Here is a 72089-nt window from a genome sequence, read left to right as displayed (position 1 = left end):
TTCAGCATACAGTTGTGGTTCTCTGGCTGGAATCTCCCTCTAACGTGTAAGGGACAGGGAAGTGTTTATACAATAAAACAGCTGGTGTTCTAAGAAAATGTCCCTACGCAAGGATTTTCTATGAATGTTAGAGACAAAACTTTTACCATGTTCACCGGCAACCTATCTTACTATAGCCTTGTACAAAGAACAGAGTGAGCAAGAATGTCTTGTTTGAGAACGTAGTGCTGGCCTAGGCAAAAACAGTTAGATATAGTAAAATAAAACAAGACCGCAAAATTGGCTATTGTAAGAATAATAAACGAAGCTGAATAAAATGTATCTAGGTTAAAGTGCACAACGGAAGGCCTAGTGTGCTAAAATAACATGCATGAAGCTATAACAAAATGGCTATACAACACTAGCAGTTTCTCATCTCTACCCAAGAGCAGGGATGTTTGGGCAGCCGAGCGCATGACACAACTGACTTCCCAAGGAAATCATGGTTACTCAGGTCTCATCCGTTTCTCTCAGTTACATTAGTCTCACATACAGAATGACAAACAGAGGCAGTATATGTTTCAATAAGGTTTTAATTAAGCGACTGCATCCTAGATAAAAAAGCATGTACTGCAATAACCAGGATGATATAGCATGACAGAATTATAATTGTGACGAGGAGAGTGAAGCATAGAAATAACGCTACCATAATGCCACTAGAGTTAATAGACAAATTGCTACCCCTAGGCTATGATAGAGCACAGCATATTAATCTCTAATTCTGCCCTTCAGATTCTCCTGGGAAGACATCATCCCGCATACCTGAGCAAAGGCCTGATGTCTGCATAAGCAGCTGTAGTGAAGCGTTCAGCAATCAGCATACAGTTGTGGTCCTCTGGCTGGAATCTCCCTGTAACATGTAAGGGACAGGGAAATGTTTATATAATGAAACAGCTGATGTTCTGAGAAAATGTTCCTACATAAGGATGTGTGTTTTTCTTTGAATACCAGAGACAAAACGTTTACCACGTTCACAGGCAACCTATCTTACTGCAGCCTTGAAAGAAACACAGAGTGAACAAGAATATCTTATTTGAGAACATAGTGCTGCCCTAAGCAAGAGCAGCCAGATGGAAATAAATTTTAAAAAAACACAAAAGTGGCTATTTTTAAAATAATAAAGCTGAATAAAATATATCTAGGTTAAAGTGCACAGCGTCAGGCCTAGTGTGCTAAACTAACATGCATGAAGCTATAAATAAAATGGCTACACAACACTAGAATATTTGTAGAGGTGACAACTCTTTTGGTGATTTGGAGAAATGGCAATACTATCATTTGCATACTGTAACAAGTCCTTCAGTAATATACTGGCAAAGTATTTCGCTTCTACATCTATCAAAGTTATCAAGTGATAAATCACCGGATGATGCCTATCCTCACTCTTAAAGACTGGATTAATTATGAAGCCCTTCCATGACTTTGGTATGACTTGTTGCAGGATAGTGCCGTTATAAACTGTTGTCAAGACAGCTGCCCAAAGATCTTGAATATGTCTTAAATAGTGCTCGGGGTACACCATTCGGTCCTGACGCTTCATTCTGCCTCCCCTTAATAATTGCTCTGCATGTTTGATCTTCTGTGAGGATATATACTGAGTTGGCTCCAAATTTCAGGGATGAATATTTTCCAACAGGTCCTTGATGTAGGCCAACTTAGGAGTTATCTCATGTGCAGCATTAAAGTGGTCTTTCAAAAAGCTGACTCAGCTATTTTCTGTTAGGTTGGAGCTAGCAACTGCACCTGGGGCTCAGTTTGTACTTTTGCTCATTTGCCAGAAGACCCTAGAATTTTCCTTTTTTGCTAGGCGTAAAGCTTTGCCCAGAACATCTGTTTAATGACTAATTATTCCTCCCATATTATTTTCCGCAGGAGCTTATTTAAATTGTTCAAGGAGCTGTGCAAGTAATGACTGGTAGGATTTTTCTTAGTCTATCTCTGGATACTTTTACACTCCTTCCTAGTAGTCTGAAGTAAGGTGGGGCCCTTGTTCACACGTGTAATGATTTGTGTCTAGGTAAGGTGGATCCTTCACTGGTAGAATATAGGCCTAATCGTTTATCACAGAATGTTGTCCATTTGGTGGTCGAATTGACTGGAACCTTGCTAACTCAGTCAGTTGCTAAGTGTAGGAAAGTGCCGCTTTTGGCATGGTTACCCCTCCCCCATTTTTTGCCTGATATTGATGCTGACTTGAATGAGAGTGTGCTGGGATCCTGCTAAACAGGCCCCAGCACCAATGTTCATTCACAAAAAACTATACCATTGCTCCCACAATTGGCACACCCCTGGCCCCCAGCTAAGTCCCTTGTAAAAGGTACCCATGATACCAAGGGCCCTGTGCCCATCGAAGGTCCCCAAGGCCTGCAGCATATATTATGCTTCCCTGTCGACCTCTCACCAAGCAGATGCACACTGCCATTGTAGCTTTTGTGTGATGGTGGGGAGAAAAAGACAAAGTCGACATGGCACCCCTCTCAGGGTACCATGCCCAAAAATCACTGCCTGTGGCCCAGGTAAGTCACCCCTCTAGCAGGCCTTATAGCCCTAAGACAGGGTGCCCTATTCTACAGTTGAGGGCATAGTTGCAGGAGCAATATGTTCCTACAGTGTCTTGGTCCATTCTTGAACATTGTAAGTGCAGTGTGGCTGTATAAAGCACATGGGCTGGGTGTTTGTTATAACAAACTCCACAGCTCCATGATGACTCCACTGAAGTCTGGAATGTTTGGTATCAAACTTCTCAGCACAATAAACCCACACTGGTGCCAGTGTTGAATTTATTGAAAAATGCACCCAAAGGGCATATTAAAGAACCTCCCTGTACTTTAGCCAAACTTCTAGTGCAGGACTGACTGGATGTCCCTGTCAGCCTGCCACTTCGAGACGAGTTTCTGACCATCTGGGGTGAGAGCCTTTGTTCTCTCTGTGGCCAGAAACAAAGCCTGCACTGGGTGGTAGTGCTTCATACCTCCCCCACAGGAACTGTAAAACCTGGTGGTGAGCCTCAAAGGCTCAGGCCTCTTGTTACAGTGCTCCAGGACACTCCAACTAGTGGATGTCTGCCCTCTGGACAAAGCCATACTTTTTGCAGCAAGTCTGTTGGGGAAATTAGGAAAAACAAGGAGGAGTAGTCCAGAAGGTGTCCAGAGCTGAAGTGAGCCCCTTCCTTGCAAAATCCTCCATCTTGGTTTGGAGGACAGGGACCAATGGGATTAGGTATGTGTCCCCCTTCCCAAAGAGAGTGGACACCAGAAGGGTGTAGTAGCCTTCTGGGATGGTAGCCATTGGCTACTGCTCTCTGACCCCTATAATGCCCCTTAATCCAGCCCCAGGTCTTGTGTCAAGTAGGTCCTGTTCCTGAATGTGTTGGTCCACTTCTTTATTCGTTGCAAGGAGCCCTCGGCTAGGTGAAGTAATAGACGGAGTCACCAGATATGCCAACATTTTAGCCCTAAGGTCCCCGTTGTTGAGGGGGGAACATAGTAGTATTCACACCTGTGCACAAACAGTGACTTGTTAGAAACAGGTCACAGATGGATGGTCCTACGCTGGGTCAACCTGTTGCTGGTGCTTCTGAGACTTTATCAAATAATGGAAAAACTTACATTTTCTTTTGAGTAACCAGGCATTATGTCCCATGTTAAGCTGAAAAGAAAATCTAAAAGATTTCTTTGTACCGTTGTTTGCGGCATTCTTAATGCTTACTCAGAGCAAGCATTAAAAGGAGGCACATCATTATTCATAATTGGCCCCTACTTACTGGCCGACGCCAGCACTACCCCCCTGGTGAGAGTCATGACCAGTGTCCGACACTAGTGAGGGGGTTAATAAATCATCCAGTGCATTGCACTGGGGGATTATTATTTTGTTTTAAACCCCCGGGAGACAAAGAAGCCCTACCACCCCAAACGTGCCTTTGTGACATCAGAGCACCTCGAGGTGCGCTGACGTCACACTTGTTTTCCCCATCAGAACAGGAAGCAACAGGTAAGGTTGATTTCTACTTTGGCCCAAACTGGCCTCCCCACTGTTCAGGAAGGCCTCGTTTGAAAGGGGAGATGCTCCCCTTTCAAACAAGGACTTCCTGAAACCCCACTATACACCAGGGAATTCACTTGGGGGGGTCGATCCCCTCTGGAAATGTGACCCATTCACTATGGCCCCCAGGGAAACAATACAATTATTTTCAAAAAATGATATAGATCTATGTATGGATCTATATATAGCTATATATAGAAATATATATATGTATATATATATATATATATATATATATATATATATATATATATATATAGATCTATGTATATCTATATATAGATATATATAGATCTATCTATATATATCTATATCTATGTATATATATCTATATCTATATCTATATCTCTCTCTATATATATATATATATATATATATATATATATATATATATATACTGGAAGATGCAGGATCACAAGAAAACAACAGCCAGCCAGGGCAAAAATCTGGATCCCAAAGGATACAATGAGCCACAAGAAAATGTAATATCCAAGAAAGAAGTGACTCAAACAGATGATCTCACTAAGGAACAAAAATATATTTCTACTACAATGTTTCAGCTTCCGCCTTCCTCAGGTAGTACAAGATTGTTTGCTCAGTGGCTGCACAGCTGACACTGGTGGATTTTCAAAAAGCATCATGAGTGAAGATTCCAATTGGAATGTGGAATCAATGCAGTCCTGAGAACTCTTCAGATATGCAGAAATCAAGTGGTATTGTCAGTGATGTTCAGTCCATCTGGATGCAGTTTTTTTCTATATGAGAGAACGTGCTGATTGAGGGAAGAAGCGAAGGTAAGGTGACTGACCTTTACTGTTGCACGCAACATACACACACCCACCAGAAATTTTGTGACTGTCTACGTAGGCTAGTGTTTTAGAGCAAGAGTTTAGCCAGTAGCAGGGATGGCGTCTCATTGCTCTAAATAACGTGTCCCTGCCTTGCATTTGCCAATATTTCGTACCCCAAACACTTTTCAAATCAACAGTTTTGAACCAGTATTCATATCCCTCGACCGACAGTTTAGATACAAACAAATTGGAATACAGTAATTTAGTATCGGTCAATAACATTTGCTTATTAGAATACGGTGTAACTTTAAAATAGTAGGACCTAGCATTACGTGGATCATGCCCAGCAAAATATGCACATTTTTCATAATATGTTTTTGAACTCCCTTGTGGAGGAGTCGAGCAATGTTCCCATTGCACATAATTAAACATGGGCTTAGGGCTACTAGCTTTATGAATAAAGTGGTGTCCATAATAGTTGTAACAAAACATGTCACCATGATTATCTCTAAACTGGTAAGCATCTTCATCGTCACAGTATAAAATTGCAAATCAGTTAGCATAGAATCTACTGTCTTCACATCCCAATCATCAGAAACAATGCCAGGTATAACAATATCATTCATTGATAATTTGAGGACATACGGTATTTGAATCAATTCAGTGGGACAATATATATCAAACATTACTTTATCCCACACAATTCCATCCGGAACTGGTATAGCAGAAATGTTCACTGTGGACAAGTCTCTTCGAACCATATGAGACGAAAAATGCGGTTTTAACACAGTCTCCACGTGCTCAATGTCAAATCGATCAGGAAGAAAATGACCATGTATTATCAGAAAAAAAGTAACCACAAATCCCAACCATAATAAAATAGTCATCACGGCCAAAAACAGCCAAAAATAGTTCCAAGGAAAAACAAAATATGTTCGTTTAAGCCATCCCAGCAGCCGTCGGGGACCGTGGACAGAAGACATCGAGGACGAGGAGCCGGACCCATCATTATCAGCGTCATTGAAGCAGCCAGAAGCAGTTCTAGCAAAAGGTGCAACTGTGAACGAAGAAGCAGATGGAGGCTCTCGCCGTGGCACGTTATAAACCACATGTTCAGAAACGTCAGTAGAACGTACAGCAATTTGATCACAAGATTCCATATTAATCGCCGTCGGTGGAACAATCACAAGATCATCATCCACCCTCCCCAAGCTCGGAGAGGAAACAGTGTCGGTGAAAATCACCTGCAGCGGGACCTCTTCCCCAGTAGTGAGAGGGATTCCGGAACTACTGGGTGTCCCTCTTGGTCTGCTGTGCAGAATCGGCCACATGTTGTAACTTGACATTATCAATGGAAACAAAGCGAATTCCTTTGGCCCCTCGCAGCGGCGGTAAAATCACAGTTCTCGTGCCGCTTACCCCTAACACAGGGACAGGTTCTCGATAAGAAGGACCAAATTCTTTTTTAACTGCGACCTTTTCACACACTAGATCCCCAATCCTGGGTATCCAACCAGTAGGTGTTACTGGCTCATCCTTAATTCCTGAGGAGGCAGCACTGGCAGAAGAGTTATCTTCACGGAATTGTTGTAAATCCTGCAAAACAGTGACACGATCATTTATGTCAAAGGGCGTATCTGCCGCCTCCACACCAGGACCATCTAGATCAGGAACATACATTCGTGTTCCAAACAGGCACTCATATGAAGTACGACCCCCCAGTGACCTTCTAGGCAAGTTATTAAGTGCTCTCTGTACTCCATATAGGTGGGCTAGCCAACCACGACCCATACATATAACTCTGGCCATTAAGGACTGCTTTAAATCACGATTTAAACGCTCCACGACAGAATTTCCCTCGGGATGAAATGGAGATGAGAATTGGAGTTGGACCCCCAACGAAGCCATGGTGTCCCTGAATGCCTTAGAGGCATAAGCAGGGCCCTGGTCCGAATGAAAAGCCGCAACTGCAAATATATCGACAAAGATGCGCAAATCTTTAATAACAGTGCAAGCGTCAGCCGAGCGTTGTGGCCATACCCATACAAATCTGGAGCACGAATCTACAGCAACCAATATATATTTGTATGCACTATCTGGCGTCAGCGGACCACAATGATCCAAGTACACACACTGTAATGGTTTATTTGAAATCAGAAGGGGCATCTGCTGCGGGGGTCTAGCCGACGACGCTTTAATTTGTTGACAAACGTCACAACAAAGGACATATTGCTTCGTCTCTTTATAGAGACCAGGCCACCAGTAACGAGCCTGTAAAAGTGAAATCGTGGCAGCCACCCCAGCATGTGCAGAAGCCACCCCCTCATGTGCTGCAGAAATCAATCGAGGTCTCTCAATCTTATTGGGAATTTCACGTACACCAATGCCTGGAATTGTAACAGTAGCATTTAGCGCACCATTCAAGCAGTAACTATATTTTGAAGGAAATCCTTTAGGAAAGGGCGTGCCATCAGCCGTAGCCTTTATGGTAGCCGAAATGTCTGTGTCTGGTTTGGAACTCGAACGAGTCACTGCGGCCACAGTGGCGACAGCCACTGCCGATTTCGTGGCTTCATCAGCCAAAGTATTCCCAGCAACGTGTATTCCAACGCGCTGGTGTCCAAGTGTATGCACAACATGGACTTTAGGAAGCGTTTCCTTCAGATCCGCAACCTTACCCCACAACATTTTATGCTTAATGGTGTTGCCTTTAGTATCTCTGAATCCATGAATCTTCCAATGGTGTAAATATTCGTTGAAAGACTGCACACAGTAGTAGGAGTCACAGACCAGCAAGGTTAAAAGTGCCAGATCCGCGTTCTCCAACGCTAACAATAGAGCTTTCAGCTCAGCCAGCTGTGCCGTGCAATCTCCCAAGGTTTTAGTATAAGTATGTCGGGGGCAGAACACTTCCCCCTCCATAGTGCCGCTCACCACCGCACATGCAGCAGAATACTGTTGTTTAGTCCCAACCGCTGGTTGCGCAGAGCCATCGGTATACATGACCACTTCATATTGGTCAATAGGCAATGTACCAGCAGGAACAGGGTATTCTATTTCGTATTGAAGAAATTCTTGAGTCTGCAGTTTAGGGTCAAATACATAATCTACATCAGTGGCTGTCAAAGACGTAGCCCATTGTATCCATCGCGGGTGTAAAGCTTTCGAATTAGGAACACTCGCTTTTGTAACAGCCTCTAAGGCCGGAACCGGGGAAACGACAACTATGCTTTGACCCTGGGCCAGCGTTCTTTCTTTAATAACAGCCATCTGTACTGCAGTGAGAATTTTCTCAGTTTGTGAAAAACGTTGCTCTGCAGCAGAATACAAGTGAGACTTGTATGCAATCGGGACAGTCTCCCCTTCATTAAAGGTGACATAAGTAAACCCAACAGCCCCAGGTATCACCCTGATCACTAAATGTGTCTTATTGTCCCGTGTGTGTGTGAGTTTAACTGCTAAAAGATCACTCTGTAATTCTCGCAGTATGTGTGTATGTTCAATCGTCCAAAATTTACTCGAAAAATTCGGGCGAATCAACTCGTATAAGGGTTTTATACGCGTTGCATAATCAGGAATGTAGTTCTGCCAAAATTCAGAAACCCCAACAATGACTGGAGCTTCCGAACCGTATTAGAAGGCTGCAATAAAGCACATTTCTCCAAAAAATGTGGCGCTAGGCTCTTGCCCTCACTCGACATCTCATATCCCAGGAAAATGACGCTGAGGAAGGCAATCTTTGATTTCTTAAAATTAAACTTATAGCCAATATCAGCAAACCCCACAACAATGCGCGATACACGCCTTAGATGTTGCATAATCTCATCATCTGTCAGATATATGTCATCAACATATGATAATGCTTCAGGGTCGAACTCATGCAGCATTTCAGTTACACGAGCCGAAAACAGTCCTGGGCTATTCTTATACCCCTGAGGCAAACGACAACATTTTTTCTGAGAGCCAAACACACTGAAACAGCTATAGTCCCGACTCTCGGGCGCTATATTCTGGCAGGAAAATCCATTCGAGATATCTAATGTTGTCTTGTATTTTTTACGCACTATATTATTCATAAGCGCTGCGCTGTGTGAATTATGTATTGCATATGTGCGTGTATGACTATCTAAATGTCGGTAATCCACCACTATCCTATATGAATGGTCCGGTTTAGCAACCGGAAACAAGGGATTATTCATCGGCGAGACACAGGGCTCAATTACACCCTGATACTCCAATTGTGTAATAATTTTTCTAACCGATGCCCTAGCTTCAAATTTAATAGGATATTGCGGTTGTGGCTGAGGTTCGCCCTTTATCGGAATTACATGATAAGGTGATTGTCTGTCCCACCCCACGTTATTTCTATACAAGGCGGGAGCCTGTGCTAGAGCCCATGATTTACTATAGGACTCCGCGAGTTCTCTCGGAACAAGTGGTGAGAAGGAAGGTGTAATAACCTCCTCCCCAACTGGACAGTCGCGAACAAAGTCAGGTGGCCAATCATGTTCGGCCAACAGAACATCATATGATTTTACCACATGGTCCCAAAAAATGGCGTTTATAACACGGTCAATGTCCCCTTCCAATCGCAGAGTCACTTCATATACTCCAGCAGGATCAGAGACACGCATATCCGCCGTCTCGACTTGTATGAAGTCATCAGTTGCTTTCACCTCCAGATGCTCTAGAAGACTCCGGCGAACTATTGTGACCTCTGCCACGCTGTCTAACAGTGCTAACGCCCATGTCTTGTTCGTCAAGAGAACTCTCTTCTTGAGTGGCATGTCTAACAGAGACAGCTGCCACTTTCTTCTTTTTAAATTGCTGTTTCTGTTGCAGCGGTTTCTCTTCTTGTTTAATAGAAACCTTCGCTGAGCGTTGTGAATCCTGTCTCGGTTTCACGTACTCCGTCCTCCGCTCTGACCACCCACCCCTCTCACTTCTCTTTTCCGAGGAGTCCTGAAAGGAACGAGATTGGCGTGTATCAGTATATTGATATCTATCAGGCTTCTTCAAAGTATCCCTATTCCTGAGATTATACTTATTCTGTGGGGTCTCCGGTTGCGGAGACTGCCCACCATCTTTCTTCGGTGTTTGCTGTTTCTTTTCCCAGCGCTTTTTCGAACCCTCAGGTTGTTGCTGTTTAGCATTTTCTTTATTATTTTTACCCTGTAACTGGGGTTTTTGTGGTCTAGCCCCTAGGCTATCACGACCAATACTAGAATATGTTTCCGCTATTATTCTCGGAAGCTCCCGCTCCTGATTAAGCAGCGGTACATCCCGAAGACGCATACGCACTGCTAGTGCTACTGCCTCTCCTTTGAGATTACTCAAAATAATAGAAGAAACTGTGGCAAAATTGCCCAGCAACTGCATGCCCAAATCCAAGGCAGGGGCAGCCCCATATTCATCCTGAATCTGTTTAAGTACTTCCGGTAAATTAGCTAATGTCGGTGTACCGTGTGCCGTAGTGTAGAGCGCGGCAAACACCGTGCCCCAGGTATTACAAAGGTCCACCGGAGGAACCATCCCGTACGGCAAACACATCGTCAAAATTCTATGTTTATCCTGAGGTCCCGTATGGGGAAATACTGCTTCCAGCGTATTAATTTTTTGCGCCAGCCAAAACGGTATCTCCTCTCGTTTAGCCGGTACCTTACCCATAACTGAGTGTACAGTGGCCGGATTAAGACCCGGAACCACAGCCTGTGGGTGCGCTGGAGCAGCACGCGCTGCATTCGTATTTAATGTCTGCATCACAAACTGAACTAATCGTCTATATGTAGCCGTTAATTCCGTATATAAACGACGAACATCAACCACTGCCAATTGAGCAACCGCAGGATGTGGTGTATATGTAGCCAATAAAGGCCAGGTAGGACCATCATTACTCAGTGGACCTAACCTAACTTGTGCTATTGTGTGTGGGAGGGCGCCATCAAGCCAATTATGGTGTTCTTGATACGATAGAGGTATTTCTAAATAAGCGTAAGCCCTGTATTGTCCAGGGACATTCGCAACTGTGTATTCGTGAAAAGTATTTGTTCCCCCATCCACTGCTGGAAATCCGACCCAAGAATAAAAAAGTTCCGTTCTATAGGCTGCATGGGTGTCCACCACAAAAGTGACTGGACCCCCCTGGACTGTCAGTCCATGTGTCAACAGATGTCCTGTGAGCGGATGTCGCATATTAATTGCTATGTTCACTACATTAGGATTCGCCATTTTATAAAAAACGGCTTCAGGTCAGAGAAGGCACACCAATATCGGGGTTTTTCCTTTCAAAGTTCAAGCTTGAACAACCAACCACTAAGCAATAGGAAGCACCTATGCCGTGGCGGCGGAAACCCTCAGCCCCACGGACGTCTCCGTATTCGGAACCGAGGAGTCAAAATATATATGAGACCAAGAGAGTCAGTCGGACCTAATCATTAGAGCCAGACCAAACGTTGGCGGCGCCATGTCGCGTGGGCTCTCATTATTCTAAATGAGACTACTGGATTTCTAGGTAGCAGGATCTATAACGGTGTGGGGGACTGAGTCTGACCCACGTGTGAAGAACTCTGTCACCCTAAATCCGGTTTTTGCTCCGGCTAACTAGCAGTGCCTCATTTCTCCCATGTGGAAGGAATGATTTGCCAGCCGAGCGCATTACATCTTTGGAACTTCTCAGGGAAGTCGTGGTTACTCAGATCCGAACCAACTCTCTTATTTCCAAATATGATCTCATATACAAATGACAAAGACAGTATAAGTTTTATATAATGTTTTAATAAAACGACTGTATTTTAGATAGTAAGGCGTGAGCCGCAATAACCAGAACGATACAACACAGTAGGATTGTAATAGTTACCAGGAGAGTTAAACATAAAAACAAAGCTATCATATTGTCAAACAGTTTCTACTCTCCCTCTGCTTGTTCTATCTAGAGCACAGCATGTTAAGCTTCTAGCTTGCCTATTAGAATCACTGTGGAGACATCAGCCCTCATACCTGAGCAAAGACCTGTGATCTTGGTTCAGCATCTGCAACGAGGCAGTCAGCGTCAAGTTGTGGTTCCCTGGTCGGAATCTCCCTTTTGCGTGTATTGGGACAAGGAAGTGATTTTATAACTAACATGTCATCGTGATCACAAAATGTCCCTGCGCAGGAATGCCAAGTCTAAACTCTTACCACGTCTATCGGCAATGTACCAGACTGTGGCCCTCATTCTGACCTTGGCGGGCGGCGGAGGCCGCCCGCCAAAGTCCCGCCGTCAGGTTACCGTTCCGCGGTCGAAAGACCGCGGCGGTAATTCTGACTTTCCCGCTGGGCTGGCGGGCGGTCGCCTTCAGCCCGCCAGCCAGCCCAGCAGGAAAGAGGCTTCCACGATGAAGCCGGCTCGGAATCGAGCCGGCGGAGTGGAAGCTGTGCGACGGGTGCAGTTGCACCCGTCGCGTATTTCACTGTCTGCACAGCAGACAGTGAAATACATGTAGGGGCCCTCTTACGGGGGCCCCTGCAATGCCCATGCCAGTGGCATGGGCACTGCAGGGGCCCCCAGGGGCCCGCGACCCCCCCTACCGCCATCCGGATCTCGGCGGTCCGACCGCCGGGATCTGGATGGCGGTAGGGGGGGTCGGAATCCCCGCGGCGGTGCAGCAAGCTGCGCCGCCGCGGAGGATTCAATGGGGCCGCGGTACACTGGCGGGACCCCGCCAGTGGTGCCGGTCCGACCGCGGCTTTACCGCCGCGGTCGGAATCCCCATTGGAGCACCGCCGGCCTGTCGGCGGTGCTCCCGCGGTCCTCCGCCCTGGCGGTCAAAGACCGCCAGGGTCAGAATGACCACCTGTATCCTTGACTGAAGCACAGAGTAAGTATGTTATGGAGAACTCCAGTGCTGAAGTAGGCAAAACAGTGTGATATGAATAAAAAAACAACACCGTAGAACTGTCTATTTGAAAAATAACAGTACGAAGCCTAATAAAAAGCATGTAGAGCAAAGTACACAGAGGCTCTAAGCTGTCAGCAAATGAATAAAATATATTCAGGGCAAAGTGCACAAAGGCCTAAAGCCTGAAGCTAAAGCGCAATGAATACGTAAAACTAACCACTCTACAGTAAAACATGGAGAAAAATGGCTATTTTTTCACCTCAATATCTATATTTTTTTATTTAATTTGTTATTTTCTGTAGGAAAAATCTGTAGAATCTGTACAAAGGACCCCTTGCTGAATTCAGAATTTTGTCAGAATTCAGAATCTTGTCTGCTTTTCAGAAATGTTTAGCTGTCTGGGATCCAGCATTGGTTTCACACCCATTTCTGTCACGAACTGAAAGGGGGTTAAAAGCACAAAAAATAGTAAAAATGGGATATGTCCAGTAAAATGCCACAATTGTGTTGAAAAATGTGGTTTTCTGATTCAAGTCTGTCTGCTCCTGAAAGCTGCTAAGTAAGTGATTTTAGCACCACAAAACCTTTGTTGGTGCCATTTTAAGGGAAAAAAAACAAGCTTTCTTCAGTAGCCCTTTTTCCCATTTTTCTGAAAAAAATTAAATGTTCACTGTATTTTGGCTAATTTCTTGGTCTCTTCTAGGCGAAACCACATACCTTTTGAATCCCTAAGATGTTGGAAAAAAAGGACGCCAATTTGGCATAGATAGCTTATGTGGACAAAACCTTATGAAGGCCTAAGCTCGAACTACCCCAAATAGCCAAAAAAGGGCTCAGCAGTGGCGGTTGGGGGAAGGCCCATCAGCTAAGGGGTTAAATCTGCCCCTTAGTTTGCAAGTTTGAGGTTGGCGCCTTGTAGTTTAAAGTTTGTTTTTAGATCACTAATAAAGGAAGCCAATACTTCTGGGATTTTCACGAGTTTCATGACCACAGGGGCGAAGGTAAAGCCCATGGTGGTCAAAGTTGTGTCCGCTTGTGTCAGGGAGATGAAGTAGTTTAACTCCGCAAATTTCTGATCGATCCTAGAAACTGAGATAGCTATTAAGTTCATTAAATCTATTTGTGCATCCATTTTATTGAACTGGTATGTGAAGGCGCCTAGGGTCAATTGAGATGATCTGAGCTGAAAGTCCCAGACTGCCTCTGGACTAGTTGTAGCAATGGTGGCATTTTCTGGGGGGCAACATCCCGGATTGAGGTCTGGGGGGATTATCCTTTTTTAGACACTATCCCCCACTGGCTTTCCTTGTGATGTCAGTAGTGTTTATGGCATTATTTAAGGTGCCTATATGAACCCTAGACTCCCTGACCAAAGTTTCATGGAACCAGAAACCTAAGCAGGAGCTAAGCTCGCGATTGGGCTCCTTTGTTTGTTTCTTATTTGTACGGTACCTTCAACTGGAAGAGGAACTACATCTGTTAATTGCAACGCTTTGGGTACCTGAGGTGGATTATGATCCACGGAGGACTGGGAGAACAATGACCTCAATGTGAGGAGTTCCAGGTCGCTGACCTAGCCCCAAGCTGACTCTTTGTTTCATCAGACTCCTTCTTCGGCTGTGAGTCAAGGGGGCCCACATGGGGGTCTGAGTTTAAATTAGAGACTCATAATGGGCTTTAGCTACTTTTTATTGGAGCGATTGGATCTGGGAGGAGAGATGTAGAGTCACTTGGCATTGAGAAAATAGCCCCAGCTGGATCTTTTAGAAAGTCAAATCTGTCTGGGATTTTTGTTCAGCTCTCAAACTTGGGGAGTTTAGCAGCTGCCTTTCCCTTATGACAATGGCCTTCATGCTTAGCGTTGACAGGGATTGGAATTTCTTCTTCTTCTTGGAGACCGGGTTCTGAATCGTTTTGTGACCTGATTGCATGCTGAGATTCTTCCCTTAGCGGTATGGCGCTTTTTGGACTTGTTTCAGTGGTTTGCTTACATTAGGCTTTCCCGTCATAGTTCTATTCTTAGTAATACTCTGAGAAGGTTGCAGTGTTGATGGAAGATTCAGAGGTATGCTTCGGAGACACAAGCTGCACCCAGTCCAGCTGGGATGTTTCTGCAAATCTGGTCTCTGGTATTGACTTATTTAATTAAACCTAGATCACTGTGCCAGCTCCGGGCAGGAAGTATGAGTAAGATCTTTATCAGGAAATGTTGTGTAAGATATCCATAGGAGATGACTTGCATGCAGAGTTGTAGCTTGAAGGATGCTGGTTAGCTGGCTTAGCTGGGCAGTAGTGCTGCCTTCTCCTGGATCCCTAAGGAGGGCACAAGTACATTTACTTCTTCTAATATGCAAGCTGCACCCAGCCACCCTGGGCCACTTCTGCAAACTCAAGGCTCATCTTATTTAGCTGAGTCTGAACACTTCACCAGTACCTGATAGATGTTCCAGGTGGGGAATGTGGCCTGGGTCATTGTCCGGGAGGGCCTTTTAAGGGACTCATAGCGGAGAGATTACTTACAGAGTTGTAGATTAAGGGATGCTGGTTAGCTAGCTGAACTGGGCAGTAGTGCTGCCATAGCCTGAGTTTCCCAAGGAGGGTACAACCACATCACTGCTGGCCATCTCTTCTTGAAGTAAGTTGCCAGGAGAACAAAAAAAGCCCTGTGCTTAGATGCCATGTGGAGGGATTTCAATGACTCCCAAAATAACTAGTAAGCTAGTCTGCTGGGCATGGGTGTCAATCAGTGGTGCCACCTTCTCCTGTATCATAGAAGGGCACTAGCACAACCGCTGTGCCCCCACCTGCTCTCCCATTCCGCTGCTGTTTGTGAGGTCTGTTATGTGGATGAGGTTATCAGGTGAAGTAGTCTGGCAGTCACACAGTCAAGAGAATGGGGGCGATAGTCTTTCTAGCTTGGGCTTAGGATGCTTGGGCTACATGTGCTTGGGCCCAGTATCCTGCCAAATGAGAGCAGCCGGGGAGGCAGTTTTTTGCTCACTCACAATTATGTTCCTGATGCCTACAGACTGCGACGATCCGCACAACGATGGGTTGGTGCTGCTAAGTGCTGCATGGTGCTGGCATGAGGCAGGAGTCAGCAGGACGATGCACGGGTCCTGTGGGCCTAGGTGAAATCCCCAGTACCACTGCCACTACCATCCCAAAGCCCCTCACATGGGCTGATGGGCTACAAGCTCCTCTGGGGCTCCAGGGAGTTTGGGGGATAATGGGCTAGTGGGCTGTGCACCGTGGGCTGTGTGCCGTGGCATGCAATGTACCTTGGCCCACAGCTTGGCCTCAGCTCAGACCTCCTCATCTTCTCACTCCTCTCAAGGCATTCAGGGCATATTTCTGGAAAAGCAGCTGGTTTGCCTGTAACATTGTCAAGAGATTGAGTTTGGTTCGGACAGCTTCCGCTGACAATTAGGGAGGAGCCATGTGTCGATCAGTAGATGAATGATTGTTTGTGTAGACATGTCAGGCGTTCTATATTGATGTGCTTTGGCTATTGGCCAGGGGACCTAGGACACAGCTGGGTAGAATCCAGAAGCAGGGGTGACATGGCTGTGTACATTGATCATTCAAGTACTGTGTATTGTTCTAGTGGGTGTAATTTCTATGCCACTGTCCACTACTCCTAAATTTTCCAGGCCAAAGGTAAGTAGGTGATGGATCACTGCCCTCTGCCATGTGTCTGGGTAAATTGCCATGTAGGCATCTGCCACCCAGAAGCTAGTTGTCTCGAATGTATGATGGGTGCCGGTGCCTCATGGCAGTTCTGTAATATGAAAATGTCCATATACATGTGACTGGGCTTACATTGTACTTTGGATGTATCATTACTTTCTCTTGGTAAGTGGGGAATGACCATTGACATAATTTATGTGCCATCAATGTTGGCAACATTCTATGTGCCTATATGTCAGCACATGTCCCTTTCTCTTTAGAAAACAATTGTAACCTGCAGTTTCATGCATGGTCTCTCTATGTTGATGGGATGATGTTGGTATTCCCTCACATATATGCATTGTAAACTGTTTGTGGAATAGTACATTTACAATGGGAATACATTTCATGTAGTGCCACATAGTGGAGTGTGTCACCATTGTTTATTGGCTCACAAATACTCTCACCTGTCATAGCATATCATTTGGCATGCACAACTGCAGTAGCAATGAGGGACATGACTGGTGGGCCTAGAGTTTAGAGCAACAATGTGAATGTCTATGTCTTTGATGTGGCATCATTTGGAAAAGTGTACTGCACATGTGTAATGGATAAGGTTTGTGCCCTGACAGTTGTCATGCATCATGGAGTGACTTGCAGTTATATTGAAATCACATGTGTTTGGGTATAGGCATTTATCGACAGACAGACATCTGGGTTTGCATGACCATAATGGGTATAGTGATGTAGCTTCCTATTGGGAAACATGTCCAGGGCTTTCTACAAGTACTTGCAATTCTCTATGTCTCTCCAACATGCAAAGGACTAGTGGCTTCTACTGATGCACTCGGAGTATGTCATTGAACGGGGTTCCAGATATTTGTGCTGATTAGCCTGGGGCTTGCTGATTCATTGTGTTGTGTATTTTGGGGACATTGTTTCTTAACATATTGCACATAATGCATACAGTGTCCATTTCCATGCCACGTTTGGCCTATTTGAGCAGCATGTACACAAAATCTATGACTCTCTTGGAACAAGTATTACTTGGTGTGCATTGTTGATATGTTCCCAGGAAGACATGGGTATTTCCATGTCACCTTCTCCAGGATATTGTATTATTGTCATCAACATGCCATGATTTTGCATCATAATGTCTTACTGTTGGGTCATCATGTATGGACAAATAGATGTGTGAATGCCCTTGTGTGGAATCTGAGGAAATGCATTTTGCATTGGCCTACTATTGTGTGCCAACAGGTAACTGAGATCTGCTCCATAGGGCAAGGGTTTGAGGGTGATGGTACCTCCTATTTGTTGAATGGTTATTGTGATTGCACAACCTCAGCCATGCAATTGTAGTTGTCTAAGCTCCCGGTTTTCATGTGGTGAACTGTTGAAAATTCAGATGGCATGCATGCATATGGTATAGCAGATGTTTGGACCACTTAGGTAGAGTTTCTTGTTGGGGTCTACTTGACTTCATGGTAATGTATGCTAATCTGAGCTGTTGTTCAAGTGTGATCAAGGACATGTGATGAACCTATTTCTATTTGCAGCATCAGCACTGGCAACTGAAGGAGATGGGGCAAAGCTGAGTGGGGAAGCATCTGACCACTGGAACTCGAGTCAAGATGACACTGACACAGAGGGTCCCAAGGTGAGGGGAGTGCCACTGCTAAGACTGTGACATCATCATTGGATTCTTACTCCAGTGAACATTCCCTAGTGGTGTCAGACCCCTGCACCATCCTTGTTCACCGTCCGTATTCTATTACTGCCCTCCCTGTTGCTTCCACCAAGTTGGCTGTGCCCGCTCACCCAAGAGTGTGGGTGTCTCTTTTGCTGCAAGCACTTCTGCCCCAGCCCCAGCCCCAGTTACCCCTGCTGCCCTTAGTGAGGAGTCTGTTGATCTCCTGAGAAGTATCTCTGTGAGTCAGACAGCCATTGTGAATGCAATCCAGGTACAACAGATTAGTGCATTCCCGGAAGGCATTTATGGTGCAGTGTCTGCCCTAAAGAGATCTTTTCAGTCTCTGGCCACTACACTGATGGCAACCGGTCACCCCCCCCCTCTACTCCTCCTCTACCTCTCTCTTCCCCATCCAAATCCCCCATCCCCACCTAGACAAAGCACACAGACGCATTTGCAGGCATCTACATAAACATAGAAGAGCAGCAAACGCAAACACAAGCACCATAAAACACACATATACATATACCAGGCACCACAGACACAACAGTCACCACTTCCCCAGACACCCCCACAACCCCAAGCATTACATACACCATATCCAGCATACCCAGGCACCACAACAACAGTCAGTGACACAACCACCACACCAATCATACCTGCAGACACCACCCCAGCAGAGCCCTAGACATCCATCACCAGCACCATACCAACAGACACCACAACTACAGACACACAGACATCCACTAAATCCAGCATACCAACAGTAACCAATCAATCAATCAAGAAATTTGTAGACCGTGCTACTCACCCGTGAGTGTCTCAAGACGCTGGGGAAGCGGGAACGGGGGGGGGGCAGGGAGGGTCACTGATCGAACAACCATGTCTTGAGGTTCTTTCTGAAGACCAGTAGGTCTTTGGTTTTGCGAAGGTCGGTGTGGAGGGAGTTCCAGGTTTTGGGGGCGAGAAAGGTAGGAGAAAGGTAGGAGAAAGACCTGCCTCCTGTGGCTCCTGTGGTGCGTTGGATGTGGGGGACTGTGGCTAGGGTGAGGTCGGCTGATCGGAGGTTGCGTGTGGGAGTGTGGAAGTTAACTCTTTCTTTGAGGTAGGTTGGGCTGGTGTTGTGGAGGGATTTGTGTGCGTGGATGAGGATCTTGAATGTGATTATCTTGTCTATGGGGAGCCAGTGAAGGGATTTGAGGTGTGGTGAGATTCGTTCGTGGCGGGGGAGGCCAAGGATGAGGCGTGCGGCTGTGTTCTGGATTCTCTGGAGTTTGTGTTTGAGTTTGAGTGTGGTGCCGGCGTAGAGGGCGTTACCGTAGTCCAGTCTGCTGCTGATGAGTGCGTGGGTGACTGTCTTTCTGATTTCTGGGGGAATCCATTTGAAGGATTTTTTTAGAGTGCGGAGTGTGTGGAAGCAGGAGGAGGTTAGAGCATTGATTTGCTGTGTCATAGAGAGGGAGGGGTCGAGGATGATGCCGAGGTTGCGTGCGTGGTTTGCGGGGGTGGGTGCGGGGCCTAGGGCTGTGGGCCACCAGGATTCGTCCCATGTGGTTTTGTTGGGGCCCAAGATGATGATCTCGGTTTTGTTTGAGTTGAGCTTGAGGTGGTTAGTGGTCATCCAGTTGGTGGTGTCGAGGAGAGCGGCGTGTAGAATGGTTTTTGCGGTGGTGGGGTTGCGGGTGAGGGAGAGGATGAGTTGAGTAACCACACAATCATCCACTACTCCATCCCCCAGCACCTCCACCTCATAGTCCCCCAAGACACACAAACGCACTCAACCTACCACCCAACAGACACCTACCAAACACAAGCAGACCTCCTAGAAGCATGCATCCCCAGCTTCTATACCTACTCTACAGGCAACCACTCCCTCAACCTTTAAATCCGAACCCCCTTCTGATGACCATCCCCCTGTCTCTAACAAATCTTTTCTGTTTGATCTTAAGCTTTCCCCGTTCCCTACTCCCCTTGCCCCAATCCAAAGAGTCCCACACCCACCTCCCAGCCCCTCCCTTCCACCTCTAGAGCTTCCCCTTGCCCCCTGCAAGCACCCATACCTCTCCCCCAAGAAGACGCACACCCCGCCCAAACAAAAGACCATGTTCCCCCTGTAGGAGGTTGGCCCTCTTTGTAGTGTGCAGAACTATGAACACTATGCAGGGGTCCAGGCAACCACACGTTGGTTTCCAGAGGTAAAATTTAGACCACCTAAAGCTCCAATTTTTAAAGTAGTTGGTCAAGCAGTTAGGCTAATCTAGGAGATTGTCTACGTATTTGCCCTACTCACAAATCCAATCATGCACCACACACACTCAATGAATAACTCGAGACCAGAATTTATAAAAATACTTCACACTTTTATGTACATTTTAAGACCAGGATCTTTAAGATACGTTAAGCACTTTTTGAGATATGACTTTTCAATTTTTTAATAAAGTTAGTCTTTCTGTGCGTAATTACGCACAATAGAAATCAATAGGCAGTCACTTTTAATAATGCATTAAGAATTGTACAATTGAGTTACCAGTCTCTTCTTTTGCAGAGTGGTTGAAGTAGTCGATGGGCACACTTGGCAAGCTAGAGAGCCTCGGATGGCTCCCGGTTCCGGCGGGAGCAGTGTTGGAAAACCTCTTGGCACAGGCACATGGCCACCTGGAGGGGCTACTTGGAAAAGGAGCTGGTTTGCAGATTTGAAGATGGTGCCTTGGGGTCCCCTTGGGCTGTTTAGGTCACAAGGGGTTGGAGACCCACGCCACACAGCAGATACTGCGATGCAAGGCTCAGGGCTGCCAGGAGCAGAGCGATTTGGAGGTCTTGGATGCTGCACGCAAAGGGACCCTTTGGAGCTGGAGGTAAGTCTTCTTCTGGGGGTCTTGCAGGATGTCGCAGGCACTGCAGCAGGAGGTCCAGGGTGTCACTGAAATCCCTCAACTGGGGCTTCCTCTGGTCTGGGTGAGCTGTTTTGGGGATTGTCCAATGTGCACTGACCAGCACCTGGGGTATTGGTACAACTCAGCTATGGGACGGCACTGGGCCACCAAAGTCAGCACACTTACAGGTCTGGTCAGGGCTGTAGTTGGTGTGTGATCAGGTCTGGCTGCAACTTCCGGTTGCGGAGATATCATTCAGTCTGTGAAGTGTCCCTCACCGGTTTGTTGGTTCCTTGTAGGTTTCTTTGGTTTCTTGAGTGGTGTATCCACTCAGGAGGGAGATCATAGGCTATTTGCAAAACCTGGAGGTCCTTGGGGTCTTTTGAGGTTCGTCCAGAGGTCAGCTCCTCCACAGCAGTGATTGTCCATACTCTGGCTCAGCAAGCAGCGGTCTTGTAGCCTCTTCTGGTGCAGAAGGTCCTCTGATCTCGTCCTGGTGGGTTCTTTGGTGCTGCCTTTTTTTCTTCCATATGAATCTGACTTCTGGGGAATCCATTAAATACTGAATTTAGTGGACGTTTTAGGGGGAACCTGGTAGTGTCCAATGGGACACTTACCCTTGGGTGCCTACACCCACTACAGTTACCACTTCCTGTGGGAAGGGTCACTTCCCTAAACCTGATTGGCTATTTCCCTCCATTCCAAGATGGAGGAAACTGAATTTGAGTGGCCGCTTTGCAGGCAACACCTTAGGGGTGGTGACTGCTAGGTGAGGCCACCTCTCCTACCCTTTGTGTGGTTTCCTGCCTTTGTTCTCTCCAAAAGTGGGGGATTGAGTTTCAAGGGCAGTAGCCCTTTGAAGCTCACTGCCAGGGCTGTGCACATTCTGAGGTAAGGGATGTTAGCTCCTTCACCCAGGAAGGGCATTGTTTTACAAACCAGAGAGACAGGGCTCTCCCCCAAAGTTTGTATATTGACTGTCTAGATGTGGCATGCTGGCTGGAACCAGTCAGCAACTATGGCAGGATAGTTAGTATTTGCGAGGGGCACCTCTAAGGTGACCTCTGGGTAAATTTTATAATAAATCCAGTACTGGTACCAGTTTGGATTTATCATTCTAAGTTGTTTGATACCAAAGAACTCATGGTTCAGCGTAGCTACTATGTGGCTGGGAAACTCGTGTTGACCAGTGTCCAGTGTCCATTCTAATGTATGTGCTGCATACCAGTGTCAAGCATTAAAATGGTTACTCTGTTCAATCACTATCTCCCAGGTTTGGCAAGGACACAGTCGCGGCATATTGTTCATGCAGCTATGCCCTCACAAATAATATGGAGCACCCTGCCTTAGGGCTGTAAGGCCTACTAGAGGGTGTCTTACCCATAGTAAATACAGTGTATGGTGGACAGTTCACACAAGTAGTGTGTGAAGTTGAGTTTGTGTTTTAGGTTTGCACCGGGACACACAGCCTGCAATGGCAGTGTTGGATGCATGCCCCGAGAGGGTGGCACAACCAGTGCTGCTACCCTCAGGGGCCTACCCTTGGTACCCCAAGCCCTGGGTACCTAAGTACCATTTACTAGGGACTTATAGTGGTAGCAAAAGGGGTATCTAATTACCTTTGCAATGTTTTAGGGAAAGAATACTGGCACTGGCAACCTGGTTAGCAGGATCCCAGTGCACCCCAGTCCAAGTAGCATGCAGAAACCAGGCAAAAAGTGGGGGTACTTCAACAAGGTGCCAGTTTCACACACCGCCTCCTAAATCTGACCCCACCCAAGGATGATCCCTGAGGTGCCTGCCTGCCGGCTTGATGCCCCTTACTGTGGAGGTTCCATGGCAGTTAGGTGTTAAGTTTTGGCACAATACTGTGCTATTAAGGGCCAAAATATGGACTGGCCAATAGCCTTTATTTTTATTAATTTGGTTATAATAAACCCAAACTGTTTTTGTTTTATGGGGTACACCTTGGTCCTGCAATTCCTTTTTAACTGTTATGTTGTTCCTGAGTAACTTGTGTTGTGTGCCTACTGTTGTGTGTGTTCCAGCCTGCTTGCTGTTCCTTTTGCTGTTGTTTGCAGTATGCAACTTTGGTGCTGTTGTCACCCAAGACAATGGTGTATGTTGAGTGTATGGATATGTGGGTGTTCATGCAATGGAGGTTTCATGGCATTGTGTACTGTTTGTTGTGGTAAGTATTTCATCTTGTGTTGTCCTATGTGAGCATGTATGGTGTTATAGTTAGATATGACTTAGGTATTCATTTGATGTGTGTTAGCTTGAGTTTTGTTTGTGCAGACATGGAGTGTGTTCATTTGTGCTAGCCCTGTTTGCATTTGACTGTGCATGTGTCCATTTCACTGTGCGTACCTTGTATTTGTATTTGTATTTCATATTTATAAAGTGCATTCCGGCAAAGGCATTGAAGCGCTAAGCAACAAGAGTAAGAAGACCAAGAAAGACAGAAAAAGGAGAAAAGGAATTAGCCAAAGCTATAGTTGAAATAGCCAAGTTTTTAGCTACTTTCTGAACACTAGGAAATTGTTTTCTTTCCTTATCATGAAAGAAAGCATATTCCAATGTTTAGTCGCGGCCACCGTGAATGCCTTGTCACCACATCTAGCCTTACTGGTCCACCAAACATAAATCAAATTGGAGCCTGTAGATCTAAGCTGACGGCTTGGGGCGTACCGCTCAAGCCCCAATGTCAGATGTTCAGATCTACTCATGTATAAAGCTTTATGTGTTAGGCATATTGTCTTAAAGATAATACATATCTTCACAGGTAACCAGGGTAGTTGCCTCAGGCTAGCACTGGCTAAAGCTATACGGGGAAGATTAAGTCATAGATGAGCAGCAGTATTCTGGATGAGTTGAAGTTTACAAAGTGAGAGCTTATCAATATTAAGCAATAAAGCATTATAGTAATCTATTTTGGAGATTACCAAGGCAAGGGACGCCATCATTCTAAGCTTCTCTTGTAAATAAGGTACTATTTTTTCAGTGTTTTCAATATCCAGAAACAGGTTTAAGTAATAGAATTAACTTGTGGCTTAAAGGACAGGGCAGTGTCAAAAATGACCCCCATATTCATAGTAGAGCTAATGGGGACAGGTAAGTCTCCACACGCTGATGGCCACCATCGTGTGCTCCATAAATTCCTGCTAGAACCAAAGAGAAGAATTTCAGTTTTATCGCTGTTAATTTTGAGCCAATTCAGGCCCAACCATCTATTAACCTCACGCATACATTGATGGAAACGGTCGGCGGTTTCTTCCCAATTCTTATGTACAGGGATAATTAATTGAGTATCATCCTCATAAAAGGTGGCCAAGAAGCCAAAAGAACGAATACGTCTGGCCAATGGTGCTATGTACAGATTAAAAAGGATGGGGCTAAGCGAGGAACACGGTGGCATCCTGCATGGTAACTGATATGAGGGTGCCTTAAAATCTCCAAACGTTACTATGGTGGATCTGTCTCCTAAAAAAGACTTCAATATGAATAAAGCTGTACTTCTAACACCTACCTGATTTAGGTGATGCACCATCATTTGGGGAGAAATGGTGTCAAAAGCTGCTGACAAGTCTAAAAGCACTAGAATGGCACTAACTCCCTCTTCAGCTAATTTTCAAATAGTATCCAAAGTAGCAATAAGGGTGGATTCCGTACTATGGTTCTTTCTGAAACCATGTTGAGTAGGGCCTGGACTACCCGAGTCTTGGCGAAACTTGGCCAATTCTTCATTAATATATTTTTCAAAGATCTTAGGCCCTCATTCCGACCCTGGCAGTTTCAAACCGCCAGGGTGGAGGGCAGAGGAAGCACCGCCAACAGGCTGGCGGTGCTTCCCGGGCCATTCTGACCGCAGCGGTAAAGCCGCGGTCAGAAAAGGGGAACCGGCGGTTTCCCGCCGGTTTTCCCCTGGCCCAGGGAATCCTCCATGGCGGCGCTGCTTGCAGCGCCGCCATGGGGATTCCGACCCCCTTCCCGCCAGCCTGTTCCTGGCGGTGGGAACGGGTGTTGTGGGGCCCCTGGGGGCCCCTGCACTGCCCATGCCACTGGCATGGGCAGTGTAGGGGCCCCCTAACAGGGCCCCACAAAGATTTTCAGTGTCTGCTTTGCAGACACTGAAAACCGCGACGGGTGCCATTGCACCCGTCGCACCCCTGCAAATCCGCCGGCTCCATTCGGAGCCGGCTTCCTCTTTGCAGGGGCTTTCCCTTTTGGAGATCGCCCGCCGGGCCAGCGGGAAAGTTGTAATGACCCCCGCGGTCATTTGACCGCGGTGCGGTCTTTTGGAGGTTGCCCGCCGCCCGCCGGGGTCGGAATGACCCCCTTAGACTGGAAAGGCAGCAGAGCAATAGGCCTCAGATTCTTGAAATCATTTGCTTTGCCATCTAATTTCTTTTTCAAGGGGATCACCGTTGCTTCCTTCCATAAGGAAGGATACACACTCGTAGCCAGGATCTCCTGAAATATTTGAGCAAGGGCTGTGGAAACTAGATCAGGGACAAGCTGAAGAATATGGAGTGGACAAGAGTCGCTGGGCATGCCAGATTTAATAGTTATGATAACCTCTTTGATCCTCTCTGAACATAGTGGCTTGACCTTCTTTAGCATAGCGCTTTCATCCTTTATACTGTAAGACCGTTAAAGGATTCATATAAATCACATGTCTCTACTGATTGTAGAAAATCCGCCTGTATTTGCAAAATTTTGCTTCAAAAAAGGTCACCACCTTATTGCAAAAATCTTGAGAATTCTCAATATATGTGGGAATAGCAGGAGTTGTAAGAGAACATACTACTCTAAAAAGTTATCTTGGAGTATTAATAGCTTCTTTAATTTTACATGAATAACATTCGGTTTTAGCAATGTTAATTGCGTTTTTATAAAGACTAAGGGTATCTCTAAGCTTTGCCTAGGATCTAGCCTCCATTTCCATTCTTGTTGACAATGTTTACTCTGCCAATTTTTAAGATCATTAGTAAACCACTGGCAACTAGCCTTTTTCCTCCTTGAGAGCCGAGATGGTTTGCACATGGCCAGCTGATCCATAGCTATTCTGATCCCATGGTTAAATCTATCTGGAGCCAATAGAGGAAGTTACTCTGCAGCTTTCTAACCTGAGACCAGGACAGACCTTAGGTGTGACTCCTTGATACTATTCCAGTGCCTGACTGGCTTCCGGGGAGAGCCAGCTGCCTGAATAGCAGAGAAATTTGTCAGCCTAAAAGTATGGTGATGGTGATCAGTCCAATCCAACGCCCTATTGTCCAACAAAACAAAGTCATTATTACGGGCAAATATTCTGTCAAGTACATGGCCTGCCCTATGAATAGCTGACATAACTTTTAGATTCCAATCAAAATCTACCATAAGATTAAGAAACTCATTAACACGGGGTCCTGACTATCATCAAAATGAATGTTAAAATCCCTAGTACTATAGATCTAGAGGTCATAGTTATTGGCTCAATTATAGATGGCCAATGTTGTATAAAAGTAGAGTAGGAACCCAGGGGTCGATAAATCAACAATCCCTCAAATAGTGTGACATTCCTCTGATGCATTTTAAAACAACCACCGTCACAAATCTCTGATACCGCTTTTTTAGTTTCCCAACAACAACTAAAAGTGGACCTGAAAATCATCACCAGTCCGCCTCCCTTACCAGTAGTTATATCTAGTTTTTATCTCCACATTGTGCAGATAGGCATGTAATTTGGGTCTAGTATTGTTTGTCCTTAAGGTAGACGTAGGGCCATTTCCTATGCAAATGTTATTTTATGGGCATGTGCAAACTGATATGTGTCCCAATGCAGCCTCCATCCCTGAATGCTCCTGATGGCCCCATCCAAATTGTAAAGTATTGTTAGCTTTGTTTCCTTTGTATATTTGTCTCTGTGTATTGAGCATGCCATTGTCCTTCCATTGTGCCTTAGTGTATGTGATGTTTGTGTCCATTGTAGGGCTGTTTTATGTGAGTGTTGTGTTCCATGCCACAGCCATAAATATGTGTGTTAAATGTGATGAGACCATGTGTGCATTGTGAGTATGTGAAATGTTTTTGTACATGTAATGTTGGTGTGTTGTTGGTGTTATGTGAGAAAATGTTGTGTACCCTTCTCCCTGTGCATGAGATGGTCAGACATGTGTTTTTTTGTAGTCTTACACGCAGTGTGAATGACCTGCCCAAAGGGGGCATATTGTGAATGTGAACATGTCCATCTTTATGTCTATTTCTGACTGTTTACACAATGAGACGTGTACTTGATGCCCGTGGCTTGAGCCCCATACCATGTGGACGAGGGCACATTGATCTATTATAATGGTTAATGCGACAGGTAGATGTGTGTATTTATGGTCGGTTATGCCCCGGCAGCAATGATTTTGGTCTCCTTCGAGGAACAGGAGCAGCGGCAGGACATGCATGATGGGCTCCATGGCAGCACCAGAGGTGTAATTCTGCCTGCAGGTGAGTGTCTCCCTTTAGAGTCCCTGTTTCCACCAGCTGGGACATGGTGGTTGAACCAACATAATCACATTGGCGGTGAGCAACCTCTTAATGTGCCAGGCAGCAACACAGGCTCTGCCAGCCTGTTTGTGCTGCCTCAGGACTGTGGCAGTCTGTACTACCTGGCGGTGCCGGAAGTACCACAGCGGTGTTTGCTACATAGGCCCGCATGACTTGTAATATGGTGTTACGGACCACCAAACTCGTAATGTGGCCTTATGTGTTAAGGTTTAGCAAAAACACATTAGGGGCACATTTGCTCATGCACATATTTACCATCACATGAATTATAGCACTCTGCCTTAGGGCTCTAAGGCTTGTCAGAGGGGTGACTTATCTATATTGCATAAAGAGTTAGTGGGCATCGCACTCTTTGTGAGTGCCATGCCAAGTTTGCAACTTTAGATTCACCTTGCCCTGCACTTGCAATGGCAGTCTGCATGAGACTGGTGTGGGGCCTCCTATAGTGTCACAATGGGTGCTGCAGTTCTGGGTGGCCGTCTCCAGTACCCATACTCTAAGTAACAGGGGTCCCATTTACTGGGGACTTACAAAGAGGGCTGCAGTGCCAAACATAGTATAGCTTTGGAGAAAGAGATCCAGCCCTGGGAACCTGGTTAGCAGGAGCCCATGGCACTTACAGTTTGAAAGCACACCACTTTCCAGGCAAAAAGGTGGGGGCTACCATTTCAAAAGAGGCCCTTTCTCACAACATGTTACCATAATTCGGAAATTGTTGTCTATTGGTTACTCTTCTTTGGCTTTCAGGTCTCAATGGTAAGCATCTGAAGGATCAGAATCAGGAGAGGAGTGGCATCCCAGGAATCTCGGAAGACGCTGGCATGGAGGCGACCACATCTGCAGGTAACCTCAATCAGAGACACTGGTCAGTGGCGGGATGTGTTTTTTGTAGCTGACCACATCCAACAATTCCTTATATTGTGTGTGGTTACAGTCTTGCGAGAGAGAGAACAAGGTTTCAGGTAATGAGTGAGCACACATGCCGGTGTGCTCTCTCCAAGTACTAAGTGCTGTTATGCTAATGGTGATTCGTTACTATCTTGTACCTCATTCTTAATCTCCTGAAATCCCCATGTACTTTTGCTTATTGTGATTTCACACTGGATTCATACCTTTGTACTGACTAAGGGTGTGAGCTGTTCTGTGTGGGGGTGTTCCAAATGCCTGCCAAAATGATGGGCAAGATATGATTATGGACAGTGGTATTGGGTGTTCTGGGCAGCCGTTACAGTAGACCCACCGCATGGCCCTCCCCACGGGTTTAGGCTTAATTGGATGTTGTAAAATTTAACTGTGCTGCAAGGACATGGATGATTGGCTTCCAGGATCTATTCTCAAGTCCATGTCCTTTTTAGTCTCCTAAGTAATAGGTATGCTTTTATTCGTTTAGAATCCAGGACTGCCTTCACCTCAAACTCAGAATGCACTCTTAGTTGTATAGGGGAGGAAGAGTTTTCAAACAGGTATTCATGTGTACTGGTTCTACCTGTGGGACATGGCATACTGTGTGTACAGGTAAGGTTGTTGGCAATTTTAGCTTTACAGCTGCATGATTTACCGGTTTTACTAAGGGAAATGTTCCGACTGTCAATGTATTACGAAATCAGCAGTCCCTTTCCATGGAATATACTGCAACCCTCAGATATGAATTAGCTACCTTGCGATCTAGATCTTCCTCCTCTGGTCATTCTCCATTGGGCAGAGGGACCTATAATGTGTGCTCCTCAAACACAACATCAGCAGCATGGAGAATCATTAGAGGATGAATTTATAGTACTCAGTAGTTGGCAACACAAGGTTGCTGCTGTAGTACTCAGTAGCTGGAAATGTAATGCTACTAAATAAACATTAGTAAACATTAGTGTGGGTTTTGTTTTTTCCATATATTGATGCCAGAAAGGATCCGTCTTAGATAATGGTAATTTGAAAGTGTATCTTTCTATTATTTCGATACAAGATTTCTGTATTTTATTTTTATTTTATTACAAACATATTTTTTGTGTAACATATTTCCTCTTTTGTTTAGTTGAATATTCTTTTTGCATTACCAATGACATTGATCCTTTTAATGTGATTCATCAATATTGATGTTTACCATCTTTCTACCACATTCATTCACATGTTTGAAATAATGATAGGAATGTACACCTTAATGGATGTATACACCTAGTTGATTTTTCATATTCACAAATATGAAGGCATTCATCAGTGCCGAAAGGCAGGTAGGGCAATGTACCAGTTCATCTGACAAAGGTACACAAAAAAAACTGTTTAGGACATTTCAATCTGCAGTAATAGCATTCACATGTGTTCCAGTTTCGTATCTAATAGATATTAACACAAAAATTAACAATGGTTCTGAACAGCATAACACCTATTCAGCTACTCATTATTAGTTCTTAATGTTTGAAAAACAAACTCCAAAAATAAATTTTATTTCTGCAAATCAGTAGTAAAATGTTTGTGAGTACACCTTTAATATTTTGTGTACTAATCTCTTAGCTGCTGGGCCTTCCCCCCCCTAGTGCTGAACCCTTTTTTGGCTATTTGGGATACTTCGAGCTTATGCCTTCATAACCTTTTCTCCACATAAGCTATCCACACCAAGTTTGCGTCCCTTTTTTCCAACATCCTAGAGATTCGAAAGGTACCCAGACTTTATGGGTTCCCCTGGAGGAGACCAAGAAATTAGCGGAAATACAGCAAAAAGTTTGTTTTTTTCAAACAAAATGGGAAAAAGGGCTGCTGAAGAAAGCTAGTGTTTTTTTCCCCCTGAAAATGGCATCAACAAAGGGTTTGCACTTCTAATCACCATCTTCCCAGTTTTTAGAAACAGGCAGACTTGAATCAGAAAACCACATTTTTCAACACAATTTTGGCATTTTATTGGGACATACCCCATTGTTACTATTTTTTGTGTGTTCAGTCTCCTTCCAGTTAGTGACAGGAATGGGTGTGAAACCAATGCTAGATCCTGGAAAGCTAAACATTTCTGAAAAGTAGACAAAATTCTAAATTCAGAAAAGAGGTCATTTGTGTAGATAATACAAGGTTTTCCTACACATAATTAATAGCTGAAATAAAAAAATGTTGAAATTAAGCTGAAAAAAACAGCAATTTTTCTCCACGTTTTACTTTGTAACGTTTTCCTGCAATGGTTGATTTTTTAAAGCAATATACCGTTATGTTTGCTAGACTCTTCTGCTTGCCGGGATATATAGGGCTTGTAGGTTCATCAAGATCCCTAGGTACCCAAAGCCAATAAATGAGCTGCACCTTGCAATGGGTTTTCATTCTGTACTGGGTATACAGCAATTCATTTACTGAAATATAAAGAGTGGAATATGTGTATCAAGAAAAACTTTGTATTTCCAAAATGGGCATATGAGAAGGTGTTAAGAAGCAGTGGTTATTTGCACATCTCTGAATTTCGGGGTGCCCATACTAGCATGGGAATTACAGGCCATTTCTCAAATATACGTCTTTTTTACACAGTATTACATTTGGAAGGAAAAAATTTAGAGAGAGACAGGGGGCAATAACACTTGTTCTGCTATTCAGTGTTCCCCCAGGACTCCCGATAAAAATTGTACCTCACCTGTGTGGGTAGGCCTAAGGATCGCGACAGAAAAAGCAACATGGACACTTCTCATTTTTACATTGAAATCTGACTCTGTTTTTAGCAAAGTGCCTAGCTGTAGATTTTGGCCCCTAGCTCAGCCGGCACCTTGAGAAACCTACCAAACCTGTGCATTTTTTTTAAACTAGACACCTAGGGGAATCCAATATGGGGTGACTTGTGGGGCTCTCACCAGGTTCTGTTCCCCAGAATCCTTTGCAAACCTCAAGATGTGGCCAAAAAACACTTTTTCCTCACATTTTGGTGACAGGAAGTTCTGGAATCAGAGAGGAGCCACAAATGTCCTTCTACCCAGCATTCCCCAAATTCTCCCGTTAAAAATGGTACCTCACTTGTGTGGGTAGGCCTAGCGCCACCGGCAGGAAATGCCCCAAAACACAACATGGACACATCGCATTTTCCCAAAGAAAACAGACCTGTTTTTTTTAAAAGTGCCTAGCTGTGGGCTTTGTCCTCTAGCTTAGACTGCACCTAGGGAAACCTACCAAATCTGTGCATTTTTTAAAACTAGACACCTAGGGGAATCCAAGATGGGTTGACTTGTGGGGCTCTCACCAGGTTCTGTTACTTCAAACTTTGGAAACCTCAAACTTTGGGCACAAAAACACTTTTTTCCACACATTTCGGTGACAGAAAGTTCTGGAATCTGAGAGGAGCCACAAATTTCCTTCCACCCAGCATTCCCCTAAGTCTCTCGATAAAAAAGGTACCTCACTTGTGTGGGTAGGCCTAGTTCCCGCGACAGGAATAGATCACACAACGGTCAATGTTGGTCCTTACATGAGGCAACAGTTGACCTTGGGGTGATTCATTCCTGATGCATGCACTAGGTACAGGCACTCAAGTGGGGTAGTGTTTTTATCAGGACAGGTGAGGAATGACTGGGTGGTAGGGATTTTGTGGATCCCAGCATATTCCTGTAGTTTGTGTGACAGAAATGCAAGAAAAAATAGATTTTGCATTCAATATTTCATTTTTGCAGGGTATTCTGGGTATTTTGGGACATCCACACAATCACACCTCTGTGGACTCCCCCAGATTTCTAGTTTCCAGAAATGTCTGGGTTTAGTATGTTTCCCTATATGACCATCGAGCCCAGGACCAAAAACACAGGTGCCTGCCTTACAAAACCAGTTTGTTTTGTGATATACTTTTGATGTCTCCACAATACGATTTGGGCGGTGGAATCTGGGGCTGAACTAAATTGGGGAGCTCCCAAGAGAGCACTCTATCTGTGTGCTTGCCGTCGCATTCACCTGCTCTCTGGATTAGGCTAACCCACTATTGTCCCATTGCGAAGGGAAAGCATGACTGTACTCATCACCTCCCTCATAATTATTGGAAGAGGAGTTATTGAATGGTACTTCTCTGACTGAAAAATCACTCTCAGAGTCTGCACCATTGTCCTATCCCTCAGATGCTGTCTCAGTATCTGCTGAATCAGTCTCCGATCCTATGTCAGAGCTGTCTTCTACAACCCGAGTGAGGGCGTGAGCAGCAGTCATCCAACAAGATGCCATCCCTGCTACTGGCTAAACTGTTGCTCTATAACACTAGCCTACGTAGACAGTCACAAAATTGCTGATGTGTGTGTGATACGTGCAACAGTAGAGGTCACATTACCTTTGCTTCTTCCCTCAATCAGCACATTCATTCAAGACACCCCAAAACACCTTATCACATACCAAACATCACAGTCTTTAGCACCTCTAGCGCCCAGTCCAACAATCATTATTGGTGCTCCCACTCCCATGTCGTCCTCGTGGGATTCCCTCACTACCATCCATCAACAGTGCCCTTCATCTCTCCATAGCCGCCCCCCACACATAATTTTCATTTGTATTATAGCGCAGATAATGGCTGACTTTACTAATGTAGTCAGCTATTTACATAAAATACCTATTTTCTCTTTGCAGTATGCATATAAACCTTCTGTGCTTCTTTATGGCACCAAAACTGCCACTAGACAAAAGTCTGATCCTTTCGTAGCAGAAACATAATCATAAAACTTACTTTACTTTTTTATTGCTGCCTAAAAGCTACAGTAGAAACTCGTCAGTTGAAGTGTGTGCATTGCTTTGAAGATGCAAGCTGCAACTGCAAGGCAACTGGTGGCAAAAAATGTGTACATATATGTGTGTGTGTATATATATATATATATATATATATATATATATATATATATATATGTATATATATATATATATATATATATATCACTTTTATATGTGGGTCTGATTTTCCTGGGGGCCGATCGCAGTCCCCAGGGAAACCACATGGGAATTGACAAAACAGATATTATATATATATAGACTTGTGTGTGTGTGTATATATTTATCTATATAAATACATATATATCGGTATCTATATCTATCTCTCTCTCTCTCTCTCTCTCTCTATATATATATATATATAACTATATATATATATATAGAGCTATATATTTTTTTAAATAGTTCTATGGTTTCCTTGGGGGCCATAATGGCCCCCCAGGGAAACCATACAACTACTAAAAAAAGTATTGCACCCACAGGGGGTCGCCCTGCCAACGGGTGACCCCCTGTCAATTTCTTAAAAAAAATAAAAAGAATTAGCCCAAGGGGGGCGCGATCGGGAACACTCGCGACCCCAGGGGACAACTACCTTTCTTTAAAAAAAGGCAGAGGAGGCCGACCACACTAAGTGAAATCCCTGGTGTCTAGTGGGGTTTCCTGGCCTGCGATCGAGGGCCAGGAAACCTGTTCAGGAAGGCCTCATTTGAAATGGGGGAGAGTCTTCCCTTTCAAATGAGGCCTTCCGAAATGTCGGGAAGGCCGTTTGGGGCCTTTTTCCCCATTGGAGCAGTAAGCTTCCTGCTATGATGCGGAAAACAAAACAATGATGTTAGCGTGCCTCGCGGTGCGCTGACGTCACAAAGGGGCAGGTGGGAGAGACATGGAAAACCCCCTCCCTGGATTTTTTAACCCCCCCCCCCCGGTGTCAGCCACTGGTCGTGGACCACACCAGGGATGTAGTGTGGGCGTCACACTCAAGGGGTTAATGAACACATGATTGGCAGTTGTGAAATATCTGTACTTCAAGCATATACTTGTCATTTGTTTGGATGTGCCTGTAAGTTAACAATGTGAACTGCTTATTATCAGCCCTTGTGCAAGTCACTGCTGTTGCACCTAAACATGTGTCTCCTGGCCCACCACGGTATGTGGCTTTGTAAGATTTCTTAACATTATTGTAGCTGTGTGTTTCAACACTTCAGATAGTTATATCTCCAAATTATTAAAATGATTAAAATAACCTATTCATACATCAGTAGACATTTTGGCTGTTAAAGAAGGGTTTGGAGAAATAGCAAATATGACATGTGTATCTTTCTTAGCATACTTAATAATGCATTTTGTGGGCTAAACAATGCTAAAACAAAAACATGGAGTCATATTATTTTAACTACAACCGACAAGTATTTGAGTCTTTCTTTTAATATATTTCAGCCCATAAATGCAAGCTTAAATACAACGAACAGGTAATTGAGTCTTTCTCTTAACATATCTCAGCACATAAACTGTAATTATAAATACAACTACAAGAGGACCTTGCACTGTAGCTGAGGTACATAAAGCTCTGCTAGGAGAACTTTACAAAGATATGGTGAGTTGTCCTGGGGTCATGGATATAATGACCCAGGAGACTTACTTTTTTCAGTGTTTTTAAGGGGCTGCTACACTCATTGCAGTCCCCCCACCAACATTCACAACAGTGCCTGGTAGGGCCCCTTCCCCTTCTAAGAACACCAGCAAAGTTTAAAAAAAAGTAAACTTCTCCCAACCAGCTCTCCAGCTGACACACATAGGGCCATATTTATGAAGGCCTTAGATCTACCTTCCCCCACAATAGCATTATTTTTTTTTACGTTAATGTGGCGTTAGGTTGGCAAAAACGCCACGCCATATTTACAAAGTGGTTCAATGTATGCATTGAGCCACTTTGTGAACTGTTGTGCCACATTATGCCTAAGGCCAGGCATAATGTTGGCAAGGGGGCATTAGGAGGGTCATGAAAATGGCACTGTGGATCTATGAGATTACACTGCACAATTTTTAGCATCATTTTTAATGCCTGCCTAGGGCAGGCATTAAGATGAGGCTCCCATTGTTGTAAATGAGCCTCCTTTCACTTTGCAATACTAGCATCAACATTTTTGGTGCTAATCCTGCAAAGCGCCAAACTAGTGTCAACATTTCTGACGCTAGTTCCCTATCGTGCCTCATGAAGCGCTGTATCGTAAATATGGTGCACACATGGTGGCGTTAGGTGCCGGAAGGGTGGGCACAGAAAAAAGTGGTTCATCAGCTCTGAGGCGCCTCTTTTTCATAAATATGGCCCGTAGTGTGTGCTGGTGGAAGTTGGCATTTTTTTATGAAATGGGTGTCCCATTTCCCATCTGGGGCACCAAATACTTTTTTTTTTATTTGAGAATGGCAGCTGAGCTCCAGGTTCCCTTGGCATCAGCCGGTTCCCCTTACAGGAGCTACCCACTTTTTTATTCTAGGTGGGAGCCTGTGACGGGCCGGCGCTGTTCGGCCCGTCCGTGAACGCAACATGTACTGTTGCTGCCGGCTCTACCCCGGAACTTGATGGCAGAACAGCCAGTCCCCTTGGACTTCTGGTGTCAAAGGGGCAGCCGCAACTGACTCGCACGCAAGAGGAGACAGAAAAGGAGAAGAGGACGCATGATGAGGAGAGAGAGAGGAGCGGAAGAAGCAAGACTGCGGAGGAACAAAGACAGATGGCCGACACAGCAACTGAAAAAGAGCAAGGATGTGGATGGAGGCGGGAACCCGAAGGAAAGTGCCTGGAGCTATCGGCAACACCGGCTGTGGAGCAGGAGGCGCACAGCAAAGCTTCCAGCCACGCTTCAGGAGAAGGGTGGCATACTCAGGTGTGTCCAGAAACTGATATAGGGAAACAAGAGTGGTTGGGAGGAGGAAAAAGGGGGGAAAAGGGGTAGGGGAGAACAAACAAAGACAAAGTGAAAGAGACAAAAGGCTACAGGAAAGAAGAAAGGATACCAGCAAACAGCTGAAGAAATCATAAGAGACAGAAAGCAAAAAGGGGTCAGAAAGTGAGAGAGGAAGAGAAGAGGCTAAAGATAGAAAGGAAGGACAACCCAAGAGGGCTGAAATAAAGAAATAAATAAAGAATAGTTCAACAGAAAGTTGTGGATAGAGGAAAGGCAACACAGAAGCCGGCAACGAACTACAGAGAAGACCCAATCAGACGACAAAAGAACAGGAAAGTACTAGAGAGGAAAGAGAGGAAAAGCTATTCAGACCAGAGAGAAGAAAGAGAGGAAAACTATTCAGACCAGAGAGAAGAAATAGAGAAGAGTAGGAAAACAAAGAACAGGGGGATAAAGGAAAGGAAATTACCGATGCTTTCTCTTGTTCTTCCCCATATGCGCCTCCTGGGAGCCCTGTAAGAAAGAAGAAAAGAAAGAGATGTGAAATCCAGCGGAAGACAGGCGAAGAGTGAACAATACTGCATCAATAGCTTTGTGTCACACCAGAATTAAAAGAATTAACAGAATAAATAAATCTCACCTGAACTCATATCCCACTGCCTTCGTGTCGTCACTGACGTACCCGGTGACAAGTGGTGTCAGAAGTGGGATTTTTGTCGTAAGAAGCCCGACGCATCGAGGAGAAACCCACACTGGCGGACATGATAGCACAATGGGCCAAAGGTCAATGCCATTTACAATTGGTCTGGGAACAACAACTCAAAGAACCCAAAGAAGATCGAGAGGCACTGAAAACAGCACTGGAAAGCTAGGCCACCATCATGGACAGCAATCAATTGGTCCATGAGACTGCCTTGGGAAAATTGACCGACACCATTGCGCACACCAAAGTACATCGTAACGTGCCTAGCAGTGTCCTTTAGAAGTACCAAGAACAGGAGCACCCCGATTCATTTTTTACGAATTTTGAGAGGGTAGCAAGTACTGCCAACTGGCCTGAGGATAAGTGGGGACAGTACATAGCACCCTTGCTAACTGGGCAACTACAAGCTGCCTATCAAGCGGTAAATCCTGGAGGGACTACAATGAGATAAAGAAGGCAAACCTAGAGCATATTGGATTAGATAAGGAATGTTTTAGGGCTAAGTTTCGACAGACTAAGTGGCAACACCAGGAGAATCCCCGCACTTTGTATTACCGGGTACACCGTGCTGGGGGAAAATGGTTGCATCCCACGGAGACCACAAAAGAGGAGATGTTTGATGCGATCATACCCGAACAGCATTTAGAGGCCCTTCGTCCCAGCACCCGAAATTGGGTCCGTCAACACTCTGGTTTAACCAATCACACCGCAATAGAGCTTGCCTGTGCCTATCATCCGGCCCCAGATTTTCGCAGTGTCCCCTCCAAACCAACGACTATCACCGTCCGACGTTCGGGCCAAGTGAAACCCGTGCATTCACGAACCATGACGCTACATGGCTCTGATCGGGCAATCCCTACCTCTTCCTCTGCTCCAAGTCATCCCACAACTGGACCCCAGTGTTTCCATTGTTCAGAATGGGGACACATCACCTGTAACTGTCCATTGAAGAAAGAAACGGAGGAGCCCATGGAGATCGGAATGATGAAGGATTGAGTATTATGGTCTGGCAATAAGAGGCCAAAATATATGCTAACGGTCTATCTTAATGACATAGAAAGGAAAGCTCTAGTAGATTCAGGGTTTAGCCAAAGTGTAGTTAGCAGGATCTGGTGACACCTGAACAATGGACCCCTCAATCCCAAGTCCATGCGTCCATGGAGACCAACGGCTATATCCTGTGGCTATGGTCCGTCTCAATTGGAGAGGGACCGACGAAACGATTACTGTGGGGATGATCTCAAACTTGGGCGAGGATCTTATCCTCGGTACGGACTATGTGAACTTCCCACTTCTCTTAGAAAAGTCCTGCCAAGAACATATAACCAACACCTGGTGGGAAGAAGCACTGTTTGGAACAACCGAGATAGAAGCAAGACCCCTGAGAAAGAAATTCAGCCGAAAACAAAAGAGGGAACAACGACAGGAATATCAAAACCCCCAGACTCTGGAGAACCCAGAATCCTTACCACAAACCGCCACAGTTCTAACCATCGGGGGGACTTTAGACAAGCACAACGAGAGGACCCCACCCTGAAAAACGCCTGCCAACAGGCCCTACACCCGGACGGACGATCGGTAGGTCCTACCTTCACAATAGAAAATAACTTGTTGCATAGATGTACAACCAACACAGTAGGAAGAGCGTCTCAACTGGTAGTTCCCCAAACACACAGACAACAGGCATTACACTTAGCACATGGGGATAATGGGGAGTGAGATATGGGGAGAGAAAAGACTGAGGCAGTGATATTACGACGGTTCTATTGGCCGGGGATATTTGGAGATATTAGGAAACACTGTTATGAATGCCCAAAGTGTCAACTAATTAATCCATCCCTTCATGGGCCGGCCCCTCTACAACCACTCTCTATTATTGAAACCCATTTTTCTCGAGTCGGACTTGACATTGTAGCCCCCTTAACCCTGTCGGTGAAAGGACCCAGTACCTCCTAGTCCTGGTCGACTACACGACCAGGTATCCCGAGGCTATACTTATCTCCAGCATGCATACGAAAACCATCGCGCAGGCCATGATCTACTTTTTCTCGCGTGTAGGTTTTCCAAAGGAAATACTTACAGACCAGGGAACTCCATTTATATTGTGACTTATGGCCGAAATATTCCACTCCCTAGGGGCCAAACAGATAAGAACCTCGGTATATCATCCTCAAACAGACAGGTTAGTAGAACGGTATAATAAGACTATCAAAACACTACTCGGAAAAAGTATTTCTGAAGCAGGCAAGGACTGGGAAAAGAAGCTTCCATTGGTTCTTTATGCCATACGCACACATGTCCAGACCTCCACAGGACATAGCCCTTTTGAGTTATTGTTTGGGAGGAAACCCGTACACTTTTAGAAATGTTAGCAGAACACTGGGAAGACTCAGAGGAAGAGGTCAAAGATATCCTTACATACACCAGAGAGTTGAGGGATAACCTACATACTGTATGGGAGGAAGCCCACACCGCTTTAAGAGAGGCAAAAAAAAAAAAAAAAAAGATTATACGAATCCAAAAGTACCTTCCGTAGTCTGAGAGTGGGAGATAAAGCGTTGGTATTGTTACCCAGTTGTGAGAACAAATTACTGGCCCGATGGCAAGGACCATACGAAGTAATAGAACAAATCAATCCCCCCAAGTATAAACTTGCTATACCCCCGGGTACTGACCGGGAACAAATCTATCATATTAATCTTTTGAAGAAGTGGTGTGAGTCGGTGGATGAACATCCCGCTCTATACATAGCAAAAGAACCTGAAGAAGACATACCCCTCCACCCCCTCCCAACTAGTTCACTGACTAATAGTCCTACCCCTAAAGTAAATACTGCCCTCTATGAATCCAAACTTAACCAGCTTAACACACTTGTCAATAACAATCTAGACGTATTTTCAAAAATTCCAGGACAAACATCCTTAGTCCAACACTCTATTCGCACCAACGCAAACACTGTATCCCGACAACGTCCATAACGCATACCTGAGGCAAAAAAACAAGTCATAGAACAAGAAGTCGAAGCCATGTTAGAAGCGGGTATAATTGAGCCATCCACTAGTCCTTGATACTCCCCGGTAGTACTAGTACCAAAACCGGATGGAATAACCAGATTCTGTGTTGATTTCAGATGAGTCAACGCATTATCACAGTTTGACTCTTACCCAACGCCACGCATAGACAAACTCCTAGATCGGTTAGGCCAAGCCCGAAACATGTCGTCCCTGGACTTAACGAAAGGGTATTAGCAGTTACCGTTACAACCAGAGGATAAAGAAAAAAAACGCGTTTGCTACTCCTTCTGGCCTTCATCACTTCACGGTTCTTTTGTTAGGGCTCCATGGAGCTCCTGCCACCTTCCAAAGACTTATTGATAAGATACTCAGACCATATCACCAGTATGCTGCAGCGTATCCTGATGATATAGTGGTCTACAGCACTACTTAGGAGGAACACTTAGTACACCTCAGACACATATTACAGGCACTAAGAGAAGCCAACCTCACATCAAATCCGGAGAAATGCAAGTTAGGCCAGACAGTAAGTAAGTACTTAGGCTATGCACTAGGAGAGGGACACGTAAAACCGCAGATAGAAAAAATCCAAGTGATCACCCAAATACTCCATCCCCGTACAAAAAAAGATGTACGGGCCTTTTTCGGCATTGTAGGATATTATCGTAGGTTCATACCCCAATTTTCAACTATAGCCGGTCCCCTTACGGACTTATTGAAGAAAACATGTTCTAACAGGTTACCCCCTCCTCTCTGCTGCTGAAGTAAAGAGATTTGAGACATTAAAACACATCCTGACGTCTGGACCGGTTCTTTGCTGTCCCGACTTCACCAAACCTTTAGTGGTACAGACTGATGCCGTGGATTTGGGACTGGGGGCCGTGCTATCACAAGGAAAAGAGGTTGGGGCTTTAAAAAATCCCATTGTCTATATTAGTCGTAAGCTCCTTCCTCAGGAACAGCACTACCCCACCTTGGAAAAGGAATGTTTGGCGATCAAATGGGCAGTGGAGTCTCTACGGTCTTATCTGACAGGAAGAACTTTCACACTGTTGACAGACCATGCCCCAATGACCTGGCTTTCCCAACACAAAGACGCCAACGCTAGAGTGCTGAGGTGGTTTCTCTCACTCCAGCCTTTTTCCCTCCGGATTCGTCATTCCCCTGGCACCCTCATGACGAATGCCGGTTACCTGTCTCGGTATCCTGATTCTGAGTGCCTCTCTCAGCCGCTCGCTAGGGGGAGTGTCTGTGACGGGCCGGCACTGTTCGGCCTGTCCGTGAACACAACATGTACTGTCGCTGCCGGCTCTACCCCGGAACTTGACGGCGCAACAGCCAGTCCCCTTGGACTTCCAGTGTCAAAGGGGCAGCCGCAACCGACTTGCGCGCAAGAGGAGATAGAAAAGGAGAAGAGGACGGACCGCGAGGAGAGAGAGAGGAGCGGAAGAAGCAAGAGTGCGGAGGAACAAAGACGGGCGGCCGACAAAGTAACTAAAAAAAAGCAAGGACACGTACGGAGGCGGTAACCCAAAGGAAAGTGCCTGGAGCTATCGGCAACACCGGCTGCGGTGCAGGAGGTGCACAGCGAAGCTTCCAGCCACGCTTCAGGAGAAGGGTGGCATACTCAGGTGCGTCCAGAAAATGATATAGGGAAACAAGGGCGGTTGGGAGGAGGAGCAGAGGAGAAGTAAGAAGGGGAGTGGGGAGGAAAGACAGGGAGGAGCAGGAAGGAAGCAAAGAGACCACAAAAAGGGGGGGAAGGGGTAGGGGAGATCAAACAAAGACAAAGTTAAAGAGACAAAAGGCAACAGGAAATTAGAAAGGATACCAGCAAACAGCTGAAGAAACCATAAGAGACAGAAAGCAAAAAGGGGCCAGAAAGTGAGAGAGGATGACAAGAGGCTAAAGATAGAAAGGAAGGACAACCCAAGAGGGCTGAGATAAAGAAATAAATAAAGAACAGTACAACAGAAAGTTGTGGATAGAGGAAAAGACAACTCAGAAGCCGGCAACGAACTACAGAGGAGACCCAATCAGACGATAAAAGAACAGGAAAGTACTAGAGAGGAAAGAGAGGAAAAGCTATTCAGACCAGAGAGAAGAAAGAGAGGAAAACTATTCAGACCAGAGAGAAGAAAGAGGGAAGAGTAGGAAAACAAAGAACAGAGGGATAAAGGAAAGGAACTTACTGATTCTTTCTCTTGTTCTTCCCCATATGCGCCTCCTGGGAGCCCTGTAAGAAAGAGGAAAAGAAGGAGATGTGAAATCCAGCGGAAGGCAGACAAAGAGCGAACAATACCGCATCAATAGCTTATATGTCACGCCAGAATTAACAGAATAAATAAAACTCACCTGAACTCATATCTCACTGCCTTCGTGTTGTCACTGACGTATCCAGTGACAGAGCCCTAGGTCCTACCCTTTGCACCAACAATCTAGAGGTCATTGGGGGCCATGAGCGGATCCCTAAGGCCAAAGTTTAGTTGGCTGCCTGGAAGAGTATGGGCAAGGTATGCCCACACTCTCACAGGCAGAGAAGCACATTGTCCCAGAGCAAGGCTTCCTGGGACACTGTGCAGTATCACACCCTGTGGGATAGGGTCAGTGGGGCAAATACTTTCAATCAGAGGGAGGGTGTAACATTTAAAATTCAAAATAATTCTGCCTGGTGTTTTGTTTTTTAAACTAAGCCAGCAGGACTCCAGCAGCATAGTGGCGTTATAAAACTCTTTTTTTTATTATTTCAGCCCTATGAGAGCACTTCTGGGACCCTATCCCTAATAAGAGCTGGTGGCAGGGTATCCTAACCCTGTACTCTTATTTGATTTTTAAACAGTCTCAAGACATATGAAGGATGTCACATTTATTTTCTCATGTTGCAGGCAGCCAATCAGAGTGCTTACTCCTGTAGGAGTGCAATCCCATAGAAGCTAGGAGACCAAAGGGAAAAAAATGCCACCTAAGCCAATCAGAATGCTCTTGGTTTTGAAGTTGTGTTTGAGGGACTCTTGTTAGAGTCTCTTGAATCCAACCATCCTTATGCGAATATATACGATTCTTAATGTCTCAAAAACTACTGAACAGATTTATAGCAAATTACAAAAAGCCCACACTCTGTGCCCAGATTCAGCTTTCTGTCAAATTTGCTGTAACTCCGTTCACCAGTTTTTACGATAGCATTGCTAAAAAAAAGTTTAGATAAAATCCATGCTGATTTTGCATTTTGGGCCACCTTTTTCTTTTTCTCAGCCCCTGCTTGACCGATCACCTAGAAGAAACTAGGAAAAAGGAAGAGCACTATTTTGGAACATCTCGTGAAGATTCAGCGAAAGGAGATAAAGTTATTAGGAAACCCCAAAAAACACTTCCTGCAGTAATGCAGACTACATATAACTACCCAGTAGATATATATATATCTTTTTTCCCCAACTGTTCCAGAATGTGGAAGCTCTTTCGTAGCATTCCAGGGGCGTCCGGAAATCCAAAATATATAACAGATAATCTTTGTGTGTAGAAGGAAAGTCCAGACACTTTTGGCAAAATGCAAACAACCCACTCTTTGTTGGAACGCGAGGTCCTCTTCCCAACGCGTTTCAGACGAAGCCTTGATCACGGACGGGGTGATCCTAAATAATACTAATTATATAATAATAAAAATTAACAATGGACTAACAAATATAGTGAGGATAGATCACCCAGGAAAAAAGCAGCCATGCTTGTATATCTCTGGCCTCAAATGTGTAAATGCATTTCCCAATCTATTTGTAATTACACAATATGATTCATAAGGCGCGCATTACAATGAAAATTCTCTGACAAGTGAGCTTAGTATCATCCTATTCAATATCACATGCACGTATTGTCACTCTTTATCACTGAGTCATTGTGAATTCATTCCATGGCATTCACAATTGTTTATACATAGAGCACACTCCTCAACATTAATTTTGTATCAATCACGGTTGATATTTGAATTACTACATCCTCTATCAAGACACCGTCCTAGTTTATGGACATAGCAACATGTGCAGAACCCCTACTTCTCGCCCCAGTGGGTTGTGTTTGAGATACGCTGACTGGTTTGCACATTGTCAGCTCATTGTCTATTGCTACTACTCTCTCACAACACTCAGGGGCTTCAATTCACCAAATCTATTTAACATGATATATAAATATATATATATATATATATATATATATATAGAGATATAGATATATATATATTGAGAGATAGATAGATAGATAGATAGATAGATAGATAGATAGATAGATAGATAGATAGATAGATATTACTGCATAATTTACATTGTATTATGAGTGTAAAATCTGAACTTAACTAAAATGTGCCTGTAATTTTTGCATTTATGGGTTTCTAAGGTTTTTTAAGTTCTATTTCCTAACTGTAATGTCCCAGTAACATTTGTGTTTTTTTCCAGAGTATGTCTAATTTATTAACGTTAAGCCCCATCTATGCACCCCTGTAGTCTGTTGTTCTTTCAGTGAATTTCCATGTTTTTTAAAGCTATTTATAAACTATAACATCCCTATAACATCTGGTTATTTCAGTGAATTTACATGTTGTTTTAAACATGAAGTAATATTTAATTGCTATACTTTAAGTCACAGGGGAAAAAAAACAAAAACAAAAGAGACAGTGGGTCAAATACAGAGAAGACTGTAAGGTTCATTACAACATTCAATGAGGCACATGAACAAGTGCGCAACTTACTCCAAAGGCATTGGCACATATTGAGGAGCGACCCTGTAATAGGACAAAGTCTAACTAAGAGAATGCAGATAACCTACCGAAGAGGGAAATCCATGAAAGACATTTTGGTCAAAAGTGACATCAGACAGGGGAATAAACAGAAGACATGGCTCAATACGCAGGATGGTTTCTATAAATGCACGAAATGTAAAGCATGCAAAACTGGGGAAAATGTGAAAAACTTGACCATTGGCAATAAGATAATACATACCATAAAAGGGAGATACACCTGTTAAAGTGATCACATGATTTATATTTTAAAATGCACGTGCCCGAAATTATATGTGGGAAGCACAAAACTTCAGGCACACAGAAGAATCCTGCAACATTTGAGAGCAATTGCCAACAAAGATGTCACATACCCAGTGGCTAGACATATCCACGAGACACATGGTGGGAGAATAGAAGAGTTGCACTACAGTATAATTGACGGAATAGCTAGAGAGAACAGAGGGGGAGACGAGAAAAGAATTTACGAAAGTTAGAGTCGAGGTACATTTTTTCGCTCAACACTAAGGAACCAAATGGGCTGAACATCATTGAGGAACTATATATACACTTACATTAATGCTTCAAAGGAATATGAACAATACTGTATAATATTTGAGGAGGCAGAATATGCATCAGTAATTATAAAATACTTATAAGGTACACGGAAGCCAATTAAGCAGCAGGAAAAGCATATGACAATATTATTGTAGTGCGCAATTTGGCAGACGAATGCAACGCGAGCATAATACCAACAGCACAAACACTGAATGCACCATAACTAGGGTGAGAGATCTACAATACACAACAGACACTGATGCAATGCGCTTATGGACATATTCACATAATTATATTCAGTAGGGAGGTTTTTGTTTACACTCATGGGAAACCTGCATAAAAGCGAGATTTATGTAATTATTGTTACAGGTAAAGAGAAAGTCAAGTTTAATTTTCATTTCAATTTTAGCTAATTAGCTAATTGATAAGGTATACAGTAATGTGAATCCGAAGTGCAGACTGGTTCATATGTGCAGCGTGAACAATACAGAATATGCAACGAACACCATATATTTATTCACTTATATACCTATTCAGATCGTTATATGTAGCTGGTTTGTTTTGGTTTACACACACAGGAAGCAAGTAAGAATTGTATAATTTCTTGTTTCAGTAGTAAACAGTAGGGTGATAATGAGTCTGATTGTTAAATTGTCAAATTTTTGTTAAATAGTTTGTTAAAAATGCTGATAGGGGTTTAATCGAGTGATCATGTGATATATATGAGGGAAAACAAAATGGCGAATAAGAAGCTGACGAAGGCGGTAACGCCGAAACGCGTTCTTTTCTTTTGTGCAAATAAACCCGCATCTATTACGATACCCACGGAGTGCTGTCTTTTCCTGAACCCAGGAAATTGAGTGTGAAGTTATAGGCGAGGTAGCGCTCGCCATGAGATGAGCACCGCTGACGGTCTGGAGCAGTGTTGGTACGCTAACTAAAAGTGTTCCATATATATATATATATATATATATATATATATATATATATATATATATATATAGATATATATATATATATTGAGAGATAGATAGATAGATAGATAGATAGATAGATAGATAGATAGATAGATATTACTGCATAATTTACATTGTATTATGAGTGTAAAATCTGAACTTAACTAAAATGTGCCTGTAATTTTTGCATTTATGGGTTTCTAAGGTTTTTTAAGTTCTATTTCCTAACTGTAATGTCCCAGTAACATTTGTGTTTTTTTCCAGAGTATGTCTAATTTATTAACGTTAAGCCCCATCTATGCACCCCTGTAGTCTGTTGTTCTTTCAGTGAATTTCCATGTTTTTTAAAGCTATTTATAACTATAACATCCCTATAACATCTGGTTATTTCAGTGAATTTACAAGTTGTTTTAAACATGAAGTAATATTTAATTGCTATACTTTAATCTAACTGCCATGCACCATGGGGGTTTAAACGCAGGGCTTGGCCTGTGACCAGGTCCTTTGGCCACCCCCCAAAGGCATCCAACCTGAAGTCCCCCTCCCTGGGCCACTTTTGGCCCCAGGGAACCCATGCCATGGGTACCATCCCCTGGGGCCCTGTGCATTTTTATGGGGAGGGGGTAAAGGGTTCCCCATCCTGGGATATTTTTGGCCCTGGGACCCCATTCCTCATGGCCCAACAATGTATTTAATGGGGGGGCATACAGACTCCTCCCTGGACCGGTTTTTGGCCTCACCGTCCCCATCCTCTGGGTCTTGGCACATTTTGTGGTGGCACATTTGACCCTGGGGACCTCATTCCCCGGGTGCCTGGAGCAATTTGTTTAGGGGGGCATGTGTCCCACTCACAGGGCTAATTTTGGCCCCAGAGACCCTTCCTTGTGGCCCACCATTATATTTATGGAGGGGCACGGGCCCTCCTCCCTGGGCCAAACCCGGCCCCAGAAACTCCATTCGGCAAGTACCTGCCAATGTCCAAAGGGTTAAGGGGCTCCTTAGGCTGATTTCAGTACTAGGGACCCCATCCCCAAGTGGCTAGTTAAAAGAGGGTGGGTGTCCTGAGGACCCAAGGCTCTCAAGGCCACAGGGATCCCTCTTACTACCAGCAGGAGCTGGCTCTACTCCCACGAGCAGGGAACAGCTAAAGCTGCTGCTCTCTCTGGTAGGAGAAGTCTTCCACCTGTTCTCCTGCCCTGCTTCTTCAGTGTGGCAGGGAAACAGATGAAATGTTTGATCTTAGGAGATGGGAGCCAAGCGATAGCAAACACGTTTCTCTGCCCATGCCAGTGTAGGCAGGAAACTGCTATGTCCCAGTGGTGAGCTTCCAGGGACATAGCCTAAGCTGGCCCTGGGGGATGGGGTCCCTGGGGACATTAATGGATCAAGGATAAGGCTCCCCTCCCTTTTACATTCAGATGGGCCCCAGGGGATAGGGGCAAAATCAGCCTGTGGACGGGAGCTATGTGCCCCACTCCCCATGTCTAAATACACCTCGGCTCCAGAGATGATATCCCCAGGGGTCAAAATTGGCCTGGGAGTACGGCTGCATGCCCCCTCTTACTTAATAATAAGGCTGTGCCCTGGGGGATTGGGTTCCTGTGGCCAACTGAGCCTGGGGAGATTGGCGCACGCCTCCTTCCCAGTATCAGCCAGGTCCAGGGGAGGTGGCATCAACCTTCTCCCTAACCAGATATTATTGTTCCCTTCAGGACCTGGACTGCCCAGGAGGCTTGAGAAAACAATAAGCATGGGAGATCATTGTGTTTTCTTTTTTTTAAAAGCTTTGCCACACATGAGGGGATCCTACATGAATTTGCAGGATTTTTTTTTTTTAATAGTTATGGCTAGAAGCATGGCCTCCGTGATACCCCACAAGCAGGAGTAGGGCTTCAGGGTATAACTACCCTGCCCCTTGTATTTTTTTTGCGCATTTCTTTCAGAATTTGGACCGAGTCCCAAGATGGCTGCCATCACTTTCTGGCTGAAGTGGTGGCAGCCAATCATGACATTGCTGTGGACAGTAAATCCACACCTTTATATCTACATAAAACATTTTCTTTAATAAATCCAAAACTACTGAATACATTTACACCAAATTACAAAAAGGAAAAAAAATTGGACCTGGATCTAGCTTTCAGCAAAATTTGGTGTAATTCTATTCATGAGTTCGGGCTGTAGTCATGTCTAAAATCCCTATAGGAAATTGCATGAAGAAAACACTTTTTGGGTCCCCCCTCTTTTTCTCGTCCTTCAAGACAGCAGCTAAAGTGACTGCAACACTACTTTTGAAAAATTTGTGAAGATTCATCAAACAGCACAAAAACTATTAGCAAAACAAAGAATATTTTTCGTATGGAACCTAGATCCTAACTATAAAGTGATGTCATCAGAGATTTCACTGACCATGCCATAAGTAATGTAATATGTGAGGTTGTAAGCAGTGCATTGTGGAGATGTAAGTTATAGTTAGCTCAGATAGCCATAACTGCTGAATTTATATGGTTTTGTGTGTGTTAAATGTGAGTCTAGCTATAATTCTCTGTAACCATTGTTTTTTTTTCAGTGAATTTCTAAGTTTTTTTTGGCTCTAATTCCTCATTGTTCAGTGGATTTAATGTTTTTCTAATTCTATTGCCTACCTGTGACAGCTCTATAATCTGTTTTTTTAGTGAATTTCACAGTTGTTTTAGATATAAATTGCACTATAAAATTTTCTCAGACCATATTTGCAGACCCAATAGCTGTCTGCCACAGGCAGTATTACTATGAATCATTTAACTATTGTCAGAGTGTGCCTGGGTCTGTCCCCTGCTCATGATTGGTGGCGTTCTCATCTATTTAAATTCCCTGCTGTTGATTTTATATCTTTAGTCCCTAATCTAGCATTTGGCCCACTCCTGGAGCATTTAGGCTTCACTCTGCTTTTTGATTAGTTGAATGTATATTCCACTACTGATGTTTTGGGACCTTTTTTTTACTTTTTTTGTATGTTGCCATTTTAGCTTTGGGAGTCAATCAGAACGAGTCCCACGCTCGCTTTCTATCGCATTTGCTCCCTTAATGTCACTTCCTCTCTTTACTGCTCCCTGTTGCTCTCATTCTTCTCTCCCCATCCCAGTACTTCGGCCATCATTGTATTACACCCACAACCTCCTCATTACTCTCTCCACATTTCACCACTATTAGAGAGCAGTCCTGCTACTTAGACCCAGATTTACAAAAAATTTGCATTGGCTTGCATCACATTTGTGGCACATCCAGACACAAAATCCATTTTGGCAAGTAATAAGCCATGCAATGTTGCTTTGTGTACTTTAATAAATAGAAAACAATGCAATTCGACCCACAGTGCTGCACTGCATTACTTTGCATCATGTCGGTGTTACACGGTGGAACAAAATCATTCCAATGCATTTACCCATGTATTTTGATGGAAACCCAGATCAACAAATACTTGTAAACCTTTGTTTGCTAACAATTGGTTCACCTACCTAACAGAGGTGTACAGGAAGAAATAGATTGGTTTCTCCTTGTTACTCCCTCATTCTATGTGTGCTGCATTATGCAGCACAAATAAAAATGGAAATGTGCATTTGCAACATGGCACAAATATTCCTACATTGGCCCTGGACAGCTCACACTGGGCCAGCACAAGGAGAGAGATGTGCATCATATTTAAAGATGTGGTACATTTGTGTGTTCTCCATTTCATACAATGCAAGTTGCTTTGCTTTCTTGCGTGAAATACTAGTATGTCCATTGGTGTTTTTATTCGTCATCTCTCTGTTTCTCTCTTCCTCCAGTGAGGACCCTTGTTTCCCACCACCAGCCAGCAGCCTCTGTTCCCTTTGCTATTGCTTAACTAATTGCATTACAGGCACTAGCGGTCACCTTAGAATGTTATCTTGTGTACTTCCAAGATGGCCTTATTGTTGCTTCTCTTCTAAATGTAACATAAAAGCAATTTTAGAATTGTGTAACAATATATCATTTTATATATTTATTGTTACACTGTTCCAAGATGGCAGCAATTTGCATTTGCAAGCAACATGGATGTCATCTTGAAAGTAAACAAAATACCATTCCATGATTGCCAATGCTTAAATTGCAGTTCAATGAGTATATCCAAAGCCATTATCAACAGCAAACAAACATTGGCAATGCAAAATTGACTGTGCAGTGCTTGTATTAAGCGCAAACTAAACTAGTTTTAGCAGAGAAAGAAGTTGCATTATTTTTTCATAAAATTCTTATCGAAAATATGATTAAAAGGTCGCATACCGATGCAAATGTAGTTGTTTTAAGACCGTGTCAGTGATTGGTATGTCAATATTTGAAAACAGATTCTATTGTTGAATTATTTTTTCTACATGATTTGTGTGCATCTGTGTTTAAGGACTTATATCCTAATTGTTACCGAAACCAAAGAACTGAGTTACTTTTCCATCTTCTAAAGAATGTTTTGAATGGTGTACACTTGTAAGACTACCGATAGGATTGTGCAATCACAATGAATCATACAATTTAGTGTACTCTCGCAGGATAATTGTATTGTTTATGTATGTTTCAAATGCATAGATTTACAGGCATATATATATATATCATTTAAAATACACTTTTTTGCTTTCTGCAAAGAACCCATGGTGGTTTTTCACCCGCTACAATCTGTTCCTGCTTGATCAGACACTGCGGATCACCAGCTAATTTGCATTTGAATAACTGCCAAGATATTTTGTGCACAGTTGACTTTCAATACTTCAAACACAAATACCGTTTCTATGTAGTTCAAAGTCTAAATACTAGTCTTTCACGCCTGTAACAAAGTGGAAGCGATAAAGGCACCTGGTATGCATCCTGTGCTGCAGTTTGCATATAGAGAAATGCTTGTGTCATGCCTAAATTGCACTGCTACCAATCGGTGGAAGAGCGCTATGCAGGAGCGCTCTATAAGGGTAATCAATAAAACACAAATGAACAAACAGGCCCAATGCCATGCCATATACTCGAGTTCTGACTTTTAGGATGCAGAACGTTCATCTTCTCGCTGAATCTATAAATTAATTTCAGGAACATTAATCACCGACTTTGTGTCATAAAAAATGTTCTCATGTATGTGATGCGCATACTTAATTAAGGGGACTACCAACTTGAACCATAACTCTATGAAAAAACTGCTTATGAGCGTCCCTTATTGTATATTACTTTGAGAGTTATAGGGTGACAAACCAAGCAAAAATAACCTTTTTATTTATAGATGAACAAGGGAACAGGGGACAGACGAAAAAAGTGAACAGTAACATCAAATACAAATCCAATTTGGCCAATCGAACCAATCACAATGTTTACAGAATAGCTTTATGAATCGTTTTGTATTAGAAAATTAGTTACAATTATCGGCATCGAAAAATGTTGGTTTACAGTGCAGTCTAATTTTACTGTGGAGCTGAAATAATTGAAACATAAAGCACGTTTCCTAGAATATAAGTGCTGACAATTATGAGAAGGAAACGATGGAAATGTTTGATAAAAATCCAGCTGCCTATATGTAATCAGGCGATAATGAAAATCGAAATTTAGCATATCAAAATGACTTTCAGTAATAATAATTCCGAGTACAGTGTGGTATTTCACTCTGCTAGTAGGAGTTAAGGAACCTTACCAATTAAACCGGTTTCCAAACCTCTACAGTTTTAAGCCCCAAAGTATCCAATATTGAGGCAACAGTGAAGGACCATTGATGATCTCCTGGTAATTGAGAAGTCCTGTAAATGCACGCTAATCAACAGCAACTGCAGGAACAGCTTTACTCTATAACCTCCCAAGACACCAGCTAATGAGATGTTGCACATAACTCGGATCTGAAACAGCAGTCCTAGATAATATAGACCACATTGCTTTAACCTCAACGCCAAGTCGCTTTGCCTGATGGAGATGCTTGAACTCTGCAGCCTTTTGTCATTTGATTATCAGGTATAGTGGAGAGATATGATAGAGAGACAAAACATGTCTTACCCATTCACTCTCTATTTCAGCACTCTGATGGGGCCCCGCTGGGCTTTTTAGTCTGAACACAAAACATGGGGGAAGAAGAAATCAATTTATACCAATAGTTCACAAGTGCAAAAAATTATTTGTTAGCAAATTCCAAAATTAAATTTTACTAGGCCAAATATATTAAAGTAGCTGCCAAATACCATACATCTTTGCACATAAATCTGTGTGCATTCATTTTGTATGTTGCATTTGGGGGTTGTTTTCATAATATGGACTCATAAAAATACATATAGACAAATACAAGTGGACAAAATGAATATTTAGAAACAAATTGATGTCTGATTACATAAAACATACATTTTGTGTGGTCATTTCTTGCCTGTCCCAACCACAATTTTTGAAAACATTAAGGCCCTCATTACGACCTCATTATGACCCTGGTCGTAAATTCCGCTTACCGCCATGTTGACTGCCACCAACTTACTGCTGCGGCGGCTGATATCCGTTCACCATATTATGACACACTCACACTAATCCGACAGACTACAGCCACATACACAAATCTGCCCTTTCCAAAGGTCAGTGGAAAAGTGGTGGTATCAAAACCCCCACCATTACGCCATCACATTATGACCCATGAATCACCACAGCGGAAATTCAATGGCAGTAAACTATTGGCGGTACATACCGCCGCGCTCACAATGGACACCCACAAACAAAACAGCACTGCATTGGACAATTCAAACAACACACACTTGACACCCAGACACACACCCACACCACTATAAAACCCACACCTACATTGCCCACAACCCTTTACGAATACCAATAAGCGCAACAAGACTGACACCAACACCACTGCGACAACTAGACACACACACCACATCCATCCATACATCCCCCAAGCACCCCACTTCACACATTCCAACACATTACCCATCACACCCTCACCAACACACATCACAGAACACCCACGGCACCACAAAGGCACCCCTGTTTCACTGAGTAGGAGTTAAGGGTTATGGTGGAGGAAATCATCAGGGTAGAGCCACAGCTATTTGGAGCACAAGTGCAGCAAATATCAATAGCCAGGAATATGGAGTTATGGCAGAGAATTGTGGACAGGGTCAATGCCTTAGGACAGCACCCAAGTACAAGGGACGACATTAGGATGAGGTGGAACGACCTACGGGAGAAGGTACGTTCCATAGCAGCAAGACCCCAGCTCGCTATCCAGAGGACTGGCGGTGGGCCACCACCTCCTCCCCCAGAAGTCACAGCATGGGAGGAGCAAGTCTTGGCAATACTGCATCCTGAGGGCCTGGCTGGAATCAGGGGAGGACTGAACTCTGGTAAGTCAAATTCCATCAATTATCACCCCCATACATGCATGCCATCACATACCCTCACTCCCCTCACTCCACTCCATCCACACACTCCACAATTACATCCCACTAATCCGAATGCCAAGCCCTGCATGCTGTACCAATGCATAGACATCCCTCACAGCCCTGCATGGACACTCATCACTAAAGCATGCACAACAAAGGGAAACTAACAATCCCACCATACACCAACATACATAAGTAAAAGCTGGCAGGGCAACACCAACCATAGAGGGGAAGCCAGGGATGTACAATACGTCATACACAGTAATCATAACACATCATTTACATCCTCACAGGTACCCCTGCCAATGTCACTGGAGAGGAGGTGCCAGCACTATCCAGTCCCCCAACAGAAGAGGCCCACAGTGATGACAGTAACTCTGGTCTTTAGGATCTGGACGATCTACCTGGCCCATCAGGGACCACTGAACAGCTTAGACCAGTCACAGACCACCACAGAGCCTCCCCCATCAGGAAACAACACCACAGCACCCCCCCAGCGTACCCAAAACTCTGTCCCCAGGACACGTCAATCAGCAGTGTGCCCACCTGTACAGGGACCCCAGGCTACACCTCGCCCCCAAAACAATCAGGGACCTTGGGTCAGTGGCAGTGGGTACACGGTTCAGGGGACAGAGGCACAGGCCAACAGGGAAACTGGGAGGACTGCTGTGCCCCAGGGGGAGGACAGGACCAGGGAGCCGACTTTCCAGGAGGTGCTCTCTGAGATCCTGGGAGCCTATCAACATTCCCAGGACACGATGGGCCAGATCCTAGACAACATGCAGGAGAACAGGCGGCAGCAGGAGGGACAGTAGCAGGGGATCAGGGAGGACTTGAAGGCCATCAACAACATCCTGATAGCCATAGCAAGGGGTGCTGGCAGACATGGCCAACATTATGAGGGAGGCAGTGTCACACCAGCAGGCCCCTGCCACTAGCCAGTTATCTGAACAGCCTTCTACATCCACTGCTGCTAGTGGCCAGGAGGCCCCGCCACAGGACCCACAGGCCACCAGCACCCGTCCGATGCAGAAGGTGAACCACCCCGCAAATGTTCCCTGCAATCCAGACAGAAGCCAGAGACACTTGCCAAAACCCCTGCCAGGAAATGAAACTCTCCTGATTGTCCCTCTTGTGTGCCACTCAGGCACCCTGTCCACCTTGAACTGCCATTGCTCCTCTTCCTATGTCCCCTTGAACAATGCACCTGTGCTACGGACAGACTGGAACAACACCTGGGACTTTCCTCCATCATCACCCCATCCCATTGCACTTCCCCCTCAATATATTCATACTACAATAGACACCCTTTGATAGAAATAGATTTCGAGTATGTCCTGTATTTACAATATGTATTGATTGAAACAGGTACAGCCATTGCAAATGAACTGTACATAGAATTAGCATAGAATCAATGACCTGTAGCTGGCTGTTGTGATCACACCAGGAGTATTTGTCAAATCACCAGCATCTGCAAAATGAATAGCCAGAGGTAACAGTAAGTGGGCATAGAAGTGGGAAATACCAGCATGCCAATGCCACACAGAATACAACCAAAGTCATAGAAATGTAAAGTTGCACTGTCTCACCTGTGTATCATTGGAAGTACTGACGGATCACAGATGTTCTGTTGTCCACATCCTCACCCTCTGCATCCTTATCCTCACTGTCCACAGGGTCCACTACTGCCACAGTCTCCTCCTTCTGCAGAAAAGGCACATGTCGTCTGAGGGCCAGGTTGTGCAACATGCAGCATGCCACGGCTGTCTGGCAGACCTTATTGGGTGAGTAGCACAACCTGTCAGATGGAGGCACCGGAACCTGGCCTTCAGGAGGCCAAAGGTCCTTTCAATGATCCTTCTGGTTCGCCCATGTGCCTCATTATAATGCTTTTCTGTCCTTTTTCTGGCATTCCTCACAGGGGTCAGCAGCCATGATAGGTTTGGGTAACCAGAGTCACCTGCAAATAATGAGGGACAACATTTAGCCAGACACTAGCCTATATGGCCTACATCATAGGCATACACCAACATATACTGGGTGGGAACCAGGGCTCACCTATTAGCCACACCCTGTGCCTCTGTAGCTTGGCCATCAAATTTGGGATGCTGCTATTCCTCAGGATAAAGGCATCATGGACCAGGATACTTAGCACTGACGTGGGAGATGTACTGGTCCGCCTAGCAAACCATCTGCACATTCATGGAGTGGAAACTCTTATGATTCCTGAACACCTGTTCATTCTGGAGGGGAAACAAATCAATATGTGTTCCGTCAACTGACCCAAATATATTGGGGATATGTCCCATTGCATAAAACCTGACCTTCACAGTGGCCAAATCCTCTATTTGGGTGAATGCAATGTAGCTGCACAAGTGTTTTATCAGGGCAGACAACACTCTTGTCAGCATTATTGAGAACATTGGCTGTGACATTCCTGCTGCCAAGCCCACTGTCACTTGGGAGGAACCAGTTGCTAGGAAATGGAGAACTGATGCACAAGAGGGGGAATCCCAGTGGGCTTACGGATAGCAGATATCAAGTCAGGCACCAAATGGGCACACAGCTCTGTGATTGTGGCCCTGTGAGGATAATGTGCCTGTCCTCCAGTGTTGCCAAGTCCCCCAGGGGTCTGTACAAGGGGGTATGTCTCCATCTCCTATTCATCTTCAGTGGTCGGTATCTAAGGGACAAAAGAGTGAGGAGGCTGTCACGAACTGAACAATGGAGCCACAACAGTACTCCGCAATCTGAAACATGTAATGGGACAGTGCAATTTGTCAAGTATGTGCCTATTTATCCTCTGACGCAGCATTATTCCATAGTCCTGTCCCCTCCCCTGAAATGGCGTCCGCCTGTCCTGTGTGGAGGGACAGGTGGAAGTGAGGTAATGCCGCTGACGTTGTGCGCCATGGAGGTTGGTAGTCGGGAACCGCCATGCAACTCATCATTGATTATTATTGGGCCCTATGGGGTACAGTGGCCAATGGTGATCTATGCCAGCGGTGACGATATGCACCATCGCGGATGTGACCGCCATTTTCTATCATATTCCTCACTTGTTTCTTGACCTTCCATAGGAGAGCACCTACACTGCATGTGCTGCTGTGACCTGTGTCTGGAACCTACTATGGCCCTTGTGACTGGGGAAAGGGCCCCAGCCTTTACTTCTGAGGAGTTGGAGAGACTGGTGGATGGGGTCCTACCCCAGTACGGACTGCTCTATGGGACTCCAGACCAACAGGTGAGTACTCTGTGGGCACGATGCATGTAGCATGAATGCATGGAGTTGTGTGTGAAGGCATTGTGTAAGGTGGGAGGTATGTCCCCTTGGATGGGTACACGTTGTGTGCTGGGCTATGTGTGTGCCAATGGTAATGGACATGGGTATGGTGCGCCATTCCAGTTACTGGCTGGACTGCTTGTCTAATGGTGTTCTCCTGTCTGGATTGCCACTGCAGGTCAGCACCCATCAAAAGAAGGGTATATGGAGTGCCTTCGTCAAGGAGGTGCAGACCCTGGGGGTCTAGGGCAGGCGGAGCACCCATTGTCGGAAACGGTGGGAGGACCTGAGATGCTGGGCATGGAAGACCGCAGAGGCCCAGCTGGGCATGGCCTCTTAACGAGGAAGGGATGCCCGTCAGACCCTGACCCCCCTGAAGACCCGCATACTGGCAGTGGCCTATCCAGAGCTGGATGGGCGCTTGAGGGCATCAGAGCAGCCACAAGGGGGTGAGTACAGTGGCCATCATTGAAGCTCACGGCTGGAGGGTGGTATCCAGGTGGTGGTTGTGTGTCAGTGGGTGCCCCTAGGCCAGACATAGCAGCGTAGGTCCTCTGGTGGCTAAGGGTCTGAAGGGGAAGTACTGCTTACCTAGCTTGTTAGCATCCACTACTGGTCAGGGCTGCATGGGTCCCAGGTGTGCTGCAGTTGGCGGTGTGTGCTCCTCCTCATGCCTTGGTGGCTAGCAATGTCACTGGTAGTGCAATGCATAGTGTGTAGGCCTGTACCCTGTGTGTGAGAGTGTTGCGTTCGCCAACGGTGGGGTCAGTGCAGTCATTGACCCAGTGTATCCTTTGTCTCTCTCTCACCCCTTTCTTGTTTTGTCATCTTGTCCTTATGTGCATTAGCATCATCTGGCAGAGGAGCAGAGGCACCAGCGACAGAGGGAGCTGCATCCCACAGGACCGTGGAGGTAGAGTCAACCGATGTTGAGGGCACCAGTAGGACGGAGTGCGAGGGGAGCACAACGGCGGAGACTGGAGGGGACAACACACTCTGATACCTCCTCCAATGAGAGCTCCCTGGTGGTGGCAGACACTTCTGTGACCACCCCAGCTACAGGTACAGCCACCACCCCGTACCAGCACAGCCCTCCCAGCAACCTCTCAGCGACTTACCCGTGCTCTCTCACCCAGGAGTGTGGGCATATCCTTCGCCCCAGGCACCTCAGGCACTGCCCCAGTGAGCCCTGCTGCACTGAGGTAGGAGGCTATTGACCTCCTGAGATCCATCTCTGTAGGGCAAACAACCATTGTGAATGCCATCTAGGGGCTGGCAGCCCAGATGCAGGAATCTAATGCATTCCTGGAGGGCATTCACGGTGGATTGGCGGCCCAACAGAGATCAATCCAGGCTCCAGCCTCCTCTCTGATGGCAGCCATTGTCCCTGTTTCTACCGTCCCCCCTCCAACTACCACTTCCCAGTCCGATTCTCCTCAACCCCAACTCATCCAAAGCAGAAAGGTAGACGGGCATACACACAAGACAACAGCCAAGAGTGTCACAGGCAACCACAAGCACCACACTTCATCCCACAGGCACTCACACAAACACCATCCAGTTGCAGACACAACTACATACACTATTTCCACTGTCTCCCCCTCCTCCTCCACCTCCCACACAGTTACGTCCACACTCACACCTGCAAGCACTACATCATCATCCACTACCAGCATCATCACCACACCAAGCGGAACACACACTTCACTGGCAGACACCTTGACAACATCCATGCACACGTCCCCTGCATCCTCTCCCACCTTTCTGTCCCCACCTCCTAAAGTACACAAACGCAAGCACTCAGACACCCAACAGCCATCCACCTCACAACAGCATACAACCCATGCACCTGCACCCAAATCAAGAAGACAAACACCTCCAACAACCACTCCCTCATCCTCCACTCCCATTACTTCTCCCTCTTCCCACCCCAATGTCCCTATAAGGCTTTTCCTTTCCACCATTGACCTACCACTCCCCCCATCCCGCACATATGGCCATGGTATCAAGGACCCAGCAAAGCACCTCAGCCAAACAGTCCACGGGCCCAGTTTCAGCACCACCTACTCGTATTAGAAAGGATTCCAGGCCACAACTACTGAAGGGGAAGGAACCTGCACCAGCCACCAAGAAGGGGAAGGAGCCTACACCAGCCACCAAGAAGGAGAAGGAGCCTGCACCAGCCATCAAGAAGGGGAAGAAGCCTACACCAGCCACCAAGAAGGAGAAGGAGCCTGCACCAGCCATCAAGAAGGGGAAGGAGCCGGCATCCGCAGCTGTCACAGAGCCGCCAGTGGTGGTTGTGCAGCCATCAGATAATGCAGGGGCTGAGCAGGAGCCTCCCACAACCACTACAATGGTGCAGACATCGGCGGATGCAGGAGCTGCGCAGGATCCTCCCACAACCACCACCACAGTGCAGTCATCGGAGGGTGCAGGGGCTGAGCAGGAGCCTCCCACAACCACCACCACAGTGCAGCCATCAGAGAATGCAGGGGCTGAGCAGGAGCCTCCCACAACCACCACCACGGTGCAGACATTGGAGGGTGCAGGAGCTGCACAGGAGCCTCCTACAACCACCACCACAGTGCAGCCATCGGAGGGTGCAGGGACTGAGTAGGAGCCTCCCACAACCACCACTACAGTGCAGCCATCGGAGGGTGCAGGGGCTGAGCAAGAGCATCCCACAACCACCACCACAGTGCCGTCATTACCTCCGGCGGACGCCATATAGTCCAGCCACCATGGGCTGCTCTGCGGCCTGCCCCCACCAGAACCAGTGGGTATTCACCCACTCGGGAGACTGTGGCCTTGCTCTCCCCAAAACCAAGCACAGGACATGTTGGGCCCTCCAGAACCAGTGGGTATTCACCCACCAGAGAGACTGTGGCCTTGTACTCCCATGGAAAAAGCACAGGGCACGTTGCCCCCTCCAGAACCATTGGGAAAGTCACCTACCTGAGAGACTGTGGCCTTGCACTCCCCAGGACAAAGCACAGGGAATGTTGTCCCCTCCATAACCAGTCGGGATGTCACCCACCTGAGAGGCTGTGGCCTTGCACTCCCCAGGACAAAGCACAGGGAATGTTGTCCCCTCCATAACCAGTCGGGATGTCACCCACCTGAGAGACTGTGGCCTTGCACTCCCCAGGACAAAAAACAGGGCATGTTGCCCCTTCCAGACCCAGTGGTCTTGTTTCCGCATCCGGCTGAGGTGCCCTCCCTCCTCCTGAGGTGCCTGCCTATTTACCAACTGATACCCCTGCAGTGTTCTCTCCGTATTGGTGCAGGAATTGAGTGGAGCCTTGGACTTTGCCCTGTGGCCTCTGTAAAACTATGGACTGGGAAGTGCCCCTTTTTTGTACATTTGTACATATCTGTAGCATTGCCACATCGACTTATGATTTTTGATGTTGATCTTATTACAATCACTGTAGTCAATTCCTTTGTCCTTGCATTATTTTGCCAATTATCGTGGACAAATTGATTATCTTGTGCAGCTGGTTGTGTGTATGGTCTGTGTGTGAGGTGTGTGATGCCGTGTGTGTGTCACTCTCATTTTTCTCTCCCCCCTTGTGTGCTAGGTGTCTGTACTCACTGTCGTTGTCTTCGCCGGCGTTGGTGTTCATGGTGGAGCATGACATAGAAGATCATCGGGAAAACATGCAGTTCGGGTACCATGGCGGTGTGGATCTTCCCTGTGTCTCCAATTGTGAGTCCTTTGACTTTTGTGTTCCATTTCCGCAAGACTTTTGATGGCTTTGGTACCACCCTGGAAAAGGTGGCGATTGAAGGGTCTTAAAATTTTGGGTGGTACTGTGTCTTCCACCTGGCTGTAGGTGGCTACCACCATGGTGACTGTTGTTGCCACCCTGGCAGTCGGCGTGGTACATTGGCTGTCTTTCGGAGACATCACCGCCATGGTCATAATTTGGCGGTAGTTACCATCAGCCTGTTGGCAGCATTACCGCCACTTTATCACCCACCGCCAGGGTCATAATAAGGGCCAAAGTGGTGTTTATAAATGCACATTGAACGTACATAATACAGCTGGAGGTAGCAAGGGAATCGTACAAATAAAGTCTCTTTAAAGCACGTTATGTTTTTTTATGCAAAAAAAATAAAAAATGAAAGTTCATCCTCTGCTGGTTTTTCCAAAGGAATAATAGGTTGATGTGTTTTGGCCTCTGTAGAATTGCAGGTCTTGACAGACGGTTGGTTGGCAAGTGATCAAGAACTAAAAAAAAAAGATACTGCATCAAACAATAACCATCATCCTCTTGTACATGCCTACTTGACAAAGGACAGAATGCCTACTTGAAAAAGGACAGAAACATAGGAAAACCTGAATCCATTAGTGTCCTGAAGGAGTTCAAAAGCCCCCTTCATGTACTCAGGTACTGCATATCACCATGTAAACAGGTTTCACATGAAGACACTCTGATTACACATTACATTCAACTGTTTAGTGCTGTATGAAAGTACCCATTTTTGACATGGTCACCCTCACTTTTTGTGTAGTAAACAATGCAATTTTGACTGAAGGTGCGCTGGGTTCCTGCTATTTAGGACCCCAGTACCAAACCTCTTTCCCTAAAGCTGTGCAATTATTTTCAAATTGGCCACTCCTTTGGCACCCTTTTACGGCCCTAGTAAATCGTACCGCTGATACCAAAGAGGGTCCCAACTGCTGGTGTACTGGCCAGCTACTTTTAGCCAGCCTGCCACCAACAGACATGTTTCTGACCCCCAACAGTGAGAGCATCTGCTCTCAGGTGGTCAGGAACCAAGCCTGCTCTGGCAGGGGTGTTCATCTCGGGTCAGGTCCTCCCCTGAGGTTAGCTGCCTGATGTGGACACAACATTTCAAAGACTGCTATTTTTGTGATTGAAGAATTAAAAATTCTGGGACAGGGTAATGCCCACTTCCCATAGGAAGTGGTCATTTGGGGGATGTAGTGACCCCATGGGTAAGTAGCCCATTGGCTACTGCCTCACACTTCCCTAACACCCCTAAAGTCAATATTTAGAGGAGCCCGTCACCAGAGAATCAGATCCCGCTGACTTTTAAAAAGAAAAAGCATACTCCAGAAATGCAAAAGGCATGAACTGAAGACCAGTGACTGACTCTGCGCCAAACCTGCCAGCCTACCTGCTGACTTCCACAATTGTGACAAAGACGCCTCATCCTGTAGCTGCTTGTGTCTCCAAAAGCTCGGGAGGACTGCCAGTCTTAACCCAAGCACCAGGAACTCTCGTGGAGGTGCAGAGCTGCGTCTCGGCATCCTGTAGACACCAAAAGTACGGAGAGGACTTTGGACTGCCAAAAGCCAGACACTGGAAAATATCACTGCACCCGCCTTCCTGGCCTGAGTCAAAGTGGGCCAACAGTGCCAGCATGGTCACCAGATCCTTCAAAGAGATCCACCTTGGGTCTCCCCACTGTGACCTTCCTGACAATGCCTGTAGCCTCTTTGCATAGGCCCCCTCTAACACGAGTACCCTGAATTAAAAGACCCAAAACTTCAGAACACCACTGCCCACATCCACCCTGGACTAAGGAGAAGAGGAACAAGGGTGTCCCAATGGTTCCCCACCTGGTGAGACCAGAGCCCACTTGTTGGCTTGGTTGGACTGGTTGGAATGGACACCCAGTCCATGCCTGCAGCTCCTTTCTGCAGACCCCCCTCTACCGTGATTACTCCGGAGCCAGAAACCTGATGCCTAAGGACACCCCCGCACCCAGCCGCCCTGGTCCCAGGAGAAGAGGCGCAAAAGTGTGATCAGGCATCTCAGGATTTGAACCCTGTTTTTGTTTACCCAGACTGCTTCTCCCAGTCCCTGTCAGCATTGTCTTTCTGACCAGACCGATCCCCGTTGACTTCAACAGAGCACCCAATGCTCACCTGCATCTCTGCAACTGGCTGCCCCAGTTCCGCTCAAAGTGACCTGCTGGTGTGGCCTAGGACCCTGTCCCATACTCAGCTTAAGTCTGGAAGATTGGTCCCGTAAGTCAATAGTGAGTCCTTGTTTGCTCTATATGTATATGTTGTTTCTCCATGGGTTAATATTGCAGCTTCAGTCAATTGTCGACTTTTCAAACCTGTGATAATTTCTTTTACCTGATCATATTGATTCTGGTGCCTAAATTTATATAAAGATATTTGTTATTTTTTGTGAATTGGTTTGGATTTCCTTATTGATTTGTGTCTCATGGTAAACACTCCTCTCTGATAAGCCTAAGGCTGCTGGACCACCGTACCCCATCAGAGAGAGCACATTGGGATTGCAAAATCAAGCTCCTTTCCACTAGTAAGGGAATTCCTCGACTCTTTTCACTGTATACCTCATTTTGGTACGCTATATAAAGAACCAAGGGGCATATTTATACTCCGTCTGCGCCGAATGTGCCTCAACAATTTTGACGCACATTGAGCGCAAACGTTGCCCCGTATTTAAACTTTGACGCGTGAGCCCGCGGATGACAAAATTCCACGGTGTGCGTAACTTTTTGGATGCGGCAACCCGCCTTGCGTTAATCATATGCAAGGTAGGCGTTCCCGTCCAAAAAATTACTTAAATGGACGTGCGTCGTATTTATGCTTTTGGGCAAAAATTATGCACGGCCGGGAGGTGGAGCCAGAAAATGACGCACAGCCCGATTTGCGTCAAAATTTAACGCCTGGGTCAGGGCAGGCATTAAAATGGGGCAAACACACCTGTATTTAATCAGAACACACAGAAGCAACAGCAGAGCAGCAGAGCAGCAAAAGGGAGACATGGAGGTGATTCTTATCCAGCTTGCACGCAGACGCAGAGCCCAGCAGCTACAGCAGCAGCTTCAACAACACCAGCAGGGACCCCAAAGGCAGCGCAGAAGGCAGGAGAGGATATTCTGCCCCAGAACAACCCTTCATGGCCTCTGGGAACACAACATCATCCAGAGGTACAGGTTGAACTGGCAGGCCATTCAGCAGCTGCTGCGAAACATTGAACCGCAGTTGGTACCCACTTTGCTGACACCCCGCACCATCCCAACAGAAACCAAACTGCTTGCCGTACTTCATATGCTGGCAAGTGGCTCTTTTCAAACAACTGGTGTCCTGGTTGCCGGAATATCACAACCATCATTCTCTGCCTTTTTGCCCAAAGTACTGGATGCCATCATTGGACTTACACCCCGCCACATCTGCTTCCCTAACACTCTGCAGAAGCAGCAGGAAATAAAACAGGGGTTCTACCTCATTAGTGGCTTCCCACACATCCTTGGTTCAATCGACTGCACACATGTATGCCTGCTGCCACCTGCTGCAACTGAACACCTCTACCGCAACAGGAAGCACGCACATTCCATCAATGTGCAGGCCATTGTCGATCACCAGGGATTGATCACCAACATCGTGGCTACATATCCTGGGAGTGTCGATGACTCCTTCATCTTCCGTCACTGCACCATCAATGAACACTTCCAGGATGGATGGTATGGCAATGGACTACTTGTTGGTAAGTACAAAAACCTACTTATATATACACTGCACAGCAACCCTCTAGGACACTCAATACATACACCACAACAGCAACATGTGAACAGGAACACACTGAGGTCACGACATCGCTAGCCATGTTTCATAGGTCTGCAGTGAACCTGTCACACATCTGAAATTAGTGTACAGTCTAATGTTAAGACGTCAATGATCACAAAGTGTGGAGTGTGTTGCCTAAATGTCACCTTGCAAATTGTAAGTGTCCCAATGACGTTTACATTAATCCATTGCATAAGTCTTAAAGGTATGGGATGTCCAGGGTACATTGATATGAACGTGTTAATAACACTGTCAATTTCAACCTGTGTATGGAACTATCACCTCACCCCCAGTGAAGACACAGGGACACCTGTATCACAAGTCACAATGCTAGGGAGGGCATACTGTACTGCAAATCCCAAAACATACTGATGACAAACAGTCAGCAGACAAACACTCGATCAGCCAAGGAAACAACACAATGCAGATGGTACATCCTAGAAGCCTAGGATGCGACATTATAACACAAAAGAGCCACAGACAACACAAGACAAATACTGCCATGAAAGGTCATTTCAATAGGGCCAGCTACATCAACATGATCCCATTCATTTTCTCTTGCAGCTGATCAGGGGTTTGGCATCCAGCCATGGATAATGACACCTATTGGCAACCCGAGTACTGCAGCAGAGCGTGCCTACAATGACGCACAAAGGAGGACACGCACCATAGTTGAGAGGACCTTCGGCATCCTCAAGTCAAGGTTCCGGTGCCTCAACACCACTGGTGGTAGCCTCCTATATTCCCCGGAGATGGTCTGTAAGATCATCCTAACATGTGCAATATTGCACAACATTTGCATCAAAAGGAACATTCCCCTCCTGGAACCAGAGCCACACATGCCTGAAGAGAAGGAAGAGGAGGATGGTGGACTGCAACATGAGGGGGAACTACAGAACACGGCCGCTGGTATTCGCAGGCGGCAACATATCGTCAACAATTTCTTTTAAATATAATCACCATCACCACTTTAATGAACTAATTTAAATAAACACCTATAATAATTACCATATCATGGTCTGGCTAATCATTTTTACACACCTTCATCTCTACTTATCAGAATAAGGGTGTTGCCTCATGGAGCATTGCTGATATACTGATTAGGACACTGAAAATCCCAGAGCCTATGTGATGCGTAACATACAATGGTCACATACACACACACTGTAAATGACATATATCATGTACATTTCTCCTTTGAAGGCCAATAGCAGAGGATCACACCTATTTCACGCATACATGTTGAAATCAAGGTCCAACGCAGCATATGGCACACAACTAAGACACCATCACTCAATAAGGGGAAATCAAGCCTCATACATGAGGCAGTCGATGTGCTTTTGCATCAGTAACAGGAATGTCTGACCAGATCCTTGACAGCAGTAAGTCCAACTGCATCCAATATTTGCAAGGACTATCTGTGACCAGAGTTCCATAGAAGCAGAACATAGACAGCACAAGTGCCACACATATGAGCAGCATTGCGCACATGACATTCCATGTACATGTCAGCCCATTTCCTAACTCCTGACACACCCATGCACCTGATCACAACCCACCTGTCTGAAGAGATCCCTGGAATACTAAGATGTGTACCCTGATATTCCCTCCTCTACACACACAGACTAACAATAGCAATCCAGTGTGCTACACCCTTTCCTATGGTATGCCATTGTCAAAGTATAAATTTGATGCCCGCACGGCGCACCAAAATGGCGTTAGCCGGTGGTAATATTTTTGACGCAAAACTGCGCCGGTGCAGTTTTGCGCCAAAAAGTATAAATATGGCCCCAACTTCCTACAAGTGCACACCCATGTCTCTGATTAATGACAACTAACCCTCACCAAGATGTTCAATGTCGCACAAGAAATCAGTGCTGTCTTTGTGGATTTTAGCAATGTCTTCTCCCATGTCAACAAGTTTAGCGTGAAACCATAGTGCTGCACATTACATTAACTGTTTTGTGCACATCCATGCCTCTGATCAATGACAACTATCCCAGGGATATATATTCCATGTTGGATGCCAACCAGTAACAAGTGCATTTGAGGTTTTGCCATAGAGGAAGTGCAAAAACCTTTTTTACTCATTTTGTTATTCCTCAATAATCAATTAAAAAAGGTACTATCAATCTCCTTTTACAAATGTGAATTTTACAACCTATAAGCATTGGTTTTTATACTTTTACACCCTATGTTTTCTTATGGGTGACCAGTCTTTCTCATGGCGCAGGGGCATACTATATCAAAGCGCATGCTGTACTCTAAAAATATTACAAGTTGAATGTGGCCCCCTAATGAGGGCCCTGGCATTTATTTTATTATAAATTAAGCACTGAGAACACAACCAGCGAGTCCCAACAGACCAGGCCTACCATCAGCCCTCCTGGACTGATGGTCAACATTTATTGTACAGCAGAACCAACCATAACAGATAAAACTAACTCCTTTTGTAAGGTAGCCTCTTTCACACTATCAGTTATACTCTGACCAGTCGTTTAAGTAATGATCCTTGCTGACAAGAGTAATCATTGATTCCAGACGTTATCAATATCAACAACATTTCTGGCCATGTATGTTAATTTGAGACTGGTAGCAAGGTTGATGAGTCAGATCCATGTATCACCTTTACCCAGTGGCAATAGGCTATGAGAAGAACAGTTTGGGTGGTCTCAGGGCAAGCTAAGGTTACTTCTTGTGCACAAAACTCTAAACTGCAATCCATCAAAGTGGGATCCAAATACTTCTTCCAGCACTTCACTCATAGACTACCTTTGCAGAGCACTCCACAATTGTCTCATTTAAGTGCTACAGGGTATAAACTCACAATTCAACAATCCATGCCAATAACAATCAATATATAAATGTCCAATAACTTTGTTGAGGTTTAGAAAAGAAAAAGAAAAGTACACTACATATACAGATAAATACAGCACATACCATTACATAAGTATACAACATTACAGTTGGCAAAACAATATACATCCTCTCTTAAAGTGTCTCATGGAAATTATGAGAATGAACAATTTCTACCCCAAATATTCATTGGGGGGGGTCACAAACAGAAGACTCCTTGACTATCACATTGAAATTATGTAGAACAGAATATTTTTCTGAATGCTTTTACCTGTCTGTGCCATATAATAAAACAATAAATGTTTATTTTCTTTAACATAACTTTTCAAAATAATCAAAGGAGGTTTAAACATGGCCTTTCACAATAACCAGAAATGTCTGAAAGGCTTTGAGAATAGTCTTTCATATTGAGAACAGAAAGGCTCACTACCTTAACAATAATGTCTAGATATTCAATTAAAACTATCTGATTGTTCACCGGTGAAACAAACACATCTGACTAGCTCCAATGGCATAATAAAATAAAGAATTCCAGAAATCCTCACCCAAAACATTGGCTGTATGCAAATAAATTGATATCAGAGTTGCTCCTTCAGCTCCTACTTTGCTTGCTGTCTAGCTAGCAGGATAGTGTAGGAGGCTGGCCTGGTTTATACCAGGTCCTGTTATCCCTTGTTAGTGAATGTAGTAGTATTCTAGCTGCTTAGGCTGATAGACGTTGCTATAGCAGAGCAGCTTAGGCTGAACTAGTAGACATGCAAAGCTCATGCAGTACCACTTATAGTTACACAGTACTTATACACAAGTAAAGACAATACTCAGTGTTACCAAAAATAAAGGTATTTATCTGGGTGACACAGTACCAAAAATATCTTAGAGACAATACTCCTTCTGGAGGTAAGTATTATACACAATAAATACACTAGACACCAAAATTAGACAAGTAAATAGTCTTAGAAAACATGCAAACAGTAGGAAATCCTATAGAATGCAATGGGAGAAAATAGGTCTGGGGCAACACAAACCATATACTAAAAAAGTGTAATGTAAATCACAAATTCCCCCCTAGACAAGTGTAGTGTGTGCAGAATCGCTGGGAGAGTAAGAATATAGTAAAGGTAAGTAAATTACCCAACCCCAGAAAAGCAGGAGTAAAGTACTGCAAGTTTCCTTAGGACACACTACACCGCGTTTTGGGGATTTTGCAGCAGCTAACAAGTCTGCAAAGAACAACGGCTGGATTATTGGACCTGAAGACCTGCAAAGGAAGGGGACCAAGTCCAGAAGTCGAAAGAAGTTCCAGGAAGGACAGGAGCCCCTGCCAACCGAGAAGAGGGTGCAAAAGAAGAGTCCCTGGTTAGTTGAAGACTGCAGAAATGCACCCTAGGAAGATGGTTTGGCTACGGCAAAAGTGCATTTTTCATCAAAATGGCACTGGATGGACCCAGGAGGGACCTGGGGGCCTCAACTCTGTGTGAGGAGGTAGAGGGGGCTCTCAGCACTTTAGATAGCCCTCAGGATGCCAGCCAGCACCCCCAGAAGCTGCAGGATCCGGGTTCAAAGGAGGTGCAAAACATGGTTGATGCAGCACAACAAAAGAAGGTCCCACACCACCGGAGAACAACTCAGATAGTTGAGCATCACAGGGTGGAGTGCTGGGGATCTGGGCCAGACTGTGCACCAAGGAATTTTGCAAAGAGTGCACAAACGCCTCAGGAGGCGAAGAAGACACAAAATGCAGGGGTACCGTCGTTCTCTGAGAAGGCAAGGTCTTACCTCCTCCAAATTGCGTCAGAAGGACCTCAGGAAAGTCTGTGTTGATGATGTCCACCCTCTGTGTCCTTAGGAGCACGCTTGTTGCCGTGAGAGGAGTCCCAGGGTACTGGTCATCGCCTTGGAAGGTGCCTGCTTGGAGCAGGGTTGTGACTCTGTCACTCCACAGGAGATTTCTTCGGTCCTTCTGGTGCAGGATGAAGACAGGGACTCCCCAGAGCATGCACACCATGGAAACTGTTGCAGTTGCTGACTTGGAGCTGAGGTAGATGAAGAAAAGTGTCTCTTGTAGATACTTTGTTGCAGTTACAGCGTTCTTGGAGCAGGCTGAGGTTGATCCGAGTTCAGAGAATGCTGAAGTTGTTGCAGAGGATTCCTGAAGGAAGCTTGCAAGCAGAATCTGAAGAGAACACACAGGAGAGACCCTAAATAGCCCTGAGAGGGGGATTGGCTACCTTATCAGCTATGGACCTATCAGGAGGGGTCTCTGACGTCACCTGCTGGCGCCTGCCACTCAGAGCCCTCCAGAGTGCCCCCACACCTTGAAAAGCAAGATGTCTGTAGTCTGGGACACACTGGAGGAGCTCTGGGCACCACTCCTGTGGTGGTGATGGACAGGGAAGTGGTCACTCCCCTTTACTTTGTCCAATTTCCTGCCAGAGCAGGGGATAAAGGGTCATTGAACTGGTGTAGACTGATTTATGCAAGGAGGGCACCATCTGTGCCCTTCAAAGCATTTCCAGAGGCTGGAGGAGGCTACCCCTCCCCAGCCTGTAACACCTATTTCCAAAGGGAGAGGGTGTAACACCCTACTCTCAGAGGAAATGCTTTGTTCTGCCTTCCTGGAACTGGGCTGCCCATACTTCAGGAGGGCAGAACCCTGTCTGTGAGGTGGCAGCAGCGGTAGCTGCAGTGCAAGCCTCATAGAGCTGGTTTGGCAGTACTGGGGGTCCATGGTGGAGCCCCCAGGATACATGGAATTGAATCCCCAATACCAGATTTGAAATGGGGGGACAATTCCATGATCTTAGACAGGTTACATGACCATATTCAGAGTTACCATTGTGTAGCTACATATAGGTGTTGGCATGCACTATTTCATGCAGGCTGCAATGGCAATCCTGTGTAAGGGTTTATCTGAGCTCCCTATGGGTGGCAAAAGAAATGCAGCAGCCCATATGGATCTCCTGGAACCCTAATGCCCTGGGTACCTCGGCACCAAATACTAGGGGCTTATAAGGGGGGTCCAGTATGCCAATTTAAATTTGTAAATGAAGTCACTGGCCTACAGTGACAAATTAAAAAGCAGAGAGAGCATAAGCACTGATGTTCTGGTCAGCAGAGCTTCCGTGACACAGTTAGGCACTACACAGGCATACACATTAGGCCACAAACTATGAGCACTGGGGTCCTGGCTAGCAGGGTCCCAGTGAGACAAGCAAAACATACTGACATATAGGTTTTTATCTATGAGTACTGGGGTCCTGGCTAGCAGGATCCCAGTGACACTGTAAAAACACACTGACACACACTCATAAACAGGCCAAAAGTGTGGGTAACCATGCTAGAAAGCAGATAGTCAGTTTTTTTCTGTTTTCACCTCCAGATAGATAGTGGGAGCCCAGACACTGGATCTATTCTGTCTCTCCTTCACACATGCAAAAACACCCCCGATGATTGCTCACTCTGTGCTCGCTGTTCCATTCTACTTCCTTGTAAATACTCATTTGCAGGATGCTGGAAAGAAGGAGCACCAAGTCACTGGTGTAACAAAACTTAAGTGAGCCCACCTCAGGCCAGAGTACTTTTCTGAGGGACCCTCCCCCTGGAGCTCCAGGTCCTCTTGTACCACGAGGACTGCAGGGGCCTTTGCTACACCACTGACACGCCCACACTCCTGCCATAAATTCACTCTGGTGGACAAATAATTCCAAAACATACCAGGCTGCTGGTTGGATGCAGTCACTACTTTCTGTGCTACATTTTAGAAACAGCTCCTTTGTCATCAACAGGTGGTGATATCCGGAGGACGCAGATTAAGCTATAGATTTCATGAACCCTCACAATACCATTAACAGGATCTTGAAAGTGCGTGAACATAATGATTTTTCAAAGCTATCGACTTCAAGTGCTTTGCCTTTTCAGTGCATGCACTACTAACAAGCATTTGCAATGCAGCGGGTCTCACATTTGCTTCGAGTTAGAGCTACTAGGGTTGGAAATTCCTAACTGGACTTTTCTTGCCACATAACTCGAAAATGAAAAGTAAAACAGTTGACAGAAGCGAGCCGATTCAAAGTGCCACCGCCGCCGTGAGAGTTATTGACTCCCTGAGTGAATGTCTAAACACGAAACCAGAGGCGGGGCCATCACACGCTGTTACAGTTGCATTTATTTTATTCGTGACCAGGAAATAAGCCTTCTATATTCCTGTCCTGATGTGGGGAACTAAGCGTGGTGATCATGTTTGGCGCTGAGTCTCTACATACATGCAGACCTATATATAAGCTTTATCCCCCTTTAGACAACACTATCTCTACATCGGGCTCTGAGCATTCTTCTTAAGATTAGAAGACTGAAGAGGTGCAGACCCTCAGAAAATAGTTTCCCGGTGACTCCTGTTGTACTTCAGTCTCATGAAGTAACAGGAGACTGTCTATTGCGGGGGCCCATAATGGCAGCAGAACACTCTTGGGGTCAGGGAATGCGCATAACTCTCATTCCATCTACTACGCCCGAAACATATAGGCGTGCTTCAGGTGCAGTGATCCCAAATTACGTGTTGAGGTCGGGTGAGGCTGTTCTGTTCATTCAAATAAGTTGCTGGAAGAGGAGCCTGTTTCATCTTATCCATGTGCTTCTAACGAACCAACAATAGCACAAAGACTGGACTCATGCTAGAAAAGTGGTGACACGTTGGAATGGGTCGGTCTTTCTGCAATAAAGTGCTCAATTAAATGAAATGGGAAAATACAAAAATTTGTTGAGCCAAGCATATAATGAGTGCACATACATATTCTGTGATACTGTCCGAGCCCTTCTGTCTTGATGTCCGAAACTAAACGGAAGCACCAAAGAATGTTGAAAGTATACGTTA

Source organism: Pleurodeles waltl, chromosome 2_1 (assembly GCF_031143425.1).
Source record: "Pleurodeles waltl isolate 20211129_DDA chromosome 2_1, aPleWal1.hap1.20221129, whole genome shotgun sequence".
NCBI lineage: Eukaryota > Metazoa > Chordata > Amphibia > Caudata > Salamandridae > Pleurodeles > Pleurodeles waltl.
Note: the sequence above shows the minus strand (reverse complement) of the source record.